General features: G+C 38.8%; 5 gene segments (V, D, J or C); all 5 read left to right on the top strand.

The window, feature by feature from the left end:
- Positions 1 to 386, top strand: part of LOC119040872 (T cell receptor alpha variable 13-1-like) — a 666-nt gene extending 280 nt beyond the window's left edge. The window contains 1 exon segment of the V gene segment in view: positions 1 to 386. This exon segment is cut by the window's left edge and continues 17 nt beyond it. Within this exon segment, the coding sequence occupies positions 1 to 360 (360 nt within the window).
- Positions 387 to 9,990: 9,604 nt separating this feature from the next.
- On the top strand, positions 9,991 to 10,734 carry LOC119040884 (T cell receptor alpha variable 14/delta variable 4-like). The segment is given in 2 exon segments: positions 9,991 to 10,132; positions 10,314 to 10,734. Coding segments are annotated over 2 exon segments (369 nt in total).
- Positions 10,735 to 25,242: 14,508 nt separating this feature from the next.
- Positions 25,243 to 25,965, top strand: LOC128626116 (T cell receptor alpha variable 13-1-like). The segment is given in 2 exon segments: positions 25,243 to 25,350; positions 25,508 to 25,965. Coding segments are annotated over 2 exon segments (366 nt in total).
- Positions 25,966 to 42,167: 16,202 nt separating this feature from the next.
- On the top strand, positions 42,168 to 42,885 carry LOC119040886 (T cell receptor alpha variable 14/delta variable 4-like). The segment is given in 2 exon segments: positions 42,168 to 42,261; positions 42,420 to 42,885. Coding segments are annotated over 2 exon segments (357 nt in total).
- A 7,461-nt stretch (positions 42,886 to 50,346) lies between these two features.
- On the top strand, positions 50,347 to 51,061 carry LOC119040887 (T cell receptor alpha variable 9-2-like). The segment is given in 2 exon segments: positions 50,347 to 50,428; positions 50,547 to 51,061. Coding segments are annotated over 2 exon segments (561 nt in total).
- The last annotated feature ends 21,028 nt before the right edge of the window (positions 51,062 to 72,089 follow it).

Here is a 72,089-nt window from a genome sequence, read left to right as displayed (position 1 = left end):
CAAGTGGATCAGCATCCTTCTACCCTGAGTGTCCAGGAGGGAAACACATCTGTCATCACCTGTTCTTATTCAGACAGTGCTTCAGACTACTTTCCGTGGTATAAGCAAGAAGCTGGAAAAGGTCCCCAGTTCATTATACACATTCGTTCAAATGAGAATGAAAAGCAGCATGAAAGACTCACTGTTTCATTGAATAAGATGGCCAGACATTTCTCCCTGCACATCGCAGCCACCCAACCTGGCGACTCAGCTGTCTACTTCTGTGCAGCGAGTGCACATTGCTTCTTAGCACGTACAACCTGTACACAAACCTGTGAGTGGAGCAGCTCCCTCTCCTTTGGGACAGACATTCAAAAATAGCACTTGTGAAATCGTTTGTCTGCAAGTGGAAACTAATATGTTCTATGTTAAAAACATGTAATAAGAAGATTATTTTTAAGATGACCAAGAAGGTGTTAGAACATTTTGTTAGATGACAGTTTCTTCTTCTTCTGCAATATAAAGCTCTTTTACATTATAGTTGAAATAGAATATTATATTAATTTCAGGTATACAACATAGTGATTTGAGATTTATATACCTTACAAAGTGATCACCATCAGAAGTCTAATAACTAACCATTTGTCACTGTACAAAATTACTGCAATATTATTGATTATATTCCCTATGCTGTACATTACATCCTCATAACTTATTTATGTTATAAGTTTGTACCTTTTAATCCCTTTCAACTTTTTTCCATTCAAGTTTTTCAAGATAATTTATTGAAGACTTTTCCCCATTGTATATTCTTGCCTCCTTTGTCACAAGTTTAATTGATTATATTAGCATGAGTTCATTTCTGGGCTCTCCTGTTCCACTGATCTGTTTTCTTTTTCTTATCAGTTTTTATCATTACTGTATTGTTTTTATTACTATATCTTTCTAGTATAGTTTTAAATTAGTTAGTGTGTGGTCTCCAACTTCAATTTCATTTACTTCTGCTCTGGTCTTTATAATTTTCTTCCTTCTACTAACTTGGGCTTTATTTATTTTTATTTTTCTAGTTCTTTCATGTGTAAGGTTAGATTATTTGAGATTTTTCTTATTTCCCGAGGTATGCCTGTGTTGCTATAAACTTCTTCCTCAGTACAACTTTTGCTTTGTACCATAGATTATGTAACATTGTTTCCATTTTCATTTGTGTCAAGAGATTTTTTATTTCCTCTTTGATTTCTTTGTTGACATATTGGTTGTTTGGTAGCATGTTGTTCAGCTTCCACGCGTGTTTTTTTCCAAGTTTCCTATTATAATTGATTTCTAGTTTCATGCCATTTTGTTCGAAGATGCTTGATATGATTTCTTGAATTTATAGACTTGTTTTGTGACCTAACATGTTATCTACCCTGGTGAATGTTATGTGTGCCTAAAAGGAATATGTATTCAACCAATGCTTTTGGTTGAAATGTTTTGTACATGTCTGTTAAGTGCATCTAGCCCTATGTGTCACATAAGGACAATGTTTCCTTGTTGATTTTGTCTGGACAATCTACCCATTGATGTAAGTGAGGTGTTTAATCACTGTATTAGCATCAATCTCTCCCTTTATGTCTGTTACTATTTGCTGTATATATTTAGTTGAGCCTATCATGGGTGTATAGGTGTTTACAAGTGTTATATCCGCTTTTTGGATTGACTCCATCATCATGTCATACCCTTGAATCTTGTTAGAGTCTTTGTTTTAAAAGTCTGATTTGTCTAAGTATTGCTACACCAGCTTTCTTTGCATTTCTTTTTTGCATGGGAAAGCTTCTTCTGTCCATTCACTCTCAGTCAGTCTATGTCTTTTGATTTAAAGTGAGTCTCATATAGGCAGCATATGTGTGGAGTTTTTTTCATTTGTTCATCCACCCTGTGTTTTTAATGGAACATTTAGTTTATTTACATTTAACATAATTATTGATAGGTACATATTTGTTGGCATTTTATAGTTTTCATATTAGTTTTATAAGAGGTTGGTCTACTACCTCTACTATATGTCGGTCTTTACTAGTGATATTTTTCCTTTTGTATATTTTCTTTAAAAATTATATTTTATTGATTATACTATTACAGTTGTCCCAATTTTCCCCCTTTGCCCCCTCCACCCAGTAACCCCCAATCCCTCAGACAATCCTCTCACCACTGTTCATGTCAATTTCTAGCTTTGTTTTTTTCTTTTCTGCTTAAGGAATTCCCTTTAACGTTTCTTGTAATGACAGTTTAGTGATGATGACCTTCTTTAGCTTTTACTTGTCTGAGGAACTCTATCTCTCCTTCAGTTCTGAATGATAACCTTGATGGATAGAGTATTTTGGGGTGAAGGTTTTTTCCTACTTCGTGTTAAATATGTTGTGCAAATTTCTTCTGGTCTGCATAGTTTCTGCTGAAAAATCAGCTTAATAGTCTTAGGAGGGTTTCTTTGTAATGACTCATTTTTCTCTTTTTGGTTTTAAGATTCTCTCTTTGTCTTTTGACATTTTAATTATAGTGTGTTTTGATGTGAGTCTCTGGGTTCATCTTGTTTGGGCTCTTTGTGCTTCCTGGACTTAGATATCTGTTTCTTTCACCAGGTTAGGGAAGTTTTCAGCCATTATTTGTTCAAACAGTTTTTTCATCCTTTTCTCTCTTTCTCTCTTCTCCTTCTGGGACCCTTATGATACAAATGCTCATACACTTGTTGTTGTCCCTTATACTATCCTAATTATTTTAATTTCTTTTTTCTTTTGTTCTTCCAATTGGGTACTTTCTAATATTTTGTCTTCCTGATCATTGAGCTATTCTTCTCTGTCACCTTATTTGCTGTTAATTCTCATTAGTGTATTTTTCATTTCACTTGCTGTATTCCTTAGTTCTGATAGGTTCTTTAAAAATTTTTTTATTTCTTCATTAAAGTTCTCACTGAATTTAGCCACTTTTCTGCAGAGTTTGGTGAGCATTTTTATGACTATTACTTTGAACACTTTATCTAGTAGATGGCTTACTTCCATTTGGTAATTCTTTTTCTGGGGTTTTGTCTTGTTTTTTTTTTCTTTGTTCAGAAAATGTGGCATTATTTAGAAAGTGTAATTTTTGTGTCCAGTGGTGTAATTCTCCCCTTGTCACTAGAGCAAGGTGTTCCAGATGTGTTCCTGTGTGAACTAGTGTAAGCTTCTCTTGTGCTAAGGATGCACTGGCAGATGAAGCTGGACCCTGGCCTGGATGTCTGTGAAGCTGGCCACAATTGTTACAGGGACTCTGGTGTGCAGGACAGCCCCCTGTGTGACTGGCTGGTGGACTACATTTGCTGATAGTCCACTGGCATGTAGGATAGGCCTCTGATGAGGCTGGCTATGAGGCCTGGCCTTGACAGTGTATTGGTGTTAACTGAGGCCACCCAGTGACTCTTTCAGGGCAATAGCTGCTTTGGAGGGGTGCCAGCCTGGGTGGATCCTCAGGAAAATGCCATGGTGAAGTGAACAGCATTAGCAAGGTTAAAGGAGAATGTCAGAAATGGTGCCTACCAGTCTTAGACCAGCTAGGTGGAAGGAGAGTGAAGAAAGGGGAAAATGGTGCCAACCCATAATTATGTCCCTGGATAAAGTTCCAACAGATCCCTGCCCTTCCAGCACATGCCTTAAAATTAGTCAATGTATCACCTTCACATATGACTGAGGTGTTTTCAAATTGCTAACTCTGCATTGGAACTCAGAAAGAGTGTAACCTTTGTTTCCTACAACCCTTTGGCCCTCCCAGACATAAGTCTTACTGATTTTCAAAGCCAGATGTTATAGAGGCTCCTCTTCATGGTGCAGATTCCTCTAGGCTGGGGCTCAGACTCACTCCTTGCTCTTCAGGAGTAACACCATGGTTGTCATATCCCTTCCACTTGTAGGTCATTGCACAAGGAGTAGGGGGTAGGGTGGGTCCTGACTAGATTGAATCTCAGTGTGGCTTTTTCTTTATATTTGCAATGTAGAAAATCTGTCCTGCTAGTCTTCAGGACATTCTCAGAGATATCTGTTCCCTATATAGCTGTAGTCTTGATGTCAATAAGGGAAGGTGAGCTCAGGATCTTTCTAATCCAGCGTCTTGAACTTGAAGCCAGGAGCAGTCGTGATGCTGATTTAGTTTGTTCATGAAATACTGTTTATTGTGGTTGGTGCACTCTTTCTACAACAACCTTAACAGATTCTTAAAGGAAGTTAGTGATGTTTTATTTTGAAATTTAGGCTTTAAAGAAGACTTTATATTTGTTATTCAGATTCTCTCATATAAACAAATCCTAAGTAACAATATTACATGCCTAAATACAGATGAGATTTTAACTCTTGGGTTTCAAAAATTGCATGTTATTTTTTGCAGACTATAAAACATTACATGCTAAATATAGAAAATATGTAAAATATAAATATTTAAAATCAATAATTCTGCATTTTGATAATTTATTGCTAATATTTGGTGTACCATCTTCATTAAATTATAGTGTAATTAAGATTCTGATATTCGAACTTAATATTGTGTTCCCAAATTTGTTTTCTCCTCTAATACCTGCATTTTATTGTATTTTGCCATGTACAATGAGCACTTTTTTGTCCAAAAATTTTTAAAAGATTTTATTTATTTATCTTTACAGGGGAAGGGAAGGAGAGAAATATCAATGTATGGTTGCTTCTCATGTGTCCCCTGATGGGAACTGGCCTGCAACCCAGGCATGTGCCCTGACTGGGAATTGAACCGTGATCCTTTGATTCGCAGGTCCGCTCTCAATCCACTGAGCTACACCAGCCAGGGCTTTTGTCCAAATTTTTGAGGGAAAAATGGATGCATAGTATATATGGGTAGTACTAATTCTGTATCTATAAAATGTTTTTAATTCTTTTAATTATTTGTTACATAAAATTTCTTATACCATAGTGTTAAAAAATGAATACTAAAATTTTTTTTACTCTCAGAATTTAGAAGATAAAGTTGTGTTTTATGATCCACAGGTGGCAAACACAAGGCCTGTGGGCTGAATCTGGCCCTCCACCTTGTTTTATCTGGCCTGGCACCTTTTTTATACCAGGCTACCGAGATCCTTGCCCCTAGTTAAGGAGTAGTTACATTTATACAGTCCTAAAGTTACATTCAACCCTTTGAAGGCAACCACCAGCCTGATGTGGTCCCCAGTGAAAATGAGTTTGACATCCCTGTAAATCATTCCTACTTAGCACAAACTTTTTTACATAGTTGATAGTCATTAGATGTTTGATTAAGAAAGAAGGAAAAAGGCAAATTTTGTTACATATAATCAAAATTGTAAGCTTTTGAGATGCACTTACATTTATAAATTGTCTTGCGAAGAACAAACTCCTGAGAATGTATATTTATTTATTAAAGAAATATTTCCTTTTCTCTCTTTTACTCCCATCCCAGCCCATCCTCTAGCCCTCCCCTCTTCTTCCCATTTCCATTCCCCCTAGTTTTTGTCCATGTGTCCTTTATACTAGTTCCTTCAAACCCTTCCCTTTTTCCCCTGAAATTCCCTCCCCTCTCCCTTCTGGTCACTGTCAGCCTGTTCTCTATTTCAGTGTCTTTGGTTATATTTTGCTTATTTGTTTTGTTGTTTAGGTTCCTGTTAAAGGTGAGATCATATGGTATTTGTTTTTCACCAAACTGTACTTGAACAACAATTAAAATAAAATAAAATAAACCAAAAGGTGGTCTATTGTTAAAAAAACAAACAAACAAAAAAACCTTTTAAAGCTCACAAACGTGGAATTCAGATGTCAATTCACACATGAGTATGTATCAATTATTATTAAATGTAAATAAATGCACCAACATGCTTCCAAAACAAGAAATATTTCTTTTTATTTATGTCATTCTCAGTAAAGCTCCATTTTTTAATGATAACTAAATTTATTCCTAGATGTTTAACTTTCATTTGTTATATTTATATTTGAAATTATTCTTTCTGGGGCATGTGAGAAATTTTTTGTTGTGCCCTTCTCAAGTCTTATTAGTGGATTATATAAGGCATTTGGATTAAGGTTTATTTCAGAGATAGCTCGTTACAAATTTTCTTGCCTCATCTTTATGTTTTGACTGAATTAAACATTATTTCCACATTTCTTTTAAAACAGGCAATTCTTCTAGCATTGCATATAAATCAATGAAAGAAACCTTTGCATAAATAATTAATCCTCTAGTTCTCTCACCACTGATCAAGGGTAGGTCATTTTCCTGTTTAAAAAAAATTACTTTATTGTTGTTCAATTACAGTTGTCTGCATTTCCCCCCACCCCACCCCACCCCACCAATCCCACAAGGGTAGGTTATTTTCAAGATCTCTCATATTCTTTTTAAGGATGGACATAATTGGCAACTGGTGAGAGGATTCCTCTTGGCTGAGTTATGGTTGTGGGTTATTAGCTAACTCTTGTACTTACAGGGAAGGTCACTAGATTAAATTAGATTTAAAACATCTAAAGAATGGTCAGTATTCTTTCTCAAAGGCTTTCATTATTCCCCTCTCTATAACCACTGGCTCCTGTTGAGTAAAAGCAAATTGACTCGTTTGATCCTCTTCCTCCAAGTCTGATAACAGAGTGAGAAGGAAGCATGGCTTATATTTTATTGGTTTATTCTTCTCAAAACCAAGTAGGAGAGAGAGGGTGTGATTACTGTGCACTTAACTGCTTTATCATACTTGGGTGAGAATTTATTCGATGGAAGAAAACAACACTCTAGCCTGAGTGTGCAGAGTCAGTGTATACTTACTTCATATTAAGGCACATTCACACTTTAAAACTTCATTGGTCTGTGTATTTTTGTTTCCTGATGCCTCTGGAAAATTCACCACAAACTTGGTGGCTTAAAACAACAGATTTTTTTTCTGTCATGGTTGTAGATGCCAGAAGTTGAAATGATCTTTTTTCTTTTTAATATTTTGATTATACCATTACGGTTGTCCCATTTCCCCCTTCATTCCCCTCCACCCTGTACCCCCACCCCTACCATCCCTCTCCTTTAGTTTATGACCATGTGTCTCAAGTTCTTTAGATTCTATATTTCCCATTATATTCTTGCACCCTATCTATTTTCTACCTACTGTCTATGCTACTTATTTTCTGTACCTTCTCCCCCTTTCTCCTCCCACTCCACTGTTGCTAACCCTCCATGTGATCTTCATTTCTATGGTTCTGCTCCTGATCTAGCTGTCCTTTTAGTTTGTTTTTGTTTTAGGTGTGGTTCTTAATAACTGTGAGTTTGCTGGCCTTTCACTGTTTATCTTTTTTATCTTCTTTTTCTTAGATAAGTCCCTTTAACATTTCATATAATAAGGGCTTGGTGATGATGAACTTCTTGAAGTTGATGTTATCTGAGAAGCACTTTATCTGCCCTTCCATTCTAAATGAAAGCTTTGCTGGATGGAGTAATCTTGGATGTAGGTATTTGGATTTCATGACTTGGAATACTTCTTTCTATCCCCTTCTTGCCTGTAAGGTCTCTTTTGAGAAATCAACTGACAGTCTGATGGGAAGTCTTTTGTAGGTGACTATTCCCTTACCTCTTGCTGCTTCTAGGATTCTCTCCTTCATTTTAATCTTGGCTAATGTAATTACAATGGGTTTTGGTGTATCCCTGCTTGAATCCAGTTTCTCTGAGACACTCTGGACTTCCTGGACTCCCTGGAATTTTATTTCCTTTGCCAGACTAGGGAAGTTTTCCTTTATTATTTTTTCAAATAAGTTTTCCATTTCTTGTTCTTCCTCTTCTTCTGACACCTCTATGATTTGGATGTTGGAGTGTTTACAGTTGTCCCAGAGCTTTCTCACCCTCTCCTCATTTTTTGAATTCTTGTTTCTTCATTCTGTCATGGTTGAATGTTTATTTCTTCATTTTGTTTCAAATCTTTGGTTTGAGTCTCAGTTTCCTTTCCTTCACTTTTTGTTCTCTGTATATTTTCCTTTATTTCACTTTGTGTAGCCTTCATTTCTTTCTTCATTTCTGCAACTGAGCTCAATAATTTCTGTGAGCATTCTGATTACTGTATTTTGAACACAGATAGTTTGGCTATCTCCCCATTGCTTAGTTCTTTTCCTGGAGTTTTGGTTTGTTCTTTCATTTGGGCCATATTTCTTTGTCTTGGCGCACCTGTTATGTTGTAAGGCCTGGAGGCTTAAGTGTTCACCAGGGCGAGGCAACCTTCTTTGCTGTGTCGTGGCACTGTCTGTGGGGGAGGGGTCAGAGACGAAAGATGCCTCTTGCTGGCTCTGCTCTAGCCCTACTTTCTGTCACTTCCCGCACCTCCCACAAGTGGATTGTGGCCTTTCAGATGTTGATTCACAGATCAGTGGGTTTGTGTACATTCTAGGATCCTGTGGGCCTCTCCCATGGACTCTCCCATGATCCTAACAGTTTCTTCCACTGCCACAACTCCTGCAGATTTTCACATCCAGAGGTTTTTAGCCACTAGTTTCCCACACTAAAACCCTGGGTTCTGCTGTCTGCCTCTCTTCCCAGTGGTTCTTCCCAGCTTATCAGCCCACAAATGTGGGACCAACTGGTCCACCAGCCACCTCCTTGGCAATGTTTTCTCTCCACCTCAGCCCCTCCTACCAGTCTGGACAAATGTTTCTTTAACTCCTTGGTTGTTGGGCTTCTATAAAATTTGAATATCTGGCAGCTCTGGTGGTTTTTTGTTTTTAAATTTGTTGTTGTCCTTCTCTTGTTTGTGCAAAGAAATGAAGCATTTCTACCTATGTCTCCATCATGGCTGGAACTCCTGGGCTACTTTCTCCAAATCCTTGGCGTATCAGTACATGCGTAGATCCACTAATCTTTTTTTTTATTGCACTTTTTCCATTAGCATCTGTCCCCCTTATGCTCTCTTCCATCTCTACCCACCCTTCTCCTCCAATGTTGGGTGTTTTCACAGAGTTATAGTGTATAACAAAGAGCAGGACAGTTTGCACTGTACATGGTACAATCAAATTCAATGGAGATTTTGATGCAAGATCTGAAGATACATAAACCAATTTAGCTGAGGTTATGGTTATTTTGAGACAAGGAGAATACCTTTGGCTATTGTATCAAGAGACAGGCAATGATAGGAAATTGACCTGTGTTGTTTGCCATATAGTTGAGTAATATCTCCAGGGATGGCCATAATTAATATGCATACACAGAGAGAGTTTTATTATAATCAATGATCTTATGATCAGTTGTCTTGTGGAAGTGTATAGGGTCACCAATTCCCTTCAGAACTGGGAATACAGAATATAAAAACTTACTATGGTTCTATTAGGGTCACAATTGATATAATGGGAAAAATATAAATTTAAAGAATTAATAACCTAATGACTAAACTCCAGTGTCCACTCTGGCCTTTTTGAACAGAGTGAGCTGTTAAATTTAAATAGAGAAGAGAAGGGGATCTCTGTGACAGAACTTCATACCTGAAGGGCTTCATTCTAAACTCAGCAAAGAATGCTTAGATTTTCCTGCTTTTGGCCCCAGATAGGCAACAGAACAGGCAGTGATAGTAAGAAGGAATATTGCTATAACTATATAGATTAAAAGAGCTACAGAAATTAGCTCAGACAGCATTGCCTTCTGTTTATAAAGTGATTTATTTCATCTGAGGTGAAACAACAGCATATATAGGTGTGAGGATACATGATTATTACATCTTATGTTGTTTCCATAATCTATCACATGAAATATTTTAAGTAAGTACCAATAGCCATTTCCATCACAGATGCAATGAATGAACATAGCAGTTTGTTGAATCATTAGTGTTCTTTTCAACTCAAAACTGTACTGTGTTTATTTTCAGATGTAATTTTTATTATTTAAAAGTTGATGAATGCAAAAGGAAGTTTGGGTTGGGCGAGACTCTCAGCTGGTACACAGAGAAGGCTGACATGACCCGCAGCAACTGGCTGCACCAGGAAACCCTGTTTCCTGTTCTGGGGCAGCAGCAGCGCACAGCCCAGCATTTCTTCTCTTCCTGTCAGAGTCACCTCACTTTGCAGGGTCCTGAAGCTGAAGAAGCACAAGAAGATATTTATTACCCAGTGGTGGAAGAAAGCAAAGATGTTGTTCTCCAACCTTCTGAAGGTGGTCCTGGCTTCAATGTGGCTAGGTAGGCATGCCCCAGTGGGAATGGGTCTCCTCTGAGGCATAAGGGCTGAGGGTCCAGGCACTTATAAAACAAGGGAACTGTTTTATAAGTTCCCTTGGAAGGAGATGTAGCAGGATGTGAAAAAGAATTTTTTTGTCCCTCACCACATGTGCCCAAACCTTGTGATTATTTTTCCCTTCAGGATCCAGTACTGCCCAGAAGATAAGTCAAGACCAACCAGCAATGTCAGTGCAGGAGAAGGAGGCTGTGACCCTGGACTGCACATATGACACCAGGGATACAACTTACTACCTCTTCTGGTACAAGCAGCTGAGCAGTGGGGAGATGATTTTCCTTATTCGTCAGGACTCCTATAACCAGAAAAATGCCACAGAAGGTCGCTACTCACTGAATTTTCAGAAAGCAAACCGTTCCATCAACCTTGTCATCTCACCTTCACAGCTGGAGGACTCTGCAGTGTATTTCTGTGCTCTGAGTGAGCCCACAGTGAGAGGAGTGTAGGAAGGAGGTGAACCAAAACCTCAGGGCTCTGCTTGATGCATCCACCTGCTGTAGGGACCATGACTGGGAATTGTTAACACAGTCAGGAAGCAGCCAGGGCTGTGGTAGCACAGGTGTAGGTAGCGTTTGAGGGAAAACACTCTATGAAAATCCTTCTCTAGGTCCACAGATCATGTGTAGCATTATCATTCATAAAACACACCTGTATCCTTAAACACTTGGGTTGAAAATGTTTATTGAAATTAAATAACAGCCACAATATCTGTAATGAAGACATACGGAGGGCCCAGAGGCATATGAAAGGATGCTCTGATGCTCACTAGCCATCAGATAGATGCAAATTAAAACCACATTGAGATACCACTTCATACTGGTGAGAATGGCCATCATAAACAAATCAACAAACAAGTACCGGCAAAGTTGTGGAGAAAGGGAACCCTAGTGCACTGTTGGTGGGAATGCAATCTGGTGCAGCCAGTGTGGAAAAGAGTTTGGAATTTCCTCAGAGAACTAAAAATGGAATTGTCATTTGACCTAGCAATACCACTGCTGGGACAATATCCTAAAGACCCTGAAACACTAATTCAAAAGAACCTATGTACCCCAATGTTCATAGAAGCACAATTTACAAAAGCCAAGTGTTGGAAGAAACTTAAGTGCCCATCAGTAAATGGATCAAAACATCAAGGTACATTTAACCATGGTACATTTTACACAGTGGAATACTACACAACAGAAAGAAAGAGGAGCTCCTACCCTTCCTGACAGCATGGATGGGACTGGAGAGCATTAATGCTAAGTGAAGTAAGCCACATAGTGGAAGACAAATACCATAAGATCTGGCTTATAAGTGGACCCTAAATCAACAAAACAAACAAGCAAGCAAAATATAAACAGAGATATTGAAATAAAGAACAAACTGACAGTAACCAGACAGGAGAGGGGAGAGGAATAATAGGGAAAAAAGGGGAACACACTGCACTCGGCACATAAAGGACACATAGACAAAGCTGAAGGGTGTAGGTTCAAGAGTGGGAGTGGGGATGGGTGTTGCAGAGAGGCATGGTGGAGTGAAGATGGGGAAAACTGTACTAGAACAACAATAAAAAAGACCTACAACCAATATTACTCTATCCAGCAAAGTTTTCATTTATAATGGAAGGACAGATAAAGTGCTTCTCAGATAAGACCAAATTCAAGGAGTTCATCATCACCAATCCCTTATTATATGAAATGTTAAAGGGACTTATCTAAGAAAAAGAAGATAAAAAAGATGAACAGTGAAAGGACAGCAAACTCACAGTTATCAACAAGCACACCTAAAACAAAAGCAAACTAAGAGGACAGCTACATTAGGATTGAACCATAGAAATGAAGATCTCATGGAGGGTTAGCAACAGGGGAGTGGGAGAAGGAGAAGGGGGGAGAAGGTACAGAAAATAAGTAGCATAGACAGTGGATAGAAAATAGATAGGGGGGAGGGTAAGAATAGTATGGGAAATATAGAATCTAAAGAACTTGAGACACGTGGTCATGAACTAAAGGGGGGGGAAATGGTGGGGGAGGGATGTGCAGGGTGGAGGGGAATGGGGGGAATAAAACAAATGTAATGGCATAATCAATAAAAAATAACTCTAAAAATATAGTCAATAATATTGTATTACTTTGTTTAGTATTAGAAGGGTACAAGATTATTCAGGATGATTACTGAGTAAGTTAAATGTCTAATCATAAGGTTATCCTTAAAACAAATATATTTGTATGTCAGCTGTAATTTAAAAATAAACTTTAAAAATGATATTAAAAAAGAGAAAAATCTTCAGTTTATAACTTAATATATTGGGAATATTAACCACTACAGTCTTGAATTGTTTGTATACACACTTTTGGAGAGATGACTGTGCTGTGTCACTGGGCCACTGTGGATGCAGTTTGATGTTAAGATGAGTGACAGACCACAGAGGTGATTGGTGTTCAGTGAGTCTGGTGGGGCATATTGACTGAAGGAAGAAACTTTGCTTGGGTCCAGGAGGCTACATCCACCAGAGCAGGGGCAGAGGCAGCACAGTGTGTGTGCAATAAGTCATGAAGAAACACCTTGGGGCTCTCCTGTGGCTTCTGTGGGTCCAGGTTTGCTGTGAGTTGGGGGCCTCCCAGGTGGGGACTGGGGTTGTCTGCAGTGTTGTGGGAAAATAAAGGGGGATCTGATACAGATCTTCCTTAGATGGTCCCACTTGGGTGTTTCTTCAGGTGTTTTAGAAGTATAGAAACTGTATCATTTGTTCCAGTGATAACATTTGTATTTTTCTCTTTCCAAGGAGGGGTGAGAGGGCTGAAGGTGGAGCAGGGTCCTCCAGCCCTGAGTCTGCAGGAGGGAACCAACTGTACTCTGAGATGCAATTTTTCTACCACAGTGTACCAAGTGCAGTGGTTCAGACAGAATCCTGGTGGTGGACTCATGAATCTACTTGGGTTGACTTCAGAGTCAAAGAAGGTTGGAAGATTAAGCTCCTCACTGCAATCTAAGGACCTGTACAGTACACTGCACATCACAACCTCCCAGCTGGAAGACTCAGCCTCTTACTTCTGTGCATCAGAGGCACAGTACTCCCAGGTGATCTGCAGCCTGCACCCAAACATCAGCTGGGCCTGCAGCTGCACCCCTTCCACAGGGCAGGCATGTTGAGCCCATATTAGCCTTGCACATCTTTGGGTTTTCAAATGTATGTTCCAAAATGTATTTTTGTCCTAAAATTAGACTCTTCAGCACTGTTATCTCACTCCTTTTGCCTTATTTCTTCCCTTAAGTCAATTTACAGCTACAAAGCTCTAATGTAAAACAATTAAAATAGGTGATAAAAGTGTTAACATATATTTCCTTTAAAACATATCCCCTTGCAAATTATACATATATGACATGTAAAAGGTTTGGAAAAATATAGTGCAGTCAACAAGTTAAAGGCGATGACTAATTTTTCTCAGGTAACTGCAAGTGGTTATACTTCCAAGGAAAAGGAAGAGAGGCTGCATAATAGTTTTTAATGTTTGTATTAGGCTTATTCACTCCAGGATATAACAAACATAAGAAAAATAATTCTATTGAGTCACAGGCACTTCCGCTTTTTACACATATTATATATTTAGTACTGATAAGACCCTGTAAATAGGTACTCTCTCATTTTATGCCTGGATAAAGTGAGGGATGTTGGGTAGAGGTGACTTGCTTAAATTAACATTATTAGTAAATTGGTACAGTTGGGGTGACATGAAAGCTTATATTTTGAGGTATGTGATATAGAAATCTTTAAAATCATCTAATTCGAATGATTTCTATTGATAAATTTGTATAACGTGCTTATATACATCATTAACAATATCAATTGAGGTAATTAAAAATGATTTTATTGAGGTAATATTAGTTAATAACATCCTCTAAGTTTCAGGTGTACAATTTTATAATACATCACCTGTATATTGCATTGTATGCCCACCTCCAAAAGTGTAGTGTCCCTTAGTCATCGTTTAATTGGCACCCTGTTTACATTCTTTAATATCCTCTGAACCTCATTTCCCTCTGGTCACTGCCATATTTTGTGTATCTCTGTGAGTTTTTTTTAGTTCACTTGTTGTTTTCTGTTTTACGTCCTATGTAGGAGTGAAGTCATGCGATTTTTTGTCTGACTCATTTTTCTGTCTGACTCATCCTTTTCTGTCTGACTCATTTCATTTAGCATTACACTCTCAAGAAGCATCCACATCTAGAGAAATGCCTGCATTTCATCTTTTCTAATGGCTGAATAGTATTCCATTGTATATAGGTACCAAACACTTTTATCTAATCATCTATTGAAGAACCTAAGGTTTTTGCCATGTCTTGGCTGTTGTGAATAATGCAGAGTTGATCTTAGGTGCACATACATCTTTATAAATTAGTGCTTTCAAATTTTTTAGATATATACTCAGATGATGGATTGCTAGATCCTACTGTAGCTCTATTCCAATTCTCTGAGGAACACTCATAGTTTTCCATAGAGGCTACATCAATGTACACTGCTGCCAGCAGTGTATGAGGATTACATTCAGGGTCTTCCTAGATTGCACCTTGCATGGAAGAGCTCTTGAAATTTTTCATTCTGTTCCATTAAATACCTTTGCTCTTCCTTCCATCTTGAGCAAATTTGTTACTTATGATATTGTAACATATTCACATGTGGGAAAGGGAGCAGAAAGCTTCCAGGACTACCCTGAAAACACCCTCATCTGCTGTAGCCAGAGAGAAAGACTTTTGGCCACCAAACCTAAAGTTTCAACTTGCATGTGGAACAATTGAATTCTAAGCTGCACTGTCTTTATTATAATATAAGGACACTGATAGAAGGATAGAACCCTAAAAATTAAGGCGAAGACAAATGGAGAGACCCCAGTAAAACTGGGAGCAGATCCAGCTTCCTGGGCATGTGACCTGTGCAGTTGCAGAAGGAATCCTGGTCTTGGTTTAATATTCTGTCATCACTTTCTTGAAATTCTTAATAATTTTCTCTTTGCACTTGTATTGTATAAGGGAAGTTCCATAAGTGGATCCAACATGTACATGAGTCTTGCAGATACATGGGGCAGCAGGACAAAGGAGAGAAGCACATGCAGGCTCAGGGTCATGGTCCCAGCAGGGAGTGTGTGAGCTAAGCAGGTGTGAGGACCACCTGTTGTGCTGGTGCATGCTTTCCCTCTCTGGGGCTTAGACATGCAGCAAAGGGGAGCAGGGAACTTTCTTGGTCAACTGTTACAGAATGGAATGGAAATACATGTATGGGATATTTCAATAAGGTGGTTTGACAGTTTTTTACTATACATACTCTTACCATATAATCCAGTAACCGTGGTCCTGGGATTTTACCCAAAGGAGTCAAAAAGTTATGTCCACACAAAAACTTGCCCACAGGTGTTTATAGCAACTTTATTCTAAGTTAAAACTTGGAAGCTTCCAAAATGTCCATCAGTAGGTGGATGGTTAAATGGTGGTCTATCCCAACAATGTGTTAATATTTAGTACTGAAAAGAAATAAGCTGTCAAGCTATGAAATAAAAAAGAAAAGTTAAATGTATCTTACTACAAAAAAAAAGCCAATCTGAAAAGGCCACATACTACATGGTTCCAACTGTATGACATTCTGGAAAAGGCAAAACTGTGGAGACAAAAAAAAAAAACAAACCCAGTCATTGCCTGGGGTTGATGGGAGCAGTTTGGATGACTAAGAAGAGCACAGAGAATTTGTAGATCATTGAAATTAGTCTCGATGACAGTATCTATAATGATGTATACATGCCATTATACATTTGTGTAAACCAGTGGAATGTACAATACAGAGAGTAAATCCTACAGTTCAGTGGGAATGTGAATGATCCATGTAGGCTTATCAGGGGTAAGAAATATACCTACCACTCTTGTGGGGAAGTTCATAATGAAGGAGGCTGTGTTTATGTGGGGGCAGGAGGTGAGTTGGAAATCTCTGTACCTTTTTGTAATTTTTCTGTGACCTTAAAGTGACTGAAAAAATAGTGTTCAATCATTAAGTTCATACTTACATGAAACTAATTTTCATGAAGAGTTAAAACATTTCAGAATAGCAGTTCCACTAAAAACATTACCTAATGACACTTTCCTCCTTTTCTACTTAGTTTATTCTTAAATTGAATTTTGGGGTTACACTGATCAATAAAATTATACAGGTTTCAAAAGTAGAATTCTAAAATATGAGGGGGGGGACCCAAATAAACCTGGAATTATCTTCTTGAGGGCAGGGCCCTTGTAGTACAGGCTTGCCCTGTTAAGTGAGTATTCTAGGCACCCATCTGTATGAGTGCACAAGTTCGCCTTGTGATAGGCTGCATTTGGCTTCAGTGCATTTTTTGAAGACTCTTTGACCACAATTGGCCATTTCATAGTGAGTGATTTATGAGTGCACCTGCCCATACTGCACTGAATGTTTAGCAGTTTTTGACCAAAACTGGCCTGACACCCCATGCCAACCCTCCCTATTCACCAAATCTCACCCCGAACAATTTTTTTCCCCTGGATGAAAAAGGAAATGTTTTGCCATTGCATTAAGAGGTGAAACAAAAAAAAATGGGAGAAGCACTTAAAGGCATTAAAATAAAAATGAATTAAAAAACTTGAGCTGTGGAAGGAAACATCTTCATAGGGTATTACATCAAATGGTGATTACTTTGAAGTTTACTGAAGTTTAAACAGGTAAGAATAAATACACAATTATTTTATAAGTAAATTTTGTTTCTTTGGATTTTCCATATTCATCATCTGTTCATTGAATTTTGCTTTCATCCTCCAAAGTTTAGTCTTCTTCTGTTGTCATTTACCCTCTACCACTCGCCCCCATAATCACCATGCTGTTGTCTGTGTCATGAATATTTTTTCTCCTAATCCATCACCTGTTTCACCCCAAGCTTCCCACCCCTCTGACAGCTGTCAATCAGTTCCTTGTATCTATGAATCTGTTTCTATTTGGTTTGATTATTGTATTAATTAGATACCACTAATTAATGGTAGGTTCATCTATGCTGTTAGAAACATGAGGCTTCCTTTTTTTAAAATAAAGAGTAGTATTCCATTGTGAAAATGTAGCATAGATTTTGTGTCCATTCATATACTGATGGGCACTAGGGTCACTTCCAAATCTTGGTTATTATAAATAGCACAGCAATGAACATGGATGCATATATTCTTTGAATCAGTTTTCAGGTTGTTTGGATGCATTTCCAGATTCGAATCACTGGGTCATAAGGCAGTCCCATTTTAAATTTTTTTGTGGAAATTCCATACTGTTTTCCATGGTGGCTGCACCAATCTGCATTCCTGCCGATGGTGTAGGAGAGTTCCCCTTCCTCCACATTCTCACTAATGCTTGTCATTTGTGGGTTTATTGGTGGTAGCCAGTCTGACAGCTGTGAGACCGTAAATGTACTAGAAGAAAACATAGGTAGTAAAATCTGGGACATTTCTTATAAGAATATATAAATTTTTCTGGTCTATCTTCTCAGGCAAGGGAACAAAAGAAAAAATATACAAATGGGGCTCCATCAAACTAAAAAGTATTTGCATAGAAAAAGAAACCATCAACAAAATAAAAAGACAACTCACTGAATGGGAGAACATATTGGCCAATGATAGGTCTGATAAAAGGTTAATATCCAACATTTATAAGGAACTCAGACAACTCACACCAAAGAAACAAACAATCTTATTAAATATTGAACAAAGGACCTGAACTGACATTTCTCCAAAGTGATCATACGGAGTGCCAACAGATATATGAGAAGAAGCTCAACCTCACTAATCATCAGAGAAATGCAAATTAAAACCACAATGAGATATCATTTTTTTTTTGCATAAGAGTTCCCAAATTTTCACTTTGCACTGGATCTCAAAAATAATATAGGCAGGCCTGGCTGAAATTTTGAACCTCACACTAACTGCAAGAAGAAATGCCAGATAGCCTGATGCAATTAAGTTGTTTTATAAAGTATCTCTTGATTTGCATATTAAAGTTCATTCTCCTCCTATAGGTTATTCCAGTTTGGGGGAATTTTTAATTTTAATTTTTTTACATATTCTATATGACTTGTTATTGATGCACATGTAATAAACTTCCAGAAGAACATTTTGCTTAACCAGGAAGAGCCATTGAACCACTTTCATCTTACTTCCTGTGATAATATTTACACTCAGTGGTAAAGTCCTCTTTTACTGTAGATGTTTCCTAGATCCATCACTGATCTTATAGGAAAAATGAAAATAAAAATAGAAGATTACCTTGAGGACCCTGTCTCTGCTACTGAGGAGGCCCTGGGGTCGGGTAGGGGAAACCTCAGACCCACTGGATTGCACATGGATGTAAAAATGGTCAAGGGGTTCCATGATGCATGACAATTTCTCAACACCCACACACCACTCTACATTGTGTACAACTCATCCTCAATTAACATCCATTTTCTAAATAACATGAAAATAATTTTATAATTTCAAGAGCCCTTAAATATCTATTAGTCCAACTTTATTTTACAAAGACAGAAACTAAATTCAAGATTTCAGTATAGAACAATTAGATAACAAGTTATCTGAGAGTAAGAAAAAACTGGACTACCTTATTACTCTTAAGCAATATTTCTTTTCCCTGCTTCCTTCTTGCAGGACCATATTTCTAAGCAAAGAGAAACCTGTAATGCAAGTACAACCACTTAGGCCTCACAGTTCAGGTCTGGGACACCATGGTCAACCATTTGATCCCTGGAGTAGAGATTTCCATTTTGTGAAATAGTTTCACATCTTGAACAGGAAAGAAGACTCAGGCTGAGCCACTGTTATTCAACCAGCCAACCAGTCCATTACTCTCTGGCTTCTGTAAGAGGAAGCTAAGGGTGATGGTACCATTCTGAACACACAGATGTATCTCTCTAGACTTTCTTGGAAGCAGCTAATATGTTCATTTTCCCAGGTGGACATTGCTTGAACACAGGATATAAGTATAATGAGCATAATTCACATATTATCAGCAAAAATGATCATTGGAATTTGAAGATTCACACAGCTGGCAGTCCTTGAAGAGGCCAGATTAATGTTTTTAGGCCACCATTTTGATGACAGGTGACACAGTATTTTATGAGTGAATCATATAGCTGACAATTTTGTCCAAGGCACAGCTATATTTGTGCTGTAGTTAATAAGTGAAACATTGGTTTTTATACAATATGCATGTCATATATATCAAAAGTGCAAATATTTAATTAAGTATCTGTCTTCAAAAAGAGGGAAATGTGCCCAAAGAAAGATTTCAGAAGGTCTTATCTGAATGGAGAATATTCAGGTAATATTCTCTTATCTGAATGGAGAATGGACAGAGAGTGGAAGACCCTCAAACCAGAACTTTGATCAAAAGATATTCTGTCCAACATGGAGGCATAGGTAGAAACACTTCACCTCCTTACACAACCAAAAGAAGAATAACAACCAATCCAAAAACAATGAACAGACAGGATTTCCAGAATGGCAAACTTCACGGAACTCTGACAACCAAGGAGTTAAAGAAACATTAATCTAGACTAGTAGGTGGGGGCAGAGAGGGGCAGCCAGGTGGGTGGAGAGGACCTACAATAAGACGGCATGCTGTGCAGGTGTGGAGGGGTTGGCTGAATAAGAAGCTAAAGACTGAAAACCTCTGGTGGTGAAATACTGTGGCGGCTGTGAAAGCAGGAGAAACCTCCAGTCTCACAGGAGAGTTCATTGGAAAGTTGGCCTAGAGCAGAGGAAGCAAGCAGCACTGTTCCTTCTCTGTCTGGTCCCTGACAGACAGAACCAAGACAGCCAAGAGGGTTCCCCTGCCCTGTGAATACCTAAGGCTCTACCCCTTACAACTTAACATGTGCTCTGAGACAAAAAATATGGCCCAAAATGAAAGAACAGATGAAAACTTCAAACAACTAAGCAAAGAGGAGATGGACAACCTGTCTGATGCATAGTTCAGAACACTGGTAATCAGGATGGTTACAGAACTGATAGAGCTAAGTTGCAAAGGCTAAAATGAAGGCTAAAAATGAAGGCTATACAAAGTGAAGTAGAAGAAAATGTACAGGGAAACAACAATGAAGGGAAGAAAACCAGGACTCATGTGAAGGAGTGGAACAAAGGGAAGAAATAAATATCCAATGAGAAGAGAACAAAGAAACAAGAATTCAGAGAAATGAGGAGAGAGGCTTAGACACCTCTGGAAGAACTTTAAGCACTTCAACATCTAAATCATAGAGGTGCCAGAAAAAGAAGAAAAGCAAGTAATTGAAACCTCATTTGAACAAGTAATGAAGGAGGGGAAGGAAATAGACTTCCAGGAAGTCCAGGAAGCTCATAGAGTTCCAAAGAAATTGGACCCAAGGAGGAACACACCAAGGCACATCATCATTAAGTTACCTAAAATTAAAGATAAAAAGAGAATCTTAAAATCATCAAGAGAAAAGGAGACAGTTACCTATGAAGGAGTTCCCATTAGACTATCAGCTGATTTCTCAAAAGAAAACTTGAAGGTAAGAAGGGGCTGGAAAGAAGTATTCAAAGTTATGAAAGGCAAGGACCTACATTCAAGATTATTCTGTCCAGCAACGCTATCATTTAGAATAGAAGGGCAGATAAAGTGCTTCTCAGATAAGATCACGTTAAAGGAGTTCATCATCACCAAACTTTTATTATATGAAATGTTAAAGTAACTTATCTAAGAAATAGAAGATAAAAACCATGAACAATAAAATGGCAACAAACTCATAACTATCAACAACTGAACCTAAAAAACCGAAACAAAAAGGAAAACAACTAGAATGAGAACAAAGTTACAGAAATGAAGATCATGTGGAGGATTATAAATGAGGGGAGGGGAAAATGGGGGTGAAAAAGTCACAGGGAATAAGAAACATAATTTGTAGGCATAAAATAGACAGGGGAAGGTTAAGAATAGTATAAGAAACACTCTAAAAAAATAGAAACAGAGAAACCAAAGATCTTACATGTACAGTTTATGGACTCTAACTAAGGTGGGGAATGATGGAGGGTGGGGCACTGCAGGGTGTGGAAGAATAAAGGGAAGAAAAAATTGGGACAACTGTAATAGCATAATCAATAATGTATATTTTTTAAAAATCCAGAAATTTCACATACTTAAATACACACATTTTATAGATACACATATACTTATATACTGAGTTGATATTCTTCACCATAGCTGGCTGTCTTTCAATCTTTTAAGGGAGTGAGATGTGAGAGATTAGATCTATTCTTTGTAATTCTGTTGGTCCAGAGAGTTCAAATCACAGAAAAGGAGCTCTCACTTCTGGAAATGAGGTAGTGGTTTCCTAGGAACCATTTCTCATGATCTGTTCTTTAGGGTCAGGTCCTGCTTGTACTATTCTTGGAGCAAACACAGAAAATATTTAGGCATACCTAGATTTATTCTTTTTTTTCATTTTTTTTAATTTATTTTTTAAATTGATTATGCTGTTACAGTTGTTCTATTCCCCCCTTCATTCCCCTCCACCCTGCCCCCCCATCCCCACCATTACCCCCCTTTAGTTTATGTCCATGTGTCTCAAGTCCTTTAGGTTCTATATTTCCCATGCTATTCTTGCCCCCCCCATCTATTTTCTATCTACTGTCTATGCTACTTATTTTCTGTACCTTCTCCCCCCATCTCCTCCTCCCACTCCCCTGTTGCTAACCCTCCTTGAGATCTTCATTTCTATGTTTCCACTCCTGATCTAGCTGTTCTTTTAGTTTGCTTTCGTTTTAGGTGTGGTTGTTAATAACTGTGAGCTTGCTGTTCTTTCGCTGTTCATGTTTCTTTAACTTCTTTTTCTTAGATAAGTCCCTTTAACATTTCATATAATAAGGGCTTGGTGATGATGAACTCCTTGAATTTGATCTTATCTGAGAAGCACCTTATCTGTCCTTCCATTCTAAATGAAAGTTTTGCTGGATAGAGTAATTTTGGTTGTAGGTCTTTAGATTTCATGACTTGGAATATTTCTTTCCAGCCCCTTCTTGCCTGTAAGGTCTCTTTTGAGAAATCTGCTGACAGTCTGATGGGGACTCCTTTGTAGGTGATTGTCCCCTTAGCTCTTGCTGCTTCTAGGATTCTCTCCTTCATTTTAATTTTGGCTAATGTAATTATGATGTGCCTTGGTGTGTTTCTTCTTGAGTCCAACTTTTTTGGTACTCTCTGAGCTTCTTGGATTTCTTGGAAGTCTATTTCCTTTGCCAGATTGGGGAAATTTTCTTTTATTATTTGCTCAAATAAGTTTTCCACTGGTGGCTGTGTCTTTCCCCCCTTCTGGTACCCCCTATAATTCGGATATTGGAGCGTTTAAAGATGTCCTGGAGGTTCCTAAGACTCTCCTCATTTCTTTGAATTCTTGCTCCTTGACTCTTTTCTGTTTGGCCATTATTTGCTTTCTTCTGGTCCACTCCATTGATTTGAGTCCCAGTTTCCTTTTCATCTCTATGGGTTTCCTGTGGAATTCCATTCATTTCCATTAGTTTAGCCTTCATATGTTTCTCTAATTTGTGGCTATAATCAACCAGATCTGTGAGGATCCTGATGACCAGTGTTTTAACTGTGTGTCTGAGAGTTTTGGTATTTCTTCGTTGCTTAGATTTATCTCTGGGGCTTTGAGGTCTTCCTGTGACATTTTTGGTCTATTCTGGCCCTTTAAATGTGAGAAGCGGCGCCTTGGACTCCCAGGTCGCTGGGTTGTGACGCTGTATGTGGGGGCGTGGTCAGAGCGGGGAAATGGCGGCGCCCTCTAAGCCGTGGCCGGTCCAACCGCCCACTCCCTCGCCTGTCCGCTCGCGCGCAGATAGGCAACCACAGTCAACACGCAGCACCGCCTCCCCACTGTCTCCTCTGCAGTCGCTCACCCGGTGGGTTGCTCGGTCACTCACTAGGTCCAATCCTGCGTTTGGAACCCGTGTGTCTGGATTCGCCCGTCTGGATTCTGCTCTCCAGCCGCCGGTTTCGCCCCTTACCAGTCGGGCTGAAGAATTTGTTGTTAATGCACTTCCGAAAAGTTCAATTTTCCGTGTTCTGGTTGTGTTTTCTGGTGCTAATATTTAGTTGTCCCTAAACTTGGTTGTGTGAGAAGGGACGGCACATCCACCTATACCTCCATCTTGGCGGAAGTCCAGATTTATTCTTACATAGGTGATCAAAAAATCAAGAAATTAAAGAGAATGAGAAAGGATTATTGGTAAGAAAGATAACTCTGGAGACTCACAGGTCTGAAAAACTTCATTAATGTCTTGAGGAAAGAACATTGTAGTGGAGTTTGGGAGAAAAGTGATAGATTATGAGATCTAAGACATCAATGCCAGGGAGGCAGGAATCCATTCTGGGAGAGTTTGCTTATACTGTAGAAAAGTTCCACTGATGATAGGAGTCAGTAATTGCATTTTAGGGACTGCCATCTATCTTGATGAGAAAATGAAACTACCTTAAGAATAAACTTACGTGTGGTTTTATTCTCTGGATCTGTAGCCTGATATTGCCTCTGAAAAATGCACTTTTTCAATACTTTGAGGAACATAAGACACAGCATTAGAAAAAATTTCTTAGAGTATATCAGATTTCTCACAGTAATTCAACCTGACCTGTGGGTCAAATAGTTTTCTACGGTTGAAATACTAATAGCTCATGGAAGATATCCCCATGCTCCTTACCATGGAGATGTGATTCTTTACTTTTAATCACAGTCAAGCCTAGGAAAAATTCCTAATTTCCACTTTGGTACTGTCTATTCTTTGGGAATAGCCAGGTCACAGGCAAGAGCATCTTATAGGAGCAGGGTTTGACATTGGTGTTTGAAATATCCAACAGTCTTCTTCATACTCTGATCCTTTACTTCTGTATTACTTTGAGAAAGAGCCTTGTTCATAGCAGACTAGTAAGGTTTAGCTAAAAAAAAAAAAGGTTTTACCTAATTTTTTATTTAAAAAAATTTCATTTACAGTTTTCATTCAATAGCATTTTCTGTTAGTTTCAGAAGTATAGCAAAGTGGTTAGACATCATGTACTTTACAGAATGGTCCCCATGCTTCTTCAAGTACCCACCTGGCCCCATATATAGCTCTTATGATATATTGAGTATATTCTCCATGCTGTAATCTACATCTGTAAGACTTTTTAAAAGAAGATTTATTTATTTTTAGAGATTTGGGAAGGGAGAAAGAGAGGGAGAAAAACATTGCTGTGTGAAAGATATATCAGTCGGTTGCCTTTTGTAATGCCTCTCCACCCCAACAGGGGACCTGGCCCACAACACAGTCATGTACCCTGACTTGGACTCAAACCAGCAATGTTCTTTTTCACAGGCTGGTGCTCAATCCACTGAACCACACAAACCAGGGCTAGATTCCACATGTAAGTGAAATCACATGGTATTTGTCTTTCTTTGTATACTTTATTTCACTTAGCATAATACCTGCTAGGTCCACCCATGCCATTGTAAACAGTAAGAGTTCTTTCCTTTCTATGGCTGAGTAGTAATTCATTCTGTATATGTACCACAGCTTGGAAAGGAAGGTTTTATACTTTCTTTGTGTATGAGAGTGAATCATGGCACTTTGCTGGTTTAAAACATGTAAACCCAGGCCCTTGTTGAGTAAGTGCCAACAGCATCTGCATCCTTCCAAAATACTAAACATGACTCAGTTGTGTACAGAGGCGTATTGCAGAAATCAGATAAATATTGATCTGTGCATTCTTTATTAATCTCTGATCTAAGAGTTCATTTGTTTGATGTATTGCTGTCTTTATGTGTCTGAGTCTCTCATAGGCAAAGGGTAAAATTACATTTAACCAGCAAGTTCACGAGTTAAGAGATGTGACCACAAGGTGGTAGTGTACCTCTGCTGATGCAGAATATGTGGAGGGTTCATTTTAGTGGTTCTGAATGAATGAATAGGCTTTGACAGAAGCACAGTCTTTACCTTATTGGCTGGGGAGAGAATGTGAGAAACCCTTATTTTCAGATTGTTAGAGGAAAAGAGATAACTCGATAACAGCAGTAGGTCCCCTGGCTGTAGGTAGCAGGTCCACAATTGATCTCAATAAGAAGAATGAAGACATCCATTGGAGCATTCCTTGTGTCCTTTTGGCTGCAGCTGGACTGTGAGTTGAGGGTTAATGGGAAATAGATTGTATTAGTGGATATTCTTTAGAAACCAAGCTTTATTTGGGTTTCCTTAGTTACTGTAGAGAAAGAAAATTCTGAAGCATAAAAATCTGTTCACTCTTCTCCTTTTTCTGAATTTTTCTTGCTGCATAGGTGTCAGCCATGGAGAGGAAGTGAATCAGCATTCTCCTACCCTGAGTGTCCAGGAGGGAAAGACCTCTCTCATCACCTGTTCTTATTCAGACAGTGCTTCAAACTACTTTCCCTGGTATAAGCAAGAAGCTGGAAAAGGTCCCCAGCTCATTATACACATTCGTTCAAATGAGAATGAAAAGCGGCATGACAGACTTACTGTTTTATTGGATAAGACAGCCAAAAATTTCTCCCTGCACATCGAAAACACCCAGCCTGGAGACTCAGCTGTGTACTTGTGTGCAGCGAGTACACATTGCCTCCCAAGCACCTGAATCCTGTACACAAACCTGTCTCCTAGCAGAAGCTACTGTGTTGTATGTTGAAAACACCTAATCAACAAAACAAACAAAGAAGCAATATATAATCAAAGACTCTGAAATAGAGAACAGTCTGACAGTGACCAGAGAGGAGAGGGGAAGGAATTTCAGGGGAAAAGGAGAAAGGTTTGCAGGAACAAGTATAAAGAACACATGGACAAAAACAAGTGTGGGGGGGTGTGGAAATGGAAGGAAGGTGAGGAGGGCTGGGGGCAGTGGGCTGGGATGGGAGTAAAAGGCAGAAAAATGTACTCGAACAACAATTTTTTAAGAAGGTTAGTTTCAAGGTGACCAAGAAAGTGTTAGAACATGGGTGTATTGCTGTATAATAAATTCTTATGCAAGTTAGTAATGTTTAATTTTTAAATTTAGGCTTTAAAATTTTTTTTAATTGTCGTTCAAGTATAGCTTTCTGTCTTTTATTCCCATCCTAGCCCACTCACCCATTCCTCCAACCTCCTTCTCATTTCACCCCCCCCCCCCCAGTTTTTGTCCATGTGCCCTTCATAATTATTCCTGTAAACCCTACCCCTTTTCCTTTGTTTTGTTGTTTAGGTTCCTGTTAAAGGTGAGATCATATAGTATTTGTCTTTCACCACCTAGCTCATTTTGCCTAGCATAATGCTTTCCATTTTCATCCATGCTGTTGCAAAGGGTAGGAGCTCCTTCTTTCTTTTTACATCACAGAATTCAATTGTGTAAATGTGCCATAGTTTTTTGATCCATTCATTTACTGATGGGCACCTAGGTTGCTTCCAACTCTTGGCTATTGTAAATGGTGCTACTATGAACATTGGGGTGCATAGGTTCTTTAGAATTGGTGTTTCAGGGTTCTTAGGATATAATCCTAGCAGTGGAATTGCTGGGTCAAAGGCAGCTCCATTTTTAGTTCTCTGAGAAATTCCAAACTGCTTTCCACAGTTGTTATACCAGTCTGCAATCCCACCAACAATGGATTAGAGTCCTCTCTTCTCCACAACCTCTCCAACATTTGTTTGTTGCTTTGTTTATGATGGCCATTCTGACTGGTGTAAAGTGGTTTCTGTTTGTGGTTTTAATTTGCATCTTTCTGATAGCTTGCAATATGAGCATGTTTTCATGTGTCTCTGGGTCCTCTGCATGTCCTCCTTGGAGAAGTATCTGTTCAAATCTTTTGTCCATTTTTCAATTGGCTTGTCTTCTTGGTTTGCTTGTCTTCTTAGAGTGGAGTTGTGTGAGTTATTTATATATTTTGGAGATTAAACCCTCATCTGAGGTATCATTTTCAAATATGTTTTTTCATACAGTTGGTTCTCTTTTTATTTTAATACTGCTTTCTTTTGCCATGCAGAAGCTTTTTATTTTAATGACATTCCATTTGTTTATTCTTTTTTAATGTCCCTTGCTGTAGGGGACATATCAATAAAAATGCTGCTGCATGAAATATCTGAGATTTCCTGCCTATGTTCTCCTCTGGAATTTTAATGGTATCATGGTTTATATTTAGATCTTTTATCCACCTTAAATTTATTTTGGTGTATGGTGTAAGTTGGTGCTTGAGTTTCATTTTTTTTGCATGTAGCTGTCCAGTTCTCCCAGCACCATTTGTTGAAGAGGCTATTTTTACTCCAGTTTCATGTTGCTGCTCACTTAGTCGAATATTAATTGTCCATAGAGACTTGGATTTATTTCTGGGCTTTTTGTTCTGTTCCTTTGGTCCATGTGCCTGTTTTTATGCCAGTACCAGGCTGGTTTTGATTACAGCAGCCTTGTTATACAGTTTGGTAACAGGTATTGTGATCCCTCCTACTTTGCTCTTCTTTCTCAAAATTGCAGCTGCTATTTGGGGTTGTTTATGGTTCCATATAAATTTTTGAAGTGTTTGTTCTATGTCTGTGAAATATGCCATTGGTACTTTAGTAGGTATTGCATTAAATATGTAAATTGCTTTGGGTAGTATGGACATTTTGATGATGTTAATTCTTCCAATCCATGAACATGATATATGTTTCCATTTGTTTGTGTCTTCCTTGATTCTTTGTTCAGTGTTGTGTATTTTTAAAATATATTTTATTAATTATGCCATTACAGTTGTTCTATTTTCCCCCTTCATTCCCCTCCACCCTGCACACCCCTCCCCCACCATTCCCCCCTTTAGTTTATGACCACGTGTCTCAAGTTCTTTAGATTCTATATTTCCCATACTATTCTTGCCCTCCCCCCTATCTATTTTTTACCTACCATCTATGCTACTTATTTTCTGTACCTTCTCCCCCCTTCTCCTTCTCCCACTCCCCTGTTGCTAATTCTCCATGTGATCTTCATTTCTATGGTTCTGCTCCTGATTTAGCTGTACTCTTAGTTTGCTTTTGTTTTAGGTATGGTTCTTAATAACTGTGAATTTGCTGTCCTTTCACGTTCATATTTTTATCTTCTTTTTCTTAGGTAAGTCCCTTTAACATTTCATATAATAAGGGCTTGGTGTTGATGAACTCCTTGAATTTGATCTTATCTGAGAAGCACTTTATCTGCCCTTCCATTCTAAATGAAAGCTTTGCTGGATAGAGAAAAATTGGTGGTAGGTCTTTGGGTTTCATGACTTGGAATACCTCTTTCCAGCCCCTTCTTGCCTGTAAGGTCTCTTTTGAGAAATCCACTGACAGTCTGATGGGAACTCCTTTGTAGGTGACTGTCCCCTTAGCTCTTGCTGCTTCTAGGATTCTCTCCTCCATTTTCATCTTGGCTAATGTAATGCTGATGTGCTTTGGTGTGTTTCTTCTTGGGTCCAACTTCTTTAGGACTCTTTGAGCTTCCTGGATTTCCTGGAAGTGTATTTCCTTAGCCATATTGGGGAAATCCTCCTTTATTATTTGTTCAAATAAGTTTTCCACTCGTGGCTGTTCTTTCCCTTCTGGTACCCCTATAATTTGGATGTTGGAATGTTTAAAGATGTCCTGAAGGTTCCTAAGCCTCTCATTATTTTTTTGAATTCTTGTTACTTCATCCTTTTTTGTTTGGTCATCTTTTTCCTCCTTCTGGTCCACTACTTTGATTTGAGTCCCAGTTTCCTTTCCATTATTATTGATTTCCTGTGTATTTCCCTTCATTTCAATTAGTTTAGCTTCCATATGTTCCTCTATTTTGTGACTAAAATCAACCAGTTCTGTGAGCATCTTGATCACCAGTGTTTTGAACTGTGCATCTGAAAGTTTAGCTATTTCTTCATCACTTAGATTTATCAGCTCTGGGGCTCTGAGTTGTTCTTGAGCCGTGTTTTGATCTGTTTGTGCCCGTTAAGTATGAGGAGCGGAGCCTTAGGTGTTCACCAGGGCGGGGCCACCCAGGTTGCTGGTTTGTGATGCTGTATGTGGAGGCGGGGTCAGAGAGGGACAATGGTGGTTTCCTCTGAGACTTCCCGCCACTGGGGCCTGCGTGGTGTGTCTCACCACCGCTAGCTGCTTCACCAGTTTATCTGCAAGCGAATGTGTGACCACAGTCTGCTCTCAGTGGATGCGCTGCCTTGCGCCTTCAGTAGGTCTGCCCGCTCCTCCACACCTGGGACCCGCCCACGGCTGCTGGCACACCTGGGTTGCATGCCTTGGTTGGTCCAGTGGATCTTTCTTGCCAGACCCTGCTCTGCTGCTGGCTCTACCCCTCTTACCAGTTTGGCTGACGGGTTCGTTGTTGTCAGACTTCTGTGTAGTTCAATTTTCTGTGGTTTGGCTGCGTTTTTGTTGCTGAAACTTTATTATTTTTAAACTTGGTTGTGTGAGAAAGCGAAGTGCTTCCACCTACGCCTCCATCTTGGTGGAAGTCAGTGTTGTGTAGTTTTTTTTTAATGCAGGTCTTTTACCTGTTTGGTTAGGTTTATTCCTAGGTATTTTATTTTTCTTGTTGCTATATCGAATGGAATTTTTTTCTTGATTTCTGCTTCTGCAGTTTTATAGTTGGTATACAAAAATGCCTTTAATTTCTGGATATTGACTTTGTATCCTGCTGTTTTGCCAAATTCATTTATTAGGTCAAGCAGTTTTTAGGCAGAGTCTATAGGATTTTCTATGTAGACTATCATGTCATCTGCAAACAGTGACAGTTTTGTTTCCTCCTTTCTGATTTGAATGCCTTTTAATTCCTTTTCTTTTCTGATCACTATGGCTAAAACCTCCAATACTATATTGAGTAGAAGTGGTCAAAGTGGACATCCTTGTCTTGTTCCTGATCTTAGTAAAAAATATTTTATTTTTTGCCCATTGAGTATGATGTTGGCTGTAGGTCACTCATATGTGGCCTTTATTATATTGAGGCATGCTCCCTCTGTTCCCACATTGCTGAGTGTTTTTATCATAAATGGGTATTGTACCTTATGAAAAGCTTTTTCGGCATCTATTGATGTGATCATGTGATTTTTGTCTTTGCTTTTGTTTATGTGATGTATTACATTTACTGATTTGCGAATATCAAACTATCTTTGCATCCCTGGGATGAATCTGACTTGATCATGGTGTATGATCTTTTTAATGTATTGTGGGATGCAGTTGGCCAATATTTTGTTGAGGATTTTAGCATCTATGTTCATCAGCAATATTGGCCTCAAGTTTTCTTTCTTTGTTGTGTCTTTATCTGGTTTTGGGATTAGGGTGATACTAGCTTCATAAAAAAAGTTTGGGAGTCTTCTATCATTTTGGATTTTTGGCAATAGTTTGTGAAGAATAGGGGCTAGCTCTTCCTTAAATGCTTTATAGAATTCTCCTGTGAAACCATCTGGTCTGGGGCTTTTGTGTGGTGGGAGTTTTTTGATTACTGCTTCAATTTCATCTGCTGTTATTGGCATTTTTAGGCTTTCCGCTTCTTCTTCATTGAGTTTTGGAAGATTATGTTTTTCTAGAAATTTGTCCATTTCACCTAGGTTTTCAAATTTCTTGGCATACAGTTCTTCATAGTAATTTCTTACAATCTTTTGTATTTCTGTTGTATCAGTTGTAATCTATTCTCTTTCTTTTCTAATTATGTTTATTTGGGTCTTCTCTCTTTTTTTCTTGATGATCCTGCTTAAAGGCTTGTTGATTTTGTTTATCATTTCAGAGAACTAGCTCCTGCATTCATTGATTGTTAGAATTGTGATTTTAATCTCCATGTCATTTAGTTCTGCTCTAATCTTGGTGATTTCCTTCCTTTTACTTGTTCTGGGCCATCTTTGTTGTTGTTCTTTGAGTTCTTGTAGGTGTAGTGTTAGGTTGTTTATTTGAAATGTTTCTATCTTTTTTAAGGTAGGCCTGTATTGCTATGAACTTTCCTCTCAGGACTGTCTTTGATGTGTTCCATAAATTTTGGATTGTTGTGAGTTAATTTTTATTGTTTCTAGAAACTTTTTGATTTCTTCCCTAATTTCATTCTTGGACTATTCGTTGTTTAATAGCCTGTAATTCAATCTGGATGATTTTGAGTTTTTTGGTTTTTTCCCTTTGGGGTTGGTTTCTCGTTTCAGCCCGTTGTTATCTGAGAAAATGCTAGGTATGATTTCAATTTTCTTGAATTCACTGAGGCTTGTTTTGTGTCTTATCATGTGGTCTATATTTGGAAATGTTCCATGTGAAGTTGAAAAGAATGTGTTTTTAGCTTCTTTGGGATGGAGGGCTCTCTATAGATATCAGTTAAGTCCATTTCATGTAGGGCATTTTTCCATTCCATAATATCTTTGTTGATATTTTGTTTAAAAGATCTGTCTATTTTTGACAGTGGGGTGTTAAAATCCCCTACTCTAATTGTGTTGCTGTCAATATGTTTCTTGAAGTCCTCTAAGATTTTCTTTGTATATTTGGGTGCTTGTACATGGGGTGCATATATATTTACAATGTTTATGTCTTCTTGGTGGATTCTTCCCTTGAGTATCATGAAGTGACCTTCTGGGTCTTTCTTTATGGCCTTTTTTTTTTTGAAGTCTATTTTGTCTGAGCATTGCTACCTGGCTTTTTTCCCTGTCCATTTGCCTAGAAAATTTGTTTCCAGCCCCTCATTTTCAATCTGTGTAGGTTTTGTATCCTGAGGTGGGTCTCTTGTAGGCAGCATATGTGTGGGTCATGGTTTCTTATCCATTCAGCTATTCTATGTCTTTTGATTGGAGCATTTAATCCATTTACATTTAAGGTTATTTTTAATAGGTACTTATTCATTGCCATTTTTGTACCTGTGTTCCTTTCACTCTCTTTCTTTTCCTTCCTTTCCTTAAAGCAGGCCCTTTAGCATCCCTTGCAGAGGTGGTTTTGTGGAGATATATTCTTTTAGACTTCTTTTGTTGTGGAAGCTCCTTATTTAGCCTTCTATCTTGATTGAGAGCCTTGCTGGGTAAAGTAACCTTGGTTGTAAGCCTCTGTTTCTCATTACTTGGAATATTTCTTGCCATTCTCTTCTTGCTTGGAGCATTTCCATTGAGAAGTCAGCAGCTAACCTTATTGGGGCTCCCTTGTATGTTACTTCTTTTTTCTCTCTTGCTGCCTTTGAGATTCTCTCTTTGTCTTGGAATTTGCCATTTTAATTATGATGTGTCTTGAGGTGGTCCTGTTTGGGTTCCTCTTGATTGGGACTCTCTGTGATTCTTAGATGTGTGATTTTTGTTTCATCAAATTTGGGAGATTTTCCATCATTACTTTTTCAAATAGGTTTTCTATCCTTTGCTCTTCTTCCTCTCCTTTTGATATTCCTATTAGGATAGTATTATGTTTTATATTGTCTTGCATTTTTCTTAATTTCTCCTCATTCTTTCTAAGCCTCTTTTTTTTTCTTGCTATTTCTAGGTGTTTTTTTTTACTTTGTCCTCCAGCTCACTAATCTGATCTTCTGCTTAATTGATCCTGCTTTCGATTCCTTCTAGTATGTTCTTCAGTTCAGATATTGTGTTCTTTATTTCCTCTTAGCCCTCATTGATAGTTTCTATTTCCTTTTTTATGTTTATGTAGTTTGCAGTGAGTTCATTGTAATTTCCCTGTAGTTTCTGGTTATTCACTGTGAGCTCATTGAGCTTTTTGATAACCATTGTTTTGAACTCAATATCTAATAGTTGAGTTGCCTCAATTTCATTTAGTATTCTTTCTGAGACTTCTTCCTTTCCCTTCTTTTGGGGATTGTTTTTTTGTCTTCCCATTGTTTGTGAGACTCTTCTTGTTAGTTTTAGCTTCTTAAATAGATCTCTTCTGGCTCCCTGGGTTTATGGTGCGAACTTCTGTGGTAGAATACCTGTGAGATTCAGTGGTGCAGTCTTCTTGGAGTATCCTTGTGTTCACTGCTTCTACCTATTCGTTTTTTGTTATCAGTTGGTGGGGTAAGGCAAAATGATTTAAGACTGCAAAAGAGTATTCTATGATATTTACAGTAGCAGCTGGTAGAGAAAAGATATGAGATCCTTTCACTATGTATAGTGTTAACCATGATATTCCACCCAACTAGCCACTTTTTAGGAATGACGGAAAGAAGATAACACTCTTGTTGGGGAGGGACGTATTGTGGGTTGGATGTAGAAAGCAGTGAGGTTGTGGCAGGTCAGATGCCTTCTGAGGTAAGGTGAGAGTAAAGAATAGTAAATAGATGTAGTATGTGAGAGAATAAAGTTAACTACTACCGTAATAGATTTCAGGAAACTGTGAAGTGGGTTAATATCTGGGAGGGTTGTTGTGCAGCATTTAAAATTGTATGGAATAACTATTATTTACTATAGTATTAGAGTAACAATTATATGACAGTATCTATGAGATCTAGATAACAATAATAGGGAGTATAGGCTCTTAAGTAGTGTGCTAATGGAACACAAGTGAAGTGAAGGACAGCAAATTAGCAATATACTTTGAAAGAGAGAATAGGGGAAACCTATGAATGATACAAAATGACCAGCCAAGCAAAGAACACTATAGAGAAAGAAAAGGAATACAAAAATAGTATTAAAATAAAAGATGTAAGAATAATGAAAAATAATATTACAAATATGCAATAACTTGCAGGTTCTCTGTAATATCAAAGCAAAATTTTTCTCACTTTCTCAGCTGTTGGGATTCCCCCTCTTTGGGTCCAACTGTGATCTTTTCACAGTTCTAGGTTTTTGTGTCTCACTGGTGGGTGTTTAAAAAAAAAGAAAAAGGAAAAAAAAGCAGAAGGAAGAAGAGATAAAATTTGACAGAAAGAAGAAATAAAACTAGAAAGAAGAATAGAGAAGCAAAGGGAATTGAGAGATATAAAAATAATAAGAGTTAAAAAAGAAAAAATTACTTTAAAAATCAAACAAACAAACAAACAAACAAACAAACAAAAATACCTCCTGCTGGTTTCAGACTCGCCAAACCAGTTTTTCTGTTCTTGCTGGCTGGTGCAGGCTGAGGGGCGATTGGTATTGCTTTGCTCCTTCCTGTTCAGCACTCAGACTTGTATGTACTCTCCCCAGGGCTAGCCTGGTGCCACTCCTCGGGGCCTTGGGTGTGGGATCCCAGCTGTTCGCCCCGGGTTAGTGGGTGTGAGCTCCAGGTCTCCTGCCCAGCTCATGTACTTCCTGGGTTTACTGTTGTGGGCTCCAGGCCTCCTATAGTGCACTCTCTCACTCTGGTAAAGGGTTTACAAGCGTTCCACCATGCACACTCTCCCTGAGTTGCGAGTGCTGGTGCGGGGCCAGACCTCCTCCGGCCACCTGGGTTAGGGTGCATACTCTTCCCAGGGCTACACGTGGGTGCTCACAGCCCCTGTGTGTTTGCCACTTAGTCCTTATTCCCCTCTCTGCAACTTCAAGCAACCAGGCCTCTCCATGTTCTGCTCAAATCTTGTTTGGGTGGGGAGGGAGTGGTTGACCCAGCTCTCTCCTCAGAGCCCTGTGGCCGATCCAGCGAGCGCTGGGCCTGGGGCTGCAGCCTCCCTGGTCCTTGGGCTGATTCCTGGACCCTTATCATCCTGAAGCACTCTCCTTACTGTCAGGTTTTTCAACGTCTGCTCCAATTTTTTTTATCTATTTTCATACATACCATGGTGCTGTTGGCTGTTTGCTCTGTTCCTCCATAGATTGGCTAGGTTTTTCTCTGTGTGTAAGGGGAAGTGAAATCTGCTCCCTCCTACCATGCCGCCATCTTTCCTCTCAAATTTACGCTTTAATGATTATTTTATATTTGTTATACAAACTCCTGTCCTATTAAAATACCCTTATCATCAGCATTGCAATCTTTATTATGGCCGGGCTTTTAATATTCTGTTTTCAAAACAGCATTTTTAATTTTTCTATTAAAAATAGTAATATGCCAACTGTAGAAAATATGTAGAGTTCAAAAATGTGAAGTTGATAATTATATAGCCAGATAATATTGCTAATAACCAAATCAATTTCTGTACCAATTTTTATTGTAATTAGAATAATAATTCTTTCATTGAATTGTATATCTTGAAATGAGCATTTTACATTTTATCAATTCTCCTAAAAACCTGATTTTTAATAACTCTAAGAGATTTTAATAAATTCTAGCTTTATATTAATTTTCTTCTCTATTTATGACAAAATGTGACTATCTTTTCCATGTGGTCTGATCGTTTTCTTTTAAAAAAAAGTGACAGTATTTTCCCCAGAGCTCAGTGATGGTATATATTATTTGTGTTTTTGAGGCAATCAGGATTGGAAGGGATCTGAGTATGTGAGCTTCTGATTAAGCCCACAAAACAATTCTCTTTTTACAAAATTCTGTATATATTTGTTCACATTTAGTCTCTCAGAATTTAGAAGACAGAGTTCTTTATTATTTATTGCTACAGCCTCAGTACCTAGCACAACCCTTTTCACATAGTTGATCATTTTTAGATGTTTGTTAAGAGGAAGGTGAATTTTGGTATTTATTCATAATTTTAATTTAAGGTTTGTGATAGAATTAAATTTATAAATTGATTTGTGAATATCAAAACTCATATTGTGTGTATTTGACTATTGCATTAATTAAGAATGTATAGTTTCTGACTTCTGGCAAAGATGGAGGTGTAGGTAGACACACAGTGCCTTCTTGCAAAACCAAAAGAAGGACAACAATTTAAAAACAAACAACAATAACAAAAACAGAACTGACAGAAAATCAAAGTGTATGGAAGTCTGACAACCAAGGAGTTAAAGAAGACACCTTCATCCAGACCAGTAGAAGGGGTGGAATCAGGTATCGGGGGTGGAGAGGACTCACAGCAAGGCAGTGGCTAGCAGACCAGGGCGTGCAAGGTAGCAGCTGGCAGACCCAGTGAGGCAGTGGATTGTGGAATGGGGTATGCAAGGCTGCAGCTGGTCAGCAAGGCAGCAGCTGGCAGACTGGGGCGGGCCCACGTTTAAGCGCAGGTAAACCAGGTGAAACAAAGGGGGAGTGGGACGGACCACACAACCCAGGGTCCTAGCTCCAGGAAATAAAACCTCAAATCACTGATTAAAAACACCTGTGGGGGTTGAGGCAGCAGTGGGAGAAACTCTCAGCCTCATAGAAACGTTTGCTGGAGAGACCCACGGGGTCCTAGAACGTACACGAACTCACCCACACAGAAATCAGCACCAGTGGGGCCCAATTTACTTGTGGGAAACAGGGGAAGTGACTAAAATCCAGCAGAGTGGATTAAGCACCATTGTTCTCTCTCAAACCCCTTCCCCATATACAGCATCACAACCCAGCACCAGGGTTTACCCCACCCTAGTAAACATCTAAGGCTCCACCCCTTACTACATAACAGGTGTGTCAAGACAAAAAATATGGCCCAGCCCTGGCTGGTGTAGCTCAGTGGATTGAGCGCAAGCCTGCGAACCAGAGGATTGCGGTTCAATTCCCAGTGAAGGCACATGCCTGAGTTGCAGGCCAGTTCCCTGCAGGCCAATTCCCAGCAGGGGAAGCACTAGAAGCAACCCTACACTGATGTTTCTCTCCCTCTCTCCTTCCCCTCTAAAGATAAATAAACAGAATCTTAAAAAAAATATGGCCCAAATAAAAGAACATATCAAAGCTCCAGAAAAACAACTAAGTGACAAAGAGGTAGCCAACCTATCAGATGCACAGTTCAAAGCACTGGTGATAAGGATGCTCACATAATTGGTTGAATTCAGTCACAAATTAGATGAAAAAAATGAAGGTTACACTAAGAGAAGAAAAGAAAAATGTCCATGGAACCAGTAGTGATGGGAAGGAAACTGGGACTCAAATCAATGATGTGGGCCAGAAGGAAGAAAGAAACATCCAATCTGAAAAGAATGAAGAAGCAAGAGTTCAAAAAAATGAGGGGAGGCTTAGGAACCTACAGGACATCTTTAAACATTTCAACATCTGAATTATGGGGGTGCAAGAAGAGGAAGAGGAAGAGCAACAAGTGGAAAACTTATTTGAACAAATAATAGAGGGGAACTCCCTAAATCTGGAAAAGGAAATAGACTTCGAGGAAATCCAGGAAGCTCAGAGAGTCCCAAAGAAGTTGGACCCAAGAAAGAACACACCAAGGCACATCATAATTACATTAGCCAAGATTAAAATGAAAGAGAGAATCCTAGAAGCAGCAAGAGATAAGGAGGCTATTACCTACAAAGGAGGTAGGTAACATAAGACTGTCAGCTGATTTCTCAAAACAGACCTTGCAGGCAAGAAGGGGCTGGAAAAAACTATCCCCAGTCATGAAAGGCAAGGAGCTGCATCCAAGATTGTCCTATCCAGCAAAGCTTTCATTTAGAATGGAAGGGCAGACAATGTGCTTCTCAGATGAGGTCAAGTTAAAGGAGTTTATCATCACCAAGCCCTTATTATATGAAATGTTAAAGAAATTTATTTAAGAAAAAGAAGATAAAAGAAATGTATAGTAAAATGACAGCAAACTCATAATTATTAATGACTACATCTAAAACAAAAACAAAAACAGACTAAGTAAACAACTAGAACAGGAACAGAATCACAGAAATGGAGATCACATGGAGGGTTGTCAACAGGGAAGTGGAAGGGGGAGAGAGAGGGAAAGGTACAGAGAATAAGTAGTATAGATGGTAGGTGGAAAATAGGGGGAGGGCAAGAATAGTATGGGAAATATAGAAGCTAAAGAACTTATATGTATGGCACATAGACATGAATTAAAGGGCAGAAATGTGGGTGGGAGGGGGTGTGCAGGGTGGAGGGGAGTGAAGGGGGAAAGTGGGACAACTGTAATAGTATAATCGATAAAATATATTTAAAAATAAAAAGAATGTATAGTTTTATTATATGAATACATGTCTTTCTTTCTCAATAAAGCTCTGTTATTTTAAGACAATAAAATTTATTCCTAGACTTGTACTTTTTGTTTCCAGCATGGGCTATAGAGGGACATTTTTATAAGTATTTACCAGCTATGTTACTATCAGTGGAGTGCTCACAGGCATTAGATGAATGGATAATTTACAGATAGCTTGTGACAAATCTCCCGGCTTTGTCTTGATGTTTCGACTGAATGAAATATTACTGACCACAACCTTATTAATTAAAAATGTTATTCTTTAAGGCCCTGGCTGCTGTAGCTCAGTGGATTGAGTGCGGGTCTGCAAACCACACGATCACAGTTTGATTCCCAGTCAGGGCACATGCCTGGGTTGCAGGCCAGTTCCCAGCAGTGAACTCACGAGAGGCAACCATACATTGATATTTCTCTCCTTCCCTTCCTCTCCAAAAATAAATAAATAAACAAATAAAAAGAAAAGTTCTTATACAATAATACATACTACAAAAATGGTATTCATTTTTATGTTACAGATAAATCAATGTACTGAAAGAATTTTAATATTCTAATTCTCCTACTCATGGTCAGGGTATCTCTTATATTCTTCCTAAAGATGTTTATCTTTGGTGATTGGTATGATGAGATGATCACTCTTGGGTGAGTTTTGGTTGTCAGTTATTAGCAAGTTTATTTGTTTCGATAAGGATATTCAATATGTTAAATCATATTTATAACATTTGAACAAGAAAGGCCAGAATTCTAGCCCAACACCTCCAGAGTTTTTATCATTTCCCTCACTGTGACCACTAGCTTCAGTGCAGTGAAAGGAAGGTGACTGTTGACTGGTTCATTTTCTCCAAGGCTGGTGGAGGGAGAGGGATGCTTGACTTCTATTTCATTGCTTTAACTTTTTAAAACAAGTTAGAAAAAAGAGAGAGGGTGCAATTACTGTAGACTTAACTGCTTTATCACCTGTTGGTGAAGATTTATTTATGGGAAAAAAAGAAATTCTCTACCCACAGGTGTAGAGTCAGTACCTACTTAGACACATTCAAGGTTTAAGCCTTCATCACAGTATTGGTTTCCTCTTATTTTTGGTCAATTCCCTATGAACATTATCACATTCTCTTCATCCTGTAAAACTGAAGTGTGTACCGACCACTTCCCTATTGCTTCCTTTCCCTAGGGTGGTGCTGATGCTCAAAGTTGTGGGGTTTCTCCCAGTCCTACAGAGCAGGACCCTTTCTAGCCCTGAAACTAGCCAAGGCATCCCCAGTATCTTCTGAGCAGGTTCCTGATGTTGTCTGTGCTTTGGGTAGTAGGACTCATGCCCCTTTAATAGACACTGGGAGTCCTGGTTACTGTTCTCCCAGGTGCTCCCCACTTCCCAGTTGGGCAGCACACCTCAGCACATATTTGACTAAAGTGAAATTGTTCCTCTTACCTTTTAAAATCTCAGATATTTTTTCTTACACAGTGTAACTTCTGTGCTGGATTCCTGGACTTCTTTAATGGCACTCTAATTTATAATTGTGAAAACTGGTATTTTGCGGGGCTAGGAGGAAGATGCCAGAACATTCCTATTTTGCCATCTTAATCTCAATATTTTTTCATTTTTTGAACAAGATTTTATTTATTTACTTTATTGTTGTTCAGTTACAGTTGTTTCCATTTTACCCCCGTCACTCTCTCCTGTTTCTCCCACCCCACTCACTTTCCACTCTCAAGACTCCCTCCATCTCAACTTTGTCCATGGGTCCTTTATACATGCTCCTTGATGACACTCCTTCTTTCCCCTGTTATCCCCCATCCCCATTCCCTCTGGTTACTGTCAGTTTGCTTTTTATTTGCATGCCTCAGGTTCTATTTTGTGCTCTTGTGTGTTTTGTTGATTAGGCTCCACTTATAGGTGAGATCATATGGTGTTTGTGTTTCACTGTCTGGCTTATTTCATTTAGCATAATACTCTCCAATTCCATTCATGCTGTAGCTGAAGGTAGGAGTTCCTTTTTTCTTTCTACTGCATAGAATTCCATTGTGTAAATGTACCACTGTTGTTTTTTTTCCCCACGCATTTACTGATGGGAAGTTAAGCTTCACTTGGCTTTTTTAAATCACACTGCTATGAATGTAGAGATGCATAGGTTCCTTTGAATTTGTGTTTCAGGATTATTAGGGTATAATCCAAGCAGTGAAATTGCTGGGTCAAAAGGCAGTTCCATTTTTAGTTTTCTGAGGAAATTCCATAGTGTTTTCCATAGTGGCTGTACCAGTCCACATTCCTACCTGCAGTGTACTAAGGTACCCTTTTCTCCACAACCTCACCAGCACCTCATGTTTGTTGATTTGGTTATGATGGCCATTCTGACTGGTGTGAAGTGGTATGTCATTGTGGTTTTAATTTACATCTCTCTGAATATATTAAAATTTTATTTTAAAACAATTACATAGTAAAACTGACTGATTTTGCAGTATAATTCTGTAAATTCTGAGTTTTAATATGGTGTTTAGATTATGTAAGCATCATGTGACCAAGATAGAAAATAGTTTCACTGCTCACTTATATTATCTTTTGCTGTCCTTTTGTAATCACACACTCCCCTATTCCACATTGGTCTGTTGTCTTAGGTTTTAATCCTTTTTAGAATGTCACACAAATGGGATGATAGAATACCTTATCTTCTGAGTTGTTGAAATTGTGGCCTGAGAGAGCACATGCCTGAGCCTCATCTCTGCTACAACAACAGGTTTTCTATGCTTGATGGTTTGAACTCCTAAGTAATTTATATATTTTTAATTTTTTTCCTAAGTAATGTTTATAGGCATAGTCCTGCATTTCAAGTGTTTGAGTTGATATTGATGAAGATTCACTGTAGCAGCATTAATAGGAATTTAGTCTTTATTTGGTTTTTCTAGCATTTGGCATTGAATGTCACATTCAACAATATTTTGTTGCACTAGCAATGGCTTTAGAGAGCCGAACTGCAGCATTAGGTTGGATGCTGTCTGATATCAAGGCTTCTATTTGTCACCATACACAATGTAACAAAATGAATGAAAGACCTAAATATAAGACCAGAAATATATTACATAGAAGAAAACATAAATACTAAACATATGGACCTTGGTCTTAAAGAGGACTTTGTGAATTTGACCTCCAAGGCAAGGCAAGTAAAAACACATATAAATGAATGAGACTACATCAAACTAAAAAGCTTCTGCACAGTAAAAAACACTACAAACAAAAAAAAAGGCAACCAACCAAATGGGAGGAGATATTTGCAAACAACTTCTCCAATAAGAGGTTAAAATTCAAAATATGTAAAGAACACATACTATTCAACTACAAAAAAATTGACTAAAAAATGGACAGAGGACCTCAAAAGACACTTGTCCCAGGAAAATATGGAAATAGTCAACAGATATATGAAAAGTAATGCAACTTCACTAGCTGTAAGAGAAACACAAATCAAAACTGTGATGAGGTGCTCTCTTGCAGCTGTTAGGGTGGCTATTATCAATAAGAGAGCAACAACAATTATTGGAGATTGTTGCCAGAGAAGAGGACGGTTGGGAAACAGGGTGAAAAAGGTGAAGGGACTAAGAAGTGCAAACTTGTAGTTATAAAATAGTCACTAGGATGTAAGGTACAGCATAGGGTAATATAGTAATAGATATAGATATAGTAGTATAATATGATATGTAGTATAATAGTGTAATAATATAGTAGTATAATAGTGTAGTATAGATATGTAGTATAATAGACAGTGTAATACTACAGCAAAAGATATTGTAGTAACTATGTATCATGCCAGGTGGGTACTGAAAATATCAGGGGGCACATTTATAAACTATGTGGTTGTGTAATGACTATACTGTACACCTGAAGTTAACATAAACTAATATTGAAATATAAAATTTAAAAAAGAGATAGTTAAATCTTGAAACACTTTGGTTGGGTGACACTCTCCAGTGGTACACAGAGAAGGCTGACGTGACCCGCAGCAACTGGCTGCACCAGGAAACCCTGTTTCCTGTTCTGGGGCAGCAGCAGCACACAGCCCAGCATTTCTTCTCTTCCTGTCAGAGTCACCTCACTTTGCAGGACCCTGAAACTGAAGAAGAACGAGGTGTTTTTCACCTGTTGAAAGAACTTGAAAATGTTACTCTTTAGCCTTCTGAAGGTGGTCCTGGCTTCAGTGTGGCTAGGTAGGCAAACCCAGTGGGAATGGGTCTCCTTTGTGACCTAAGGGCTAAAGGTCCAGGCAATATTTTATAAGTTCCCTTGGAAGGAGATGTAGCAGTATGGGAAAAAGAATTTTTCCCATATCACTAATCTCCAAATCTTCTGATTTTTTCCTTTTCAGGATCCAGTATTGCCCAGAAGGTAACTCAAGTCCAACCGGCAATGTCAGTGCAGGAGAAGGAGGCTGTGACCCTGGACTGCACATATGACACCAGGGATACAACTTACAGTCTCTTCTGGTACAAGCAGCTGGGCAGTGGGGCGATGATTTTCCTTATTCGTCAGGACTCCTATAACCAGAAAAATGCCACAGAAGGTCGCTACTCACTGAATTTTCAGAAAGCAAACAGTTCCATTAACCTTGTCATCTCACCTTCACAGCTGGAGGACTCTGCAGTGTATTTCTGTGCCCTAGTGAGCCCACAGTGAGAGGAGTGTAGGAAGGAGACTAACCAAAACTTTAGGGCTCTGCTTGATGCATCCACCTGCTGTAGGGACCAAGGCTTGGAATTGTCAGCACTGTCAGGAAGTGGCCAGGGCTGTGGTAGCACAGGTGTAGGAGGGTTTAAAGGAAAACACTCTATGAAAATACTTCTCTAGGTCCATAGACTATGTGTACAATTTTTATTAATAAAGATCTATGTATTTGAGAAATAGGTTTGAAATTGTTTACCGAAGACAAAGAACAACCAAAAACAACAATTTGCTATTTGGTAAAACATTGAGCTAGAAGAAATAATGAAGGAAATTCAGAAACATCTGAGTCTAAAAATCAGTAAAAGTCTGTTGTATTGTAAGATTTTCAGATCAATTTGTTCAATAAATATTTATTGAGTATATTTTATGACACAGGCACTATTGCAAGAGGGAGGCTGTGAAATCTTTCTGTGGCTTTACTGTTTTTGTATGTTATGCTCTTTTATAGTGTTTAATGATTTAGTTTAATTTGGATTTGTTAGCTGAGTCAAGGTAAACTCCTTGAATTTCTAAGGTGCCTACAATATGACAAACTTTGTGTTTTTCCATATTACTAACATGCTAGCCCAGAAACACATATTTCCTTTATGTAGATTTACCTGCAGTAAATCCCACCAGTTTCACTCATAACTGAGCAATAATTGATGGTTCTAGGGGGACGTTGTGGAGAAGCAAAGTGTGAACTATCTTTTTCTACTCTTGCCCTTCAATTTACCACTCTTCTAGAAGCATCTTTGCCATTCTGTGGCTCATTTTTCACAGCTCTATGCCCCCTTGTTTCAATGCTCTACAATCCAAAATACTCATTTTCTAATATTTCCCCCACTTACCTCTAACCCCATTGTGTCAGTCCTTTAAAATTTGAATGATAATGGATGTTTAATAAGTGATCTTGCATTGTAAAGTCCATCTTATAATTGAGTTGGGCAAGCAGATATACATAGTAAAAATCTGAAAAGGACTGTTTTAACATTTTAAAATATTTGTATACTTTTACCATCTTATTATACATTTTTACCATGTTAGGTGTACAATTGAGTGGTATTAAGCTAATTTACACCTAAAGAACTCTATTGTCCTTGAAGAACTGAAAAGCTGTGCTCCATTAACAGTAATATCCCATCCCCCACCCCTCCAGACTTTGCAAATACCCTTTCAGTTCTCATTCTATGAGTTTGACTGTTTTATATACCTCATAAAGTGGGATGCAGCAATATTGGTCACATGGTAACTTCAATGGAATTATATGCAGCAGAGAAAAAGAAGGAGCTCCTACCCTTTGCAACAACATGGATGGAACTGGCAAGCATTATGCTGAGTGAAATAGGCCAAGTGTTGAAAGACAAATACCATATGATCTCACCTTTAACAGGAAGCTAAACAACAAAACAAACAAGCAAGCAGAATAAAAACAAAGACACTGAAATAGAGAACAAGGGGACAGTGACCAGAGGGAAGAGGGAAGGGAATTTAAGGGGGAAAAGGGGAGGGATTTGGAGGAACAAATATGAAGGACACAGGGACGAGAAGTAAGGGGGGTGGAAATGGGAAGGAGGTGGGGAGCACGGGGGGGGCTGGGATGGGAGAAATAGACAAAAACCTGTACTTGAAAAATAACTAAATAAAAAATTTTAATATATTTTATTAATTATGCCATTACAGTTGTTCTATTTCCCCCCTTTATTTCCATCCACCCTGCACACCCCTCCCCCACCATTTCCCCCTTTAGTTTATGACCACATGTCTCAAGTTCTTTAGATTCTATATTTCCCATACTATTCTTTCCCTCCCCTATCTATTTTCTACCTACTGTCTATGATACTTATTTTCTGTACCTTCTCCCCCCTTCTCCTTCTCCCACTCCCCTGTTGCTAACCCTCCATGTGATCTTCATTTCTATGGTTTACTCCTGATCTAGCTGATCTCTTAGTTTGCTTTTGTTTTAGGTGTGCTTGTTGATAACTGTGAGTTTGCTGTCCTTTCACTGTTCATCTTTTTTATCTTCTTTTTCTTAGGTAAGTCCCTTTAACATTTCATATAATAAGGGAGAGAATCCTAGAAGCAGCAAGAGATAAGGGGACAGTCACCTACAAAGGAGTTCCCATCAGACTGTTAGTAGATTTCTCAAAAGAGACCTTACAGGCAAGAAGGGGCTGGGAAGAAGTATTCCAAGTCATAAAATCCAAAGACCTACATCCAAGATTGATCTATCCAGCAAAGCTTTCATTTAGAATGGAAGCACAGATAAAGTGTTTCTCAGATAAGATCAAATTCAAGGAGTTCATCATCACATGGTAACTTCTTTCACCTAGTGTAGTATCCTGATGGTTCACCCATGTGGCAGCCTGTGTCAGAATTTCTTTCCTTTTAAACTTAAATAATATTCCAGTGTATGTATGTACTGCATTTTGTTTATCCATTACCTGTTGATGGACATTTGTGTTGCTTCCACATTTTGGTGGAAAAAAAGGTTAATAAATACATCATTATTTGGGGTATATGAGATCTGTATGGAAAAATTCCAGCCAGTGTTAATATAGTGAGAATGATTTGTGTGACATTGATATAATCTGGCAACCAATGAGAGTGGACTGGAATGAGCATGCATGAACAATGATGACTTCACTGTACTAGTCAGTGAAGGTGGTAGATGCTGTTGACTGAGCATGTGTACTGTGTGGCTGTCACATTAAAAATGACACTATGCAAAGAGTGTGCATCATATTTTGCATTAAGTTTGAACACTTCTCCTTAAAAACTATTTGAATGATTCAGAAGGATGTGGCTATGGGCAACTGGTGATTGGCAGACTCATCACAACCATATTTCAGCTCATGCATCACATCTCATGCAGAGTTTTTAGATGAGACATCAAATCACCCAAGTGATTCATTCCCTTACACCTCAGATTTGGTGCCCTGTGGCCTCTGGCTTTTCCCTAAGGTAAAATCACCTTTGAAAAGGAAGAGATTTCAGACCTTTGATGAAATTCAGGAAAATGATGGGGCAGCTGATGGCATTTGGGAGAACTGTGTGAGTTCTCAAGGTAGCTACTTTGAAGAGGACTGAGGCATCATTGTCTTAAGTACAATGTTTCTTGTATCTTCTTCAATAAAGGTTTCTATTTTTTTTTATGTGGCTGGATACATTCTGGACTGACCTGGTAAACTCTAATTCTTTCAATTTTTTTTTGGACTATGCTCTTAGCAGAATCACTTCATCATAAGGAAATTCTTTAAAATTTTTCTGAAAACCACTTACACTGATTAATTTGAAAACTGTGGTGTAAACTACATTATCACAATCAAGTTATAAGGGCAGAGGAGGAAAGTAATCACCAGCCACGAGAGACCTTTCAGTTTCCCGGTGACTCACAGAAGTCTGGAAGAGTTTGTCACCCTTGCTGCAATGCATTCTTCAAGTCACATGTCTAATAATTAGTATAAAAGGAATGGTCAAGACACTACCTAGTGTTCTGCTCCTGAAATCCAATTTGCATCCTTCATGTTTTCCTCTCCCTTTCTTTGAAAAATCAAAACCTGAAATTATTTAATTATTTTTATTAGTTCAATTTGTATAACTAAGGAGTCTGCTGACATAGTGTCTTGAGATATTTCAAAGGCTCAAGAAGTTATTTTGCTACCTTCTAGTCTTTCATTTTTCTCTGAAACTAATCAGCAGTGATAAAACCAAGAAGCAGAATTTTGCTATCAGAGAGAACTGTGGTGAATACTGTTAGCTCTGTCACATGCTTTCAAGGCACTTGTGAGCTTTGTTTCATTGTGTGTTAAATGAAAGAGTAATGTCATCCTTAATATTTGATTGTGACAGTTTATTAATAATATATTCAAAGAGACTTATAATCAAATCAGCAGATAGTCAATTAATGCAAATAACCTGAGCAGGTACAGAAAAAATAGTTGAGAAATATAGTCTCCACTTCTTATTATGAACTCCCAGCAAATTCAGAATCAAAGGCAATTTCTCCAACTTCATGATAAGCCTCTACCAAACCCTGCATCTAATGTCATGCACGATGGTGAAAGACTGAATACTTTCCCCCAAGATCATGAATTTTGTCTCTCACCTCTGTATTGAGTATTGTAGTAGAGATTCTGACAGTGCAGTAAGGCAAGAGAAAGAAACAAAAGCATGCAGAAAGAAAGATATAAACCTATCTTAATTTGAAGACATCATGATTATCTAGTAGAGAACCTAGGGGTATGTACAAAAGTGCTACTGGAACAAGTAATCAATTTTAACAAGACAGTTGTAAACCTATCATCAATCCAGCCATTCTACTCTCAGGTATTGACCAAAGAGAAATGAAAGTATATGTTTTAAAACACATCTTATACAATATGTTCATAGTACCTTTGTTCATAACAGTCCACAACCGATACCAACAGAAATGTACATCATCGGGTGAATATATAACACATAATTTTTGTCTCTATAATGGAGTGGGACTCAGCAACAAAACAGAATGAATTATTGACACTTATGAGAGCATGGTAGAATTTCAAAATAATTATGCTGAGAGAAAGATGCCAGACAAAAGAGAACATATGATGCCATTTTGTAAAACCACAAAATAAGCAAATAAATTTGTGACAAAGATGTTGCCAGAAAGCAGAAATGTGTTGTGGGGTGATGTTGAGGGAAGGGTTTCAGAGAGACAGGGGCAAGTTTTTGGTTGATGCCTGTGGTCATTATCTTGGCTGTGGTGATGGCTTTACAAGTATATAAAAATGTCTAATCTCTTAAGAATTGCTTACTACAAATAGGTGCACGAAAATTATGCATTCACAAAACCATTGCAATAAAAATTTAACAAGTATTTTCCTTCATGCTCTGCAAGTTTTCTTATGTGACACAAAATGCAGAATGTTTCTTCTTTTGGTTCTCATTGGCTTTACATTTTGTGTTTCTTAAACTGTACATAACAACTCTGTATACCCATGTGCTGCACGGTTTACTTTCAATCCAACTTTACCCCAACTTATTTTGTTTCCCCTTGTAGAGCAGAATAAAAGTCCATAGCTGCTTTTTCAGAATTCCTTTCTAGCATAGTTTTGTGGCAGGTTCTGAGAATGTAACTTGGGAGGTGGAGGAGAAGTGAAGCACCTGGACCTGGATTTCCTACGTCCACCTCCAGGAGACTCTTCACAGGTTGACTCAAGGACTCAGGAAGCCCATTGATCTGAGTCTGTGTAGTGAGAACTGCAGGAAACAGCCTGAACTAAGTGTCCATCTCCGTGTCTGTGGATAAATGTTTAAAGAAAGATGTGTCCTTCCCTAGAACTTTACCTAATAATTCTCAGCGGTTTTTGGTGTTGTTTTATAAAAGAATGGCCATAAAAAGTGAACCAAAGAAGTGCTTGCTTTTGCTGCTAACACTTCATAGAAAAAGACTAGTTTTTAAAAATTTGTGTTGCCATTGGGACATTTTCCCATGCAGATCCCAGAACTTTCTCCCTCATCTTTTAGAATCACTTTGGTCTAGGCCAGTTACCACAAAAGATATCTTGTAAATGGGTATGATCAGGCTCACAGTAACAAAACCACCTGGTGGAGCTTTAAAATTTTCATATCAGTGGGTCTCAATTCTGGAAAATATGTTTTTTCAAGTTAATGTTGAAATCCCAGAATCTGTAGCTTTTGCTCACTGGCGTTGATACTATCAGCTGTTGTATGAATAATTGCTGGCATATCTTTAACAATTTGCTAGGTGATAAGGAAGAGAGTTCTAACAGATGCTCCAGGCGTTTCATACATTTCCACATTTCCAGGACTCTCCACTGTGTGTGGGGGATTATGTTGTTCAAGTTTGGGCAGAGAATGTAGCAGGTACATGGTAGTAGAAAGCATTTTCAATACTAAATCTACATTAAGGCTATAGAATTAATATTCCTTGCTTGACTCACATTGGTGTTGAGGACTGCCCTGCCTGGTGTCAGGAATTGCAACTGTCTAAGGCTGTGAGAAACCTTTGGAATGTGAGCCACTGAGGAGACAAGGCTTGTCTCTGGCAGCAGATGCTGCCCCTGCTTCATCTCCTTGCCCCCAGAGTATGGTCAGATGGTCAGAGACAGGTGAGACCCCTCAGAGGAGGGACAACCTAGGCCAGACACAATCACTTGGGAGGCCATCTTGGAAGGACTGGCGGGGGGGCTGCAACAAAGAGGGAGCGATGGACCCTATCCCCCCATCCCCTGCCCAGCTGCGATGAAGTTCAAGTTTCCATATCCTCTGGGAGAAGTGCTTCCTGGCTCTAATCCAATTAAGCCTAAAAACCTATGATGGGGAAGGCAGTGCAAGCCTTGTGTTGTGAATGGCAGGGTTCCTGGGTAATTAGGCCTGAGAAGAAATATGTGAAACCCTTGAGACTTGCTTTGTTTAAGAATGCTTTTAGTTAGATGATAAGGGCCTGAGCAGAAGAGTTTATGTTCCCAAAGTTCTGTAGCCTTTTAGCTGACAGTCCCTGATTTAGAAGAAACTCTAATGGTTCCTTGTATGTGATCTACTGTTTACTGCTTGACAATGATTAATAAGCTTTATCTGAACTCCCGTGCAAAAATCCCAATAAAAGCCTGGCTAGGCAAGGGTCAGGGCGCTCTCTCTCCCCTGGTGAGAGATCTGCCTGGCTGCTGCAGCAGTGCTCCCTTTGAGAGGGTGGCGAGGCCCTTCTGAGGCTCTCCCCCCTTGGGGAAGTAGCCGTCCCTGGCCCTTTTCCTCCACAGGACTCGGTAGTCTGTGTGAATTTGTCTCATGTCTCATCCATGACGCCACGGCACTGCTGGTCAGTGCATGTGACACATTGGTTAACTATCTTACCTTGGAGGAACAAAGTACTGGGAGATTAAGATATTGATCTAAGATCACTCTTTATTGATTTAGTACCTTCACTTATGATTTCTACCTCTTGAACAATTTCATTAAAGAGATAACAGTTCTTACAATGGCTAATATTTGAAGACTGAGAAAATATTGTAGGTCATGTGGTAGCAAATCCTCAATGAAAAAATGTTTATTTCTGTTTAATATAACAAGTATTTACTAGGCATGTAAGAAATGTCAGTCACTGTTCTATATTTGGTACAATGCCGAAAAGTTAGGAATTACTCAGTCAAAACTAGACTTCTTATTATTTCTTCTGATTTCAGTCCCAAACCATTTTCTGACATTCAATGTATTATATGCAGGCCTCCAGGGGGTACATGAGAATATAATGTACTGTATTAAAATGCTCAAGGAAATCAATGTCTTCTAACTACAGGTATACCTTGCATGCTTTGTTAAATACTTCAATGTCGGGTATTGTCCTAAAGAAAAACAGACCTGCGAGCTTAGGTTGCTATTGTATAGATTTCTAAGCATCACCTGAAGAGGTTCATGTGCCTCATAAATAAGTCAGTGATGAGAACACACTGCCATTTGGGGAGGAAGCTAAGAAATATGCATCCCTCGTCTGTCCACCAGGGGGTGATACTTGTTAACACGAACACATTTCCTGGTAAATGTAGGCTTTGACTTAGAGTTTCACTGTGACTTCAACATTTCCTCATGGTAAGTGTCAAGAACATCATTTAGGCAACACTGTAGAGATGAACTGGTGTCCAGGCTTAGTGACTGTGGTTCTCTTAGTGCTTGGTAAGTAACATGCCTCTTAAAATATAGATTCTTTCTCCTGTCAACAACTTTGTAAACTTTGGTTTAATTTAAGAGCTTTATGACCACGGTGACAGAGTTTTCTTTTATTTTTCCCCAGGACAAACCCGTGGAGACTCAGTGACCCAGACGGAAGGCCAAGTGACCCTGTCCAAAGGGGATCCCCTGACTCTGAACTGCTCCTATGAATACACAGGTTACCCCACTCTCTTCTGGTATGTTCAGTCTCCTGGAGAAGGTCCAGTGCTCCTCCTGAAAGCCACCAAAGCCGATGTTAAGGAAAGCAACAAAGGTTTTGAAGCCACACACCACAAACAACAAAATTCTTTTCACTTGGAGAAAACCTCAGTGGAGGAGTCTGATTCGGCAGTGTACTACTGTGCTGTGAGTGACACAGTGACAGAAACTGCAGGGGGAGCTGAGCACAAACTCTGGCTGCTGAGTGTCTATGACTGTTTGATCCCCTCTGGTGCATTCTATTATTTAACATCAAATACACAGGACATCAATACAGATTTCCAATCTTTAAGCACATTAATAGAGTTGTTAGACAAATTAGACTTCCATACATACAGGAATATTGAAGGCAAAGGAATGTTTATGTTTAGTAAATAATGCACTAAAACATGTAAATAAAAAATAAAGTATTAAAATGCTTAAGAAATTATGTGACTCCAACTTGTTTTCATGTTACATTTTATGTAATAAGATATTAACATTGGCACTCACAGTAACTAAATGTGAGGATTATGAGCAAAGTGTTAAAGTGTGCCTTGACTGAACTTTTTATTAAGCACTTGTGCACAGAAGTATTACACACAGTTTTGATCTCGATGGTTTCCCATCTGTTCTTACTGTGTTTTTAGAAGGTTTAGAAATATGCTTTTATACACAGTTCATAAAAGATGCCAAGTTGTTAAAGAATGAGTGTTGAGGGACCAGTGATAGAAAGGTAATATCTGTTATTAACACTTGGTTTCTTTATTATTTGTCATATGAAAGTACATAATTTTCTTAATTTTGATTATATCCCTTGCTGTAAAATTAATTTCTCTGCTTAGTTTCTGCCAGCTTTCCTTTCATTCCCCTTTTGTATGTAAATATTAACTTTTAGAAATTCTGTCTTTTGTCTTTTTTCTGAGATCCCACCTTATAGGTATTAACTTAGTTCGCTAACTCGTTCTCTTGGAGTCTCCTTGTCCTTCAGCAGAATCAACCTTCCCTCGGGATATCACTTTAAGGGTGTGGTGGACACAGTGGGTTGGTGAAGGGGAGGGACTTCATTCTCTTCACACAGGGGCAGCTGCAAAATCCCATGCTATGTACTCAGCTTTCTTGGTTGTTTGTTTCTAGTATTTTCTCTTAAGCAATATGCAGCAAGGTTTTTAAATTTTTGATTACATCAAATAATTAATTTGTATATGTATTTTGATTACTGATTTATTTGGACCCATTGCTAATATTTTGGTTTTGCCTCTCACGCTCTTGTTTTTTCTTTTTTTCTTTTTAGTATGACTTCTGTCACATTGATCAAAATTTTGTTTTTCCCTGTGATTTGAAAAAGGCAAAATGTTTTTTCCTTCTTAGACCATTTCTCTGTGGTCTAACTGTGTTATTCTATAACATTTCCTCCTACTGTATCTCCTCTTCTGGATTACATTTTCCTTGTATTGATTTACTATCTTTAGAATGACCTGAGTGACTGATTGAACAAATAACACAACAACTGTATGTTAGGACAGTAATTTCAGAGGGAGCATATCAAATCAGCTCTTAAACTGTAGTTCCATTGCACATTAGAAACATGGAATAGAGGATCATCCAACACAATAATCAGAACATGAATTTGCTCCATTCTCCCTCAGAGCTTTGTCCCTGATCTTCCCTCTACCTGGAGTGACCTTCATCTCCTCTCCTCTGAACTTGTTTCTTTATATCTTTGTAGTCTCTGCTCCTAGAGAAACGCGTGCACATGTGAATAAAGATGAATATTTTAAATGCTTATCATAGTGTTGCACTTCATAGATAAAGATCAGTATAATAACTGTTTATTGGGGGAGGGCTATTTAAACAGTAGTATATCCATTATCATGGATATACTGCAGTAGAAGGACCTGTGTGTGTTAACATAAGATGTACATTTATTACTGAGTTTATTTCAAAAAGTTACAGAAATGTATGCACAATATATTTTCTGTTGATTTATATATTTTTATAATTTTTTATTTAATTATTTTTTAAGTACAGTATTCTGTCTTTTACTCCCATCCCCTCCCCGTGCTCCCAACCTCCCTCCCATTTCCACCCCACTTAGTTGTTGTCCATCTGTCCTTTATACTAGTTCCTGTAAATCCTTCACCTTTTCTCCCTTAAATTCCCTTCCCTCTCCACTCTGTTCGCTGCCGCCCTGTTCTCTATTTCAGTGTCTGTGTTTTAATTTTGCTGGCTTGTTTGTTTTGTTGTTTAGCTTCCAGTTAAAGGTGAGATCATATGGTATTTGTCTTTCAATGCCTGGCTTATTTCACTCAGCATAATGTTTTCCATTTCCATCCATGCTGTTGCAAAGGGTAGGAGCTCCTTCTTTCTTTCTGCTGCATAGTATTCCATTGTGTATATGTACCATAATTTTTTGATCCATTCATTTACTGATGGGCATCTAGGTTGTTTCCAGCTCTTGGCTATTGTAAATTGTGCTGCTGTGAACATTGGGGTGCATAGGTTCTTTTGGATTGGTGTTTCAGGGTTCTTAGGATATAATCTCAGCAGTGGAATTGCTGGGTCAAAAGGCAGGTTCATTTTTAGTTTTCTGAGATAATTCTATACTGTCTTCCATAATGGTTGTACCAGTCTGCAATCCCACCAACAGTGAACTAGGGTCCCCTTTTCCCCACAACCTCTCCAACATTTGTTGTTTGTTGCTTTGTTTATGATAGCCATTCTGACTGGTGTAAAGTGGTATCTCATTGTGGTTTTAATTTGCATCTCTCTGATAGCTTGTGATATTGAGCATCTTTTCATGTGTCTCTGGATCCTCAGTATGTCCTCCTTGGAGAGGTGTCTGTTCAAGTCCTTTGCCTATTTTTTAATCGGGTTAGTTGTCTTCTTAGAGTGAAGTGGTGTAATTTCTTTGTATATTTTGGAGATTAAACCTTTGTCCGAGGTATCATTGGCAAACATGTTTTCTCATACAGTTGGTTGTCTTTTTATCTTAATACTGTTTTCTATAGCCATGCAGAACCTTTTTATTTTAATGAGATCCCATTTGTTTATTCTTTCCTTTATATTCCTTGCTCTAGGGGACATATCAGTAAAAAAGTTGCTGCATGAAATATCTGAGATTTTCTTCCAATGTTCTCCTCTAGGACTTTAATGGTTTCACGGCTTATATTTAAGTCTTTTATTCACCTTGATTTATTTTGGTGTATGGTGTAAGTCGTTCTCAAGTTTTGTTTTTTTGCACATAGCTGTCCAATTCTCCCAACACCATTTGTTGAAGAGGCTATTTTTACTCCATTTTATGTTACTGTCCCCTTTGTCGAATATTAATTGACTGTAGAGAGTTGAGTTTATTTCTGGGATCTCTGTTCTGTTCCATTGATCTATGTGCCTGTTTTTACACCAGTACCAGGCTGTTTTAATTACAGTGGCCTTGTAATACAATTTGATATTAGGTATTGTGATCCCTCCTACTTTGTTCTTCTTTCTCAAAAGTGCATCTGCTATTTGGGGTCGTTTATGGTTCCATATAGATTTTTGAAGTGTTTGTTCTATGTCTGTAAAATATGCCATTGGTATCTTAATATTTATTGCATTGAATCTGTAAATTGCTTTGGGTTGTATGGACATTTCGATGATGTTAATTCCTCTGATCCAAGAACATGATATATGTTTCCATTTGTTTGTGTCTTCCTTGATTTCTTTCTTCAGTGCTGTGTAATTTTCTGAATATAGGTCTTTTACCTCCTTGGTTAGGTTTATTCCCAGGTATTTTATTTTTGTTTTTGCTATATGGAATGGGATTTCTTTCTTGATTTCTACTTCTGCTGATTTATTGTTAGTATACAAAAATGCCTTTGATTTATGGATATTGACTTTGTAACCTGCTGTTTTGCCAAATTCATTAATTAGTTTGAGCAGTTTTTGGGTAGAGTCTATAGGATTTTCCATGTACACTATCATGCCATCTGCAAACAGTGACAGTTTTGTTTCCTCCTTTCCTATTTGGATGGCTTTTATTTCCTTTTCTTGCCTGATCGCTGTGGCTAAAACTTCCAATACTATATTGAACAGAAGTTGTGAAAGTGGACAACCTTGTGTTGTTCCTGATCTTAGTGGAAAAGATTTTATTTTTTGCCCATTGAGTATGATGTTGGCTGTAGGTCTCTCATATATGGCCTTTATTATATTGATGAATGCTCCCTCTATTCCCATTTTGCTGAGTGTTTTTTTTATTACAAATGGGTATTGTACCTTATCAAAAGCTTTTTCTGCATCTATTGATGTGATCATGTGATTTTTGTCTTTGCTTTTGTTTATGTGATGTATTACATTTACTGATTTGCGAATGTTGAATCATCCTTGCATCCCTGGGATGAATCTCACTTGGTCTTGGTGTATGATCTTTTTGATATATTGTTGGATACGATTTGCCAATATTGTGTTGAGGATTTTAGCATCTATGTTCATCAGTGATATTGGCCTGAATTTTTCTTTCTTTGTCGTGTCTTTATCTGGTTTTGGAATTAGGATGATGCTGGATTCATTAAAAGAGTTTGGGAGTCTTCCATCATTTTGGATTTTTTAGAATAGTATGTGAAGAATAGAGGTTAGCTCTTCCTTAAATGCTTTGTACAGTTCTCCTGTGACACCATCTGGTCTGGGGCTTTTGTGTGATGGAAGTTTTTTGATTACTGCTTCAATTTTGTCTGCTGTTACTGGTGTTCAGATCTTCTGCTACTTCTTCATTGAGTTTTGGAAGATTATGTTTTTCTAGAAATTTGTCCATTTCACCTAGGTTTTAAAATTTCTTGGCATACAAGTTCTTCATAATAATTTCTTACAATCCCTTTTATTTCTGTGGTGTCAGCTGTAGTCTCTCCTCTTTCATTTCTGATTGTGTTTATTTGGGTCTTCTCTCTTCTTTTCTTGATGAGCCTACTTAAAGGCTTGTCTATTTTGTTTATCTTTTCAGAAAACCAGCTCTTGGATTCATTGATCCTAAGAATTCTGCCTTTAGTCTCTATGTCATTTCGTTCTGCTCTGATCTTGGTTATTTCCTTCATTCTACTTGCTCTGGGCTGTCTTTGTTGTTGTTCCTCAAGCTCTTGTAGGCGTAGGGTTAGATTGTTTGTTTGAAATGTTTCTACCTTTTTAAGGTAGGCCTGTATTGCTATGAACTTCCCTCTCAGGACTGCCTTCACTGTATCCCATAAGTTTTGGGTTGTTGTGAGTTCATTTTCATTTGTTTCCAGAAACTTTTTGATTTCTTCCTTGATTTCATTCTTGACCCTTTTGTTGTTAAATAGGATGCCATTCAATCTCCATGATTTTGAGTGCTTGGGTTTTTTTCCTTTGCGTTTGGTTTTCAGCTTGAGTCCCTTGTGGTCAGAGAAAATGCTTGGTATGTTTTCAATTTTCTTGAATTTGTTGAGGCTCATTTTGTGTCTTATCATGTGGTCTATCTTTGAGAATGTTCCATGTGCATTTGAAAAGAATGTGTCTTTCGCTTCTTTGGGATGAAGGGCTCTATATATATCAATTAAGTTAATTTCATCTAGGGCATTGTTCAATGCCTCAATATCTTTGTTGATATTTTGTTTGGAATTTTTTTTTTTTTTTTTTTTTTTTTTTTTTCCCCCCCCTTGGCTCTCCCCCTCCTCCCCCCCCCCCCCCCCTCTTCTTTTATCCTCACCTTCCTTTTTTTTGTTGGTTGTTTTTTATTTGGTTTTTTCTTTCTTTTTTTTTTTTTTTTTCTTAGATAAGTCCCTTTAACATTTATATAATAGGCTTGGTGATGATGAACTCCTTGAATTTGATCTTATCTGAGAAGCACCTTATCTGTCCTTCCATTCTAAATGAAAGTTTTGCTGGGTAGAGCAATCTTGTTGTAGGTCTTTAGATTTCATGACTTGGAATATTTCTTTCCAGCCCCTTCTTGCCTGTAAGGTCTCTTTTGAGAAATCTGCTGACAGCCTGATGGGGACTCCTTTGTAGGTGATTGTCCCCTTACCTCTTGCTGCTTCCAGGATTCTTTCCTTCATTTTAATTTTGGCTAATGTAATTATGATATGCCTTGGTGTGTTTCTTCTTGAGTCCAACTTTTTTGGTACTCTCTGGGCTTCTTGGATTTCTTGGAAGTCTATTTCCTTTGCCAGATTGGGGAAATTTTCTTTTATTATTTGTTCAAATAGTTTTTCCACTGGTGGTTGTGTCTTTCCCCCTTCTGGTACCCCTATAATTCGGATATTGGAGCGTTTATAGATGTCCTGGAGGTTCCTAAGCTTCTCCTCATTTTTCTGAATTCTTATTTCTTCATTCCTTTCTGTTTGATGATTTTTTTTCTTCTTCCTTCTGGTCCACTCCATTGATTTGAGTCCCAGTTTTTTTTTTTCATCTCTATGGTTTTCCTGTGGAATTCCATTCATTTCCCTTAATTTAGCCTTCATATGTTTCTCTAATTTGTGGCTATAGTCCACCAGATCTGTGAGGAAGCTGATGACCAGTGTTTTAAACTGTGCGTCTGAGAGATTTGCTATTTCTTCGTCACTTAGATTTATCTCTGGGGGCTTTGAGGTCTCCCTGCGACATTTTTGGTCTGTTCTGGCCCTTTAAGTGGGAGGAGTGGCGCCTTGGATTCCCAGGTCACTGGGTTGTGACGCTGTATGTGGGGGCGTGGTCAGAGCGGGGAAATGCCGCAGCCGCCGCGCCGGTCCAACTGCTCACTCCCTCACTCGCGTGCAACCAGGCAACCACAGTCAACTCGCTGCCACCGCCTCCCCACTGACTCCTCTGTAGTCGCTCACCCGGTGGGCCGCTCGGTCGCTCACTAGGTCCAATCCTGGGTTTGGAACCCCTGCGACTGGATTCGCGCGTCTGGATTCCGCGCCCGGGTTGATCGAGCCCTCCTTTGTAGCTCCTCACCCGACGCCAGTTTCGCCCCTTACCGGTCGGGCCAAAGAATTTGTTGTTAGCGGACTTCCGAAAAGTTCAGTTTTCCGTGTTCTGGTTGTGTTTTCTGATGCTAATATTTAGTTGTCCCTAAACTTGGTTGTATGAGGAGGCAGGGCACATCCACCTTAAACCTCCATCTTGGCGGAAGTCAGATGTGTCTATTTTTGACAGTGGAGTATTGAAATCCCCTACTCTAATTGTGTTGCTGTCAATATCTTTCTTGAAATACTCTAAGATTTTCTTTATATATTTGGGTCCTCCTGTGTTGGGTTCATATATATTTACAATGTTAATGTCTTCTTGTTTGATTCTTCCTTTGAGTATTATGAAGTGACTTTCTGGGTCTCTCTTTATGGCCCTTTTTTTGAAGTCTATTTTGTCTGATATGAGATTTGCTACCCTGGCTTTTCTTTCTTGTTCTTTTGCTTAGAAAATTTGTTTCCAGCCCCTCATTTTTAGTCTGTGTAGGTCTTGTATCCTGAGGTGGGTCTCTTGTAGGCAGCATATGTGTGGGTCATGCTTTCTTATCCATTCAGCTATTCTATATCTTTTGATTGGAACATTTAATCCATTTACACTTATTGTTATTATTGATAGGTACTTATTCATTGCCATTTTTGTGCCTGTGTTCCTCTCAGCCTTTCTTTATTTTCTTTAAAGCAGTCCTTTTAGCATCTCTTGCAGAGCTGGTTTGGTAGAGGCATATTCTTTTAGACTTCTTTTGTCTTGGAAGCTCTTTATTTGGCCTTCTATCTTAATTGAGAGCCTTGCTGGGTAAAGTAGCCTTGGTTGTAGGCCTCTGGTTCTCATTACTTGGAATATCTCTTGCCATTCTCTTCTGCCTTGGGGTGTTTCCATTGAGAAGTCAGTAGCTAACCTTATTGGGGCTCCCTTGTATGTTACTTCTTTTTTCTCCCTTGCTGCCCTTAAGATTCTCTCTTTGTGTTGGAAATTTGCCATTGCAATGATGATGTGTCTTGAAGTGGGCCTCTTTGAGTTCCTCTTGATTGGGACTCTCTGTGATTCATGGATTTGTTTGACTTTTTCTCTCATCAAATTAGAAAAGTTTCCCCTCATTAATGTGTCAGATAGATTTTCTATCCCTTGTTCTTCTTCTTCTTCTTTTGGTATCCCTATTATTCAGTATTATTATGTTTCATATTGTCTTGCATTTCTCTTAATATCTCTTCATTCTTTCTGAGCCACTTTTCCTTTTCTTGTTCTTTCTGGGAGTTTTTTTCTTCCTTGTCCTCCAACTCACTAATCTGATTTTCTGCTTCATGGATTCTGCTTTTGATTCCTTCCACTGTGTTCTTCAATTCAGAAATTGTATTCTTCATTTCCTCTTGTCCCTTGCTGATAGTTTCTGTTTCCTTTTTCATGTTGATATAGTTTGCAGTGAGATCGTTGTAACTCCCCTGTAGTTTCTGGTAGCTCATTGTGAGCTCTTTGAACTCCCTGATAACCAGAGCTTTGAATTCAATATGTGATAGTCGACTTGCCTGTATTTAATCTAACATTCTTTCTGAGGCTTCCACCTTTTCTTTCATTTGGGGATTGTTTCTTTGTCTTCCCATTGTTTGTGAGACTCTTCTTGTCAGCCTCAGCTTCTTAAATTGATCTGTTATGGCTCCCTGGGTTTATGGTGAGAACTTCTGTGTGGAATGCCTTGGAAATTCAGTGGTGCAGTGTCTTTCGGTTATCCTGTTGTTCTCAGCTTCCACCTACTTCGTCTGGATCCTCTGTGACCATCATGATTTCTGGTCCCTTATTTTCATATATGCTGAGGAATTGCTGGCTGCCTGCACTGCTCCTCTGCTGATCTGCCAGGATTCTCTCTCATGTGTACAAGGAACTGGAATTTGCTCTGCCCTACTCCATCACCATCTTGCCTCTTCATGATTTATATTTTTGGTAATAAAACCCCAAAGTATCAACTCAGAACTGATCAGGATGAAGAAAGAATTAGAGTCATAAGTGATGGAAGACTGGGAGTTGAGAGTGGTATTCAAAAAAGATTTTAGTCTTAATGGAATGTTTTATTAATTTTAATAATTCATATATTCATGAATTCTTCCTCTTGTTAAAATTAATAGTCATAAGGTATTATAAAGTTTTATGCATATACTATTTTCTTCTCACCAATAAAGGGAAAAAGGGGAAAATGGCACCTAATGTACTTGATAAGATTTTGTTCAAGCGCCCCAGGTGTAAGCAGTTTTCTCCCTCTGGGACCATAAACTTAGTTTTCAATCCTCTTGGGGTCATATTCTTTGACTCTATTGTAGTTAATTATGTATATTGTTGTCTTCCCCAGCAGCCTGTAAATTGGATGTTATTCTCTTTCATTTTATTATTTAAAATTTTATTTGATTTTATTGATTATGCCATTACATCTGTTCTATTTCCCTCCTTCATTTCCCTCCACCCTGCACTCCCTCACTCCCACCATTCCCCCCCTTTTGTTTATGACCATGTGTCTCAAGTTCTTAGATTCTATATTTCCCATACTATTCTTGCCCCCTATCTATTTTCTACTTACCATCTATGCTACTTATTTTCTGTACCTTCTCCCTCTTTCTCCTCCTCACACTCCCCTGTTGCTAACCCTCCATGAGATCTTCATTTCTATGTTTCCGCTCCTGATCAACTGTCCTTTTAGTTTGCTTTTGTTTTAGGTGTGGTTGTTAATAACTGTGAGTTTGCTGTCCTTTTACTGTTCATATTCTTTATCTTCTTTTTCTTAGATAAGTCCCTTTAACATTTCATATAATAAGGGCTTGGTGATGATGAACTCCTTGAATTTGATCTTATCCGAGAAGTACTTTATTTGCCCTTCCATTCTAAATGCAAGTTTTGCTGGATAGAGTAATCTTGGTTGTAGGTCTTTGGATTTCATGACTCGGAATACCTCTTCCCAGCCCCTTCTTGCCTGTAAGGTCTCTTTTGAGAAATCTGCTGACTGTCTGATGGGAACTCCTTTGTAGGTGACTGTCCCTTTATCTCTTGCTGCTTTTAGGATTGTCTCCTTCATTTTAATCTTGGCTAATGTAATCATGATGTGCCTTGGTGTGTTCTTTCTTGGGTCCAACTTCTTTGGGACTCTCTGAGCTTCCTGGATTTCCTGAAAGTCTGTTGCCTTTGCCAGATTGGGGAAGTTCTCCTTCATTGTTTGTTCAGATAAGTTTTCCACTGTTGGCTGTTCCTTACCCCCTTCTGGTACCCCTATAATTCGGATGTTGGAGCGTTTAAAGATGTCCTGGAGGTTCCTAAGTCTCTTCCCATTTTTTGAATTCTTGTTTCTTCATATTTTCCTGTTTAGTCATTTTTTTCTTCCTTCTGGTTCACTCCATTGATTTGAGTCCCAGTTTCCTTTTTATCACTATTGGATTCCTGTGCAATTCCCTTCATTTCAATTAGTTTAGCCTTCATATGTTCCTCTAATTTGTGACTAAAATCAACCAGTTCTGTGAGCAACCTGATCACCAGTGTTTTGAACTGTGCATCTGAAAGTTTTGCTATTTCTTCATAGCTTAGAGTTAAGGGCTCTGGGGCTTTGAGACCTTCTTGGGCCATTTTTCATTTGTTCGTGTTCATTAAGTATGAGAAGCTGAGCCTTAGGTGTTCACCAGGGCTGGGCTGCCCAGCTTGCTGGTTTGTGATGCTGTATGTGGGGGCGGGGTCAGAGAGGGAACAATGGCACTTGCTCCATGCTCTCTCGGACCTCAGTCCCTTCATCCACTTTCCCCCAAGCAAACTGGGCCTTTCTGGTGCTGATGCCCATGTGGGTAGGCTTGTGTGTATTCTAGGACTCTGTGGGTCTCTCCAAGGAACTCTCCTGTGAGGCTGGGAGTCTCTCACTGTGCCTCAACCCCCACAGGTATTTTCAATCAGTGTTTTGAGGCTTTATTTTTCATCACTAGGAACCTGGGTTTTATGGTCTGTCTCACTCCCCAATTATCTGTGTGCGAATGTGGGACCCCCATCTAGACAGCCAGCTGCCTTGTGCACAGTGCCCTGCTTTTTAATTGCTGCCTATCTGGGTCTGCCCATTACCACTCCACGCCTGGGTTTTGCTACCCGCTGCCTGTGCGCCAAGGGTCCACCTGCTGTGTCTTGTGCATCTGCCTGTGGTGCCTTGTTCACCTGGTGTCACTGCTTCCTTGTGCCGTGACCCTGCTCTGCTCAGTGGTGTGACTCCACCCTGCCTACCAGTCTGGATGAATGTGTCTATTTCAGCTCCTTGGCTGTCCGACTTCCATACAGTTCAATTTTCTGTCAGTTATGGTTGTTATTTTGTTTCTAAATTTTTGTTGTCCTTATTTTGGTTGTGTAAGGAGGCACAGTGTGTCTACCTATGCCTCCATCTTAGCCGGAGTCTCTTTTATATATTCTTAAGATTTAGTTAATTATCTCCTTTACACTAAAACTTCAAAAATTTAATAGACTTACTACAATCTAAAGAAATCGGGTAAAAAGAAGAAGATAAGATATATCAAATAATTCTAAGATAATAATTTTCAGCTCTGGATGGTGTGGCTCAGTGGATTGAGTGCCAGCCTGTGAAGCAAAGAGTCACTAGTTTGATTCCCAGTCTAGGGCACATGCCTGTGTTGCGTGGCAGAACTCCAGTAGGGGACATGTCTGGGGCAAACGAGCATTAATGTTTTTCTCCCTCTCTTTCTCTCTCTCTTTCTCCTTCCCTTCTCCTCACTAAAGATAAATAAATGAAGTCTTTAAAATTAATTTTAATGGAATAACATTTTAAAGTAGGATTTGGTTCTTTTTAAAATTAAATATATTGGGGTAACAGAGGTCAATGAGATCATACAAGTGGACTTGGTTCATTCTTTATCTCCATTCAGTGTAGGGAGTTACTTGGTTTTCTAACATCTGCATTTCTTTTATCAGGAATCATGGAGTGAGTGAGCCTGAGGCAGTGTGACTGCTGAGATAACAGGTCTGCAGTCCTCTGTAGTGATGGTTTAGGCCCACTAGGGGGCAAGGCAGGCTGTATAAAAAACAACTTTCACAGGGTTCTGAGGGTTGAGTGAGCACCTGGGAAAGAAGACCAGTGAGCATGTGAGCCAGTCAGATTATAGGCAGCAGAGATGAGAAGAGGGTAAGGGCATCTGTGTAAAGTTCACTTCCAGTTTTTAGCTCTGTCACTCAGTGTAAACTTGAGAAAGCTGGACTCCATACATTTTACGTATACTGTGGGAATGATTCCCTGTGCTGAGTCACAGGAGTGAGAATGTGACTGGTCATTGTGAGCATTGAAGCTCAACAGAAAACATCTCCATAACCTGTTTTTAATTTTGTAATTGTTATGACTAAATACCCCAAAACCAATGACCCAGTTGTTATTCCGATACCCCATGTATCTTATCTTTTTATGTATCTCCATGAAAGTAGAAGGAACACAAACAAATTAACAACAAAAAAAGAGAACAGAAGAAAAAGTAAAGAAGAAAAATGTAAGAAAATGGAGAGGACAATAGTAATTTGACCAGCACAGTGTGGTTGGATAAGTTTGGCTTTGGGGGTCAGCAAAATGCCCGAGATGTGGACAGGATTGGGGAGAAGTAGAAAATAAGTCAGAGTGGACATTAGACACAAATTCTATTATATTTCAAGCTAATTTTGTTGGAATCATTTTATACTCAGAAAGTGACTATATGTCTTGGTTTCTAGAACTCTGGATTTAATAAAATGGATTAACTTGTGCAATGGACAGTACATGGTATCAGCTTTCCTTTATTGGAATATTCATATGACTGAATTCTCAAATTATTGATTTAAATATGCAATTTTAGAGGTATGGAGCCACTCCTCCTAGGATTCTTAATGTTGTACATTATACCTGAGACTTTGATTCTTCCAGAAATATCATGCACCACTCCTGAACATTATCTCAAAAACTTCTTATATGTAAGTGTTTTAAGAAAAAAACAACCTGTATATCTTCAAACCTTGTATATATTATTCTTTACCATTCCCCACTGTTCATACCAAATCTTTTGAATAGTGACTGTGCAGTTTCACTGGGCTACTGTGGGTGGAGTTTGCTGTTAAGATGAGTGACAGGGCTTAGATGTGATTGGTGCTCAGTGAGTCTGGTGGGGCATATTGACTAAAGAAAGAAACTTTGCTTGGGTCTAGGAGGCTACATCCTCCAGAGCAGGGACAGAGGCAGTACAGTGTGTGTGCAATAAGTCATGAAGAGATACCTGGGAGCTCTGTTGTGGCTTCTGTGGGTCCAGGTTTGCTGTGAGTTGGGGGCCTCCCAGGTGGGGACTGGGGTTGTCCACAGTTGATTGTGGGAGAAGAAAGGGGGATCTGATACAGATCTTCCTTAGATGGTCCCACTTGGGTGTTTCTTGGGATGTTTATAAGTCTAGAAGCTGCATCACTTGTTCACTGATACCATTTGTGTTTTTCTCTTTCCAAGCAGGGGTGAGAGGGCTAAAGGTGGAGCAGGGTCCTCCAGCCCTGAGCCTGCAGGAGGGAACCAACTGTACTCTGAGGTGCAATTTTTCTACCACAGTGTACCAAGTGCAGTGGTTCAGACAGAATCCTGGTGGTGGCCTCATGAATCTACTTGGGTTGACTTCAGAGTCAAAGAAGGTTGGAAGATTAAGCTCCTCACTGCAATCTAAGGACCTGTACAGTACACTGCACATCACAACCTCCCAGCTGGAAGACTCAGCCTCTTACTTCTGTGCATCAGAGGCACAATGCTCCCAGGTGATCTGCAGCCTGCACCCAAACATCAGCTGGGCCTGCAGCTGCACCCCTTCCACAGGGCAGGCATGTTGAGCCCATATTAGCCTTGCACACTTTGGGTTTTCAAATTTATGTTCCAAAATGTATTTTTGTCCTAAAATTAGACTCTTCAGCACTGTTATTTCACTTCTTTTGCCTTATTTCTTTCCTGAAATCAATTTACAGGTAGACAGCTCTAATATAAAACAATTAAAGCAATTGAAAAAGGTGCCAATTTATTTTACTGTTAAAACATATCCCCTTGCGTTTACACATATATATGACATGTAAATTACTAGAAAAGGTTTGGAAAAATATTGTGCAGTCAACAAATAAAAGGAGATGATTCATTTTCCTCAGGTAACTGCAAGTGGTTATACTTCCAAGGAAAAGGAAGAGAGGCTGCATAATAGTTTTTAATGTTTGTATTAGGCTTATTCACTACTGGGTATAATAAATATAAAAAATAATTTTATTGAGTTGCAGGCACTGAGCTTTTTATATATATTATTTAACAGTACTGGTAACACCCTGTAAATAGGTACTCTCTCATTTCATGCTTGGATAAAGTGAGGGATATTGAGTAGAAGTGACTTGCTTAAATTAATATTATTAATAAATTGGTACAGTTGTGGTGACATGAGAGCTTATATTTTGAGCTATGTGATATAGAAATCTTTAAAATCATCTAATTCCAATGATTTCTATTGCTAAATTTGTACAATGTGCTTATATATATCATTAACAAAATATCAATTGAGGTAATTTAAAAAATTAAATGTATTGAGGTAATATTGGTTAATAGCATCCTCTAAGTTTCAGGAATACAATTTTATAATATATCATCTGTGTATTTCATTGTATGCCCACCTCCAAAACTCTAATCTCCCTTGGTCACTGTATAATTGGCACCCTATATATATTCTTTAATCTCCTCTGAACTCTGTTTCCCTCTGGTCACTACAATACTGTGGTTTCTGTCCATGAATGTTTTGTTTGTTCATGTGTTGCTTCCTGTTTTATGTCCTACAGAGGAGTGAAGTCTTGTGATTTTTGTCCTTTTATGTCTGACTCATTTCATTTAGCATGACACCCTCAAGATCCATCCACATTTTTGAAAATGGCAATATTTCATCCTTTCTTATGGCTGAACAGTATTCCATTGTATATAGGTACCAATTTTTTTCTCTAGTCACCCATTGAAGAAACTAAGGTTTTCACCATGTCTTGGCTACTGGGAGTAAAGTGGCATTGAACTTAGATGTACATACATCTTTATGAATTAGTGCTTTTAGATTTCTTAGCTATATACTCAGATTATGGATTGCTAGATCATATTGTAGCTCTATCCTAATTCTCTGAGGAACATCCATAAAGTTTTCCATAGAACCTGCATCAATGTACACTCCCACCAGGAGCGTATGAGGATTACATTCAGGGCCTTCCTAAATTGCACCTTGCATGGAAGAGCTCTTGAAAATTTTCATTCTGTTCCATTAAATACCATCGCTCTTCCTTGCATATTCAGTGAATTTGTTACTCATGATATTGTAACATACTCACATGTGGGAAAGGGAGCAGAAAACTTCCAGGACTACCTTGAAAACACCCTCATCTGCTGTAGCCAGAGAGAAAGACTTCTGGTCACCAAACTTGAAGTTTCAACTTGCATGTGGAACAATTGAATTCTAAGCTGCACTGTCTTTATTATAATATAAGAACACTGATAGAAGGATAGGATCCTAAAAATTAAGGTGAAGACAATTGGAGAGACTCCAGTGAAGCTGGGAGCAGATCCAGCTTCCTGGGCATGTGACCTGTGCAGTTGCAGAAGGAATCCTGAGCTTGGTTTAATATTTTGTTATAGTTTCTTGAAATTCTTAATAATTTTCTCTTTGCAGTTGTGTTATATGAGGGAAGTCCCATAGGTGGATGGAACATGTGCCTGAGTCTTGTAGATACATGGGGCAGCAGGACAAAGGAGAGAAGCACATGCAGGGTCAGGGTCATGGTCCCAGCAGGGAGTGTGTGAGCTAAGCAGGTGGGAGGACCACCTGTTGTGCTGGTGCATGCTTTCCCTCTCTGGGGCTTAGATATGCAGCAAAGGTGAGCAGGGAACTTTCTTGGTCAAGTGTTATAGAATGGAATGGAAATATGTGTATGGGATATTTCAATAAGGCAATGTGATAGCTTTTTACACAACTATACATACTCTTACCATATAATTCAGTAACCGTGGTCCTGGGATTTTACCCAAAGGAGTTGAAAAGTTTTTTCCACACAAAAACTTGCCAACAGGTTTTTATAACAGCTTTATTCTAAGTTGTCAAAACTTGGAAGCCACTAAAATGTCCATTCATAGTTGAATGGATAAATGGTGGTCTATCCAAACAAGAAAGGAGTTATCAAACCATGAAAAGATAAGGAAACATTAAATGTATCTTACTAAATAAATAAGGCAATCTGAAAAGGCCACATACTATATGATTACAACCATGTGATGTTCTGGAGAAGGTAAAACTATGGAGACACAAAAACACCAGTTGTTGCCTGGGGTTGAGGGGAGCGGGATGGGTGACTAAGAAGAGCACAGAGAATTTGTAGGTTATTGAAATTCATCCCAATGATACTATCTATAATGATGGGTAGATGCCATTATGCATTTTTTGTAAACCTATAGAATGTACAACACAGAGAGCAAATGCTACGGTTCAGTGGGAATGTGGGTGATCCATGTAAATTTTTCAGGGGTAAGAAATATACCACTCTGTGGGCAAGTTCATAATGGAGGGGTCTGTGTTTATGTGGAGGAAGGAGGTACATTGGAAATCTCTCTTCCTTTTTCTTAATTTTTCTGTGACCCTAAAATGACAGAAAAATTCTGCTTTAAAACATTTAATTCATACTTTCATAAAACTAATTTTCATGAAGAGTTAAAGGATTTTACAAAAGCAATTCCACTAAAATCATTACCTAATGGCACTTTCCCCTTCTTTTTAACTTACTTTATTCCTAAATTAAATTTTGAGATTACATTGGTCAATAAAATTATATAGGTTTCAAAAGAAGAATCCTACAATATGAGGGGGGACCCAAATACAATCTGAATTATCTTCTGGATCATGAGACCCTTGTAGTATAGGCTTCCCCCTCCAAGTGAGTGTTTTAGGAAAACATCTGTATGAGTGTACAAGTTCACCTTGTTGTGAGAGGCTGCATTTTACTTCAGTGAAAAGTTTTGTTTTATTTATTTATTTTTTCTAATTTCAGTGAAAAGTTTTTGAAGACTCTTTCATTGGGTTTGGCCATTTCACGGTGGGTGATTTATGAGTGCACCTGTTCACACTGCGCTAAATGCTCAGCAGTTTTTGGGCAAAAATGGCCTGACCCCCATGTGCTACCATCCCTATTCACCTGATCTCAACCTGAGCAATTTTTTTATTTCCTCAGATGAAATAAGTTCTCAAAGGAATCCTTTTGCTGCTGTGGAAGCAGTGAAACAAAAACAGCAGAAGCCCTTAAAAGCGTCAAAATCAGTGAGTCCAAAAACTTATGAACAGTGGGAAAAAACATCTTCATAGGGTATTGCATCAAATGGAGAGTACTTTGAAGGTGTCTGAAGTTTAAATATGTAGAATAAATACGCAATACTTATTTAAATAAATCCTGATATTTTTGCTCCCCTCTCATACATCATGTGCACCTTGCGTTTTGCTCTCCAAATCCAAAGTTGAATCTCCTTCCATGTCAATTTATCCTGTGTTTACCCTCTTCCATCCACCCCCACAGCATTTATTCTCTGGTAATCACCATGCTGTGTCTGTGTGCACAAATTATTTTTTACACTGGTTCATCACCTTTTTAACCCCAAGTTTCCCACTGTTCTGACAGCTGTCAGTCTGTTCCTTGTATCTATGAGTCTGTTTCTATGTTGTCTGTTATTTTATTTATTAGTACCCTATAAGTCCATCTACGCTGTTATAAAGGTGAGATGTTCTTTTTGTATGATTGAGTGGTGTTCCATTGTGTAAATTTAGCATAGCTTTTGTATCCACTCATTTACTGACAGGCATTTAGGGCAGCTTCCAAGTCTTGGCTATTATAAAGAGCACTGCAGTGCATTTGGTGTGCATATATTCTTTTGAATCAGTTTTTGGGTTGTTTGGATGCACTCCCATATTGGAATTGCTGGGTCATAAGGCAGTTCCATTTTTAATTTTTTGAGGAAATTCCATACTGTTTTCCATGGTAGCTGAATCAATCTGCATTCCTGCCAGTGGTGCAAAAGGATTCCCCTTCCTCCACATCCTCACTAATGCTTGTCGTTTGTGGATTTATTGATGGTAGTCAGTCTGACAGCTGTGAAACCATAAATGTACTAGAAGAAAACATAGGCAGTAAAATCTGGGACATTTCTCAAAGCAACATATATTTTTTCTGGTCTATCTTCTCAGGCAAGAGAACAAAAAAATACACAATTGAGGCTCTGTCAAACTAAAAAGTATTTTCACAGAAAAAGAAACCATCAACAAAATGAAAAGACACCCACTGAATGGGAGAACATTGTTGTAGACCGCTCTGCCTGATTTTAGGAATTGTATCTCTACCCCTTGTGGCTAAGGGTGAGAGACAACCTCTGGAATGCCAGCCACAGGAGATAAAGCTTGTCTCTGGCAGCAAACCCTGCCTCAGTTCCTCTCCCTGCCCCCCAGAGCTTGGTTGGAAGTCAATGACGGGTAAGACCCCTCACAGCGGGGGGCAACCTAAGCCAGACTGGATCACCTGGGAGGCCTTCATGGAAGGACTGGGGAGGGGGCTGCAATAGAGAGCAAGGGACTCTCGCCCCCCCCCCAGCTTTGACATAGCCCGAGTCCCCATGTCCTCTGGGAGAAGCACTTCCTGGCTCTAATCCCCTTAAGCCTGAATACCTGATGGGGAGAGGTGCAGCTCCTTGTCTGGCCAGAGCGTGCCCTGGGGAAAAATCTGGCACTACAAAGACTTCCTGATAAACCTGTGAAATCTGCTCTGCTAACAGTGCTTTCATTCATATGATAAAGGTCCAAGAGGAAATGAGTATGTCTCCCAAAGTTTCTGCAACTCTCTTCCTGACAGACACTCACTCATACTGAAACCCTCAGACCTCTTTGTAATGTTATCTACTGTTTGATCCTTGCCGCCCTGTATTCCTGTGTATTACAACCCAATAAAAGGCTATGGAAGAGGGTGCTCTGGGCCTTTTTCTCCTCGGAGAAACTGGCCACTGCTGGCCTTTGTCTCCCCTGAGAAACTGGGGAGATTCACCATGTCTCGGCCATATTTACTCATTCACGCATGTCCATGACACGGGGGGGGGGCCTTGCAAAAGTAGTCGCCCCCATAGATGTCTGATATATGGCCAATATATGTCTGATAAGGGGTTAATATCCAAAATTCATAAGGAGCTCAAACAACTCAACACCAAAGAAACAAACGATTCCATTAAATATTGAACAAAGGACCTGAACTGACACTTCTCCAAAGTGATCATACAGAGTGCCAACAGACATATGAAAAGAAGCTCAACTTCACTAATCATCAGAGAAATGCTAATTAAAACCACAATGAGATATCACTCTTTTTAAAATAAGAGATCCCAAATTTTCATTTTGCACTGGGTCTCAAAAATAATATAGGCAGGCCTGGCTGAAAATTTCAAACCCCAAATTAACTTTGCAAGTAGAAATAAATGCCAGATATCCTGATGCAATGGGCTGTTCTAGAAAGTGATTCTTGCTTTGCATATTAATAAGCTCCTTTTCCTCCTATATGTTTTCCCAGTTGTGGAGTTTTAAATTTTTTTTATGTATTCTTACAGGTTCTATATGATGAGTTATTGATGTACAGGTAAGAAATGTGCCCAGAAGAACATCCTGCTTAACCAGGAAGAGCCATTGAACCATTTTCACTTCCTGTAATGATATTTACATTCAGTTGTAGTGGAGACATCTCCTAGATTCATCACTGAACTATAGGAGAATGAGAATGGAGATAGAAAGTTACCTTAAGAACCCTGCCTCTGCCACTGAAGAGACCCTAGGGTTGGGGTAGGGAAACCTCAGGCCCACCAGATGGCACATAGATGTAAAAATGGTTGAGGGCTTCCATGATGCAGGGCACTCTTTAAGGGTGTGAGATGTGAGAGAGCAGATCTATTCTTTGTAATTCTAGAGGACCAGAGAGTTCAAGCCACAGGAAAAGTGCTCCCATAACTGGAAATGAGGTAGTCTTGGTTTCCTAGGAACCATTTCTCATGATCTGTTCTTTAGGGTTAGTTTCTGCTTTTACTGTTCTCTTAGCAAACACAGGAAATATTTAAGCTTACCTAGATTGATTCTTACATAGGTGATAAAAATCAAGAAATTAAAGTGAATGAGAAAGGGTTGTTAGTAAAGAAAGATAATTCTGGAAACTCACAGGTCTGAAAGACTTTATCAATATCTTGAAAAAATGACATTTTAATAAAGTTTGGAAGAGAAGTGATAGATTATGAGATCTGAGACAGCAATGGCCAGGGAGGCAGGAATCTATTCTGGGAGAATTGGCTTATACTGTAGAAAAAGTTCTACTAATGACATGAGTCAGTAATTGCATTTTAGGGCCTGCCATCTATCTTGATGAGAAAATAAAACCACCTCAAGAATAAACTCATATGTGGTTTCATTTTTGAATCTGCAGCCTGAAGTTTTTTCAGGAACTGTGCTTGTTCAATTCTTTGAGGAATGTAAGACACAGTATTATAATAGATTTCTTACAGTATATCAGATTTCTCACAGAAATTCAACCCAACCTGTGGGTCAAATAGTTTTCTATGGTTGGAATACTAATAGCTCATGGAAGATATCTCCATGCTCCCTTACCATGGATAGTTGATTCTTTACTTTTCATCACAGTCAAGCCTAGGAAAGATTTCTAATTTCCACTTTGATAATATCCATTCTCTGGGAATAGCCAGGTCACAAGCAAGATCAGCTTATAGGATCAGGGTTTGACATAGGTGTTTTAAATATTCAATAGTCTTCTCCTTCATACTCTGATGTTCACTTAAATATTTCTCTAAGAAAAAGCTTGGAGAAATGGCAGTGAGGTAGGTGCGTTCTGAGGAATCTTCTGAGGAACAGAGTGAACAGCCAATGGAATCCCAGCTTATATGAAGTTGGGAGGCAAAAAAATTGTAGAGGACATTGAAAAACAGATGGTGAGGAGAGTGCACTGGGACCATCGCTGCTGTGGCCCCTGTCCCAGCACCTGCTGCAGGATATGGGGAGGAAAGTTAGAGCACCACCTTGCTCCCCTATCAGAGTAAGGAGTGCAGCCCTGCACTGGGAGGGACTTGGGTGCTGGAAGTCTCTGGGGGAAGTGGAGATGAAGTGGGAGACACACATCTGAAGAGGTGGCACACATCTGCTGGGACTGTGGACACTGGCACCAGAGAAACCGGAGTGCTGGGCAACACCTGGAGAAGGGAGGAGTTGGGCCATGTTGGACCCTGACTTGGATAGTCTCCACACTGGTTGGAAAGTGGGGCTGCATGAAAAGTCGTGCACTTGATAAGAACGGCAGGCAGCTGCTTTGTAAGGAACTCTCCATCTGCAGCTGGTGTGCCCTGAGGGAGATTTCAGGTGCATGTGCCTAGAGTGAGTGGTGGAGTGGAACCTTGTGACCTGCCTGT

This window comes from Artibeus jamaicensis, unplaced genomic scaffold (assembly GCF_021234435.1).
Source record: "Artibeus jamaicensis isolate MK-2021 breed Jamaican fruit bat unplaced genomic scaffold, CSHL_Jam_final scaffold_3047, whole genome shotgun sequence".
NCBI classification, from domain to species: domain Eukaryota; kingdom Metazoa; phylum Chordata; class Mammalia; order Chiroptera; family Phyllostomidae; genus Artibeus; species Artibeus jamaicensis.
This window is presented reverse-complemented; position numbering and strand designations above follow the sequence as displayed.